At 44.8% G+C, this 56,367-nt stretch overlaps 1 protein-coding gene across 1 annotated transcript; it reads left to right on the forward strand.

The window, feature by feature from the left end:
- The first annotated feature begins 19,399 nt into the window (after positions 1–19,399).
- LOC129651733 (tumor necrosis factor receptor superfamily member 10C-like) lies at positions 19,400–32,342 on the forward strand. Its single transcript, XM_055580325.1, has 6 exons — positions 19,400–19,669; positions 28,249–28,348; positions 28,973–29,086; positions 30,097–30,208; positions 31,021–31,259; positions 31,707–32,342. The coding sequence occupies exons 1-6, from the start codon at positions 19,487–19,489 to the stop codon at positions 31,895–31,897; spliced, it is 939 nt and encodes a 312-aa protein (XP_055436300.1). The 5' UTR covers positions 19,400–19,486; the 3' UTR covers positions 31,898–32,342.
- Positions 32,343–56,367: the final 24,025 nt, after the last annotated feature.

Consider the following 56,367-nt stretch of genomic DNA (forward strand, 5'->3'; position numbering starts at 1 on the left):
AGGGTATTGATCTGGGTGGTGGGAAATGTGACCGGCAAGCTGGGGACAGAATAGAGATAACTGAATGTCAATGCTGAAGGATTGCCCAGGTCCATAGAAGACTATTTCAAGTTTTCATCTGATTACATTGCTAGTCAAGAATGATCTCTAGAAAAGGACTCCAAAATTTGAATATTAAGCGACATCCTTCAAATCATTATGGTTCTTAGATGAAATCAAAAGAATATTTTTTTTGAATTTAAAAACAAATAGTAATGAATACATACTAAGTGGAAACTTGTGAAAAGCTGCTAACACAGTGCTTAAACTGCAGTTTTCAATTAAAGTGTGCTACCGCTGCTGCTGCTGCTAAGTCCCTTCAGTCATGTCCGACTCTGTGCGACTCCATAGACGGCAGCCCACCAGGCTCCCCCATCCCTGGGATTCTCCAGGCAAGAACCCTGGAGTGGGTTGCCATTTCCTTCTCCAATGCATGAAAGTGAAAAGTGAAAGTGAAGTCACTCAGTCGTGTCCGACTCTTTAGTGACCCCATGGACTGCAGCCTACCAGGCTCCTCCGTCCATGGGATTTTCCAGGCAAGAACCCTGGAGTGGGGTGCCATCACCTTCTCGGAATTAAAGTGTGAGTGCATGCTAAGTCACTTCAGTTGTGTCCTAGCCTTTGTAACCCTATGGACTGTAGCTCGCCATGCTCCTCTGTCCAAGGGATTCTCCAGGCAAGAATGGAGTGGGTTGTTGTGTCCTCCCCCTGGGAATCTTCCCGACCCAGGGACTGAACCCACATCTCTTTAAGTCTCTTGCATTGGCAGGTGGGTTCTTTACCACTGGTGCCACCTGGGAAGCTCTTCCAATTAAAGATGTTCTATTAAAAAGAATAGGGGGTTGGGAGAAGTGGGGAGTAAAATTTTTTTAAAGTAAAGAAAAAAAAGCGACCTGAAGATTCACATTTTTAAATCACCATAAAATAAGTGTAAATTAAACTCAGAAGAATAGGGAAAAAATAATAATATGAGTAGAAATCAATGAAATAGAATACAAATAATGAAAGGAATTGACAAACCAAGTGTTGATTCTCTGAAATGATTAACAAAATTAACAAACCAAATTTTAAAAGAAAAAAGGCCAAAAAAACAAAAAATACCAATATCAACAATTAACGATAAGATATTATAACAAACTCTGCAGCCATAGAAAGGACAATAAGGGGAACTTAGGAATAATTTAATGTCAAATAAATTTGACAACTTGAATAAAATGGACAAAGTCCTTGAGAATACTACTTAGCAAAACAGATACAAGATGAAAAGAAAATCTGATTAATCCTATATCTTTTTATGAATTAGAATTCATCACTTAAAATCTTACAGCAATGAAAACTGCAGGCCCATGTAGTTTCATTGAGGAATTCTATAAATATTCATAGAAAAAAATAATATCAGTCTTATACAAATTCTTTCAGAAAATATGAACAGGCAACAGTTCTTCACTGTTTTATAAAGCCAGCACAACCCTGGTATCTAAAACTTACAATGACATTACCAAAAAAAAAAAAATACTGACTAACATCTATTATACACGCAAAAATCCTTCATTAAGGAACTTCCCTGGTGGTCCAGTGGTTAAGACTCTCCCTTTCCAATACAGGGCTTCCCTGGTGACTCAGATGGTAAAAAATCTGCCTGCAGTGGGGGAGACCCAGAGTTGATCCCTGGGTTGGGAAGATCCCTTGGAGAAGGGAATGGGTACCCACTCCATTATTCTTGCCTGGAAAATTCCATGGACAGGGGAGCCTGGCTGGCTACAGTCCATGGGATCGCAAAGCTGGACACAGCTGAGCGACTAACACTTTCACTTGCATAGTTTGAAAGCAAGAAGCAAGATGCCACCAGCCTTCCTCATCTTTTCTAAAAAATTACTTTGGCTCTTCAGAGTCTTTTATGGTTCTGTAAAAAGTTTAATTCTTTGTCCTATTTCTGTGAAAAGTGCCATTGAAATTTTGATAAAAATTGCATCGAATCTATAGATTTCTATGGGTATATGGACATTTACAAATATTGATTATTCAAATCCATAAGCATGGACTATTTTTCCATTTATTTGTGCAGTTTTCAATGTACAGGTCTTTGACCTCCTTGGCTAAATTTATTCAACTTCTTTATAGGAATTTTATTTTTTTGATGCCACTGTAAATTAGATTGTTTTCTTATTTCTCTTTCTGCTGGTTTGTTATTCATGTAAAGAAATGCACCATATGTTTTCATATTGATGTTTATATCCTGTAACTATACTGGCTTCATTTATTAGTCTTAAGAGGTTTTTTTTCAATGGAGTGTTTAGCATTTTCTATACATAATATCATGTCACCTGCAAAATGTGACACTTTTAGTTCCTCCTTTCCAAGTTGGATGCTTATTTCTTTTTCTTACCTAATCGCTCTGGCTGGGACTTCTAATACTATGTTAAATAAAGATGACAAAAGTGAGTGTCTTTATCTTGTTCCTGATCTTAGAGGAGATAATTTCAGTTTTTCACTATGGAATGTGGTGTTTGCTGTGGCCTTGTCACATAGGGTTTTATTTGTTGAGGTGTATTTCCTCTATGTCTGCTTTGTTGAGAGTTTTATCATAAATCAATATTGAATTTGTCAAATGCTTTTTTTGTACCCATTGAGATGATCATATGATTTTTGTTCTTCATTTTACTAATGTGGTATATCACATTGACTGTGATTTTTTTTTTTTTGATTTGTAAATTTTGAACCATAGTTTGCATCCTTAGAATAAATCCCACTGATTATGTTGTGTGGTCCTTTTAATGTATTGTTGAATTCAGCTTTCTAAAATTTTGTTGATGACTTTTGCATTTGTGTTCATCAAGAATATTGGCCTGTAAATTTCTTTGTGTGTGTATGTGGCTGACTTCCAGTCAACCTGAATCTAGGCACTGAGATCTTCCCCTTTGGGATAGTGTTACTGCAAGTGTGTGTGTGGGTCTGGCTGCTCTCTGCCCAAAAGCCAATAAGCAGGCCAGGTTGGGGGTAAGGAAAATTTGCTTTATTTCAGATGCTTACAACTGGGGGGCGAGAGTGGTGAACATCTCTCCGAAGGCCGACTCCCCGCCCCCACCGGCAACCTGTGGGCAAGAGCTTTTATAGACAGAAGTGAGGAGGGATCCACATACAGAAACAGCAGAGTCAGCTCTGATAGTCATCTTCAAATTGATCATCGGTGGTCTGACCAGCATCATCTTGATTGTTTTAGGTACAGTTCCAGGGTCCATTTGTTTCCATTTCTCTGAGGCCAGTTCTTGGAATTGTGGCAGCTCATATCCTGGGCACAGTCTGGTCATCATGTAGTTAACTTACCCACTTGGGGTTTCAGTATCTGTAAGACAGCTCACCATGAAGATGCTCAACATCACTCATTATCAGAGAAATGCAAATCAAAACCACAGTGAGGTACCATCTCACACAGATCACAATGGCTGCTATCAAAAAGTCCACAAACAGTAAATGCTGGCGAGGGTGTGGAGAAAAGGGAACCCTCTTACACTGTTGGTGGGAATGCAAACTAGTACAGCCACTATGGAGAACAGGGTGGAGATTCCTTTAAAAACTGGAAATCGAACTGCCATATGACCCAGCAATCCCACTGCTGGGCATACACACCAAGGAAACCAGAATTGAAATAAACATGTGTACTCGAATGTTCATCGCAGCACGGTTTACAATAGCTAGGTCATGGAAGCAACCTAGATGTCCATCAGCAGATGAATGGATAAGAAAGCTGTGGTACACAATGGAATCTTACTCAGCTATTAAAAAGAGTGCATTTGAATCAGTTCTAATGAGGTGGATGAAACTGGATCCTATTATACAGAGTGAAGTAAGTCAGAAAGAAAAACACCAGTACAGTATACTAATGCATGTATATGGAATTTAGAAAGATGGTAACGATAACCTGTATGGGAGACAGCAAAAGAGACACAGATATAAAGAACAGACTTTTGGACTCTGTGGGAGAAGATGAGGGTGGGATGATTTGAGAGAATAGCATTGAAACATGTATATTATCATAGTTAACTAGATCTCCAGTCTCGGTTCGATGCATGAGACAGGGTGCTCAGGGCCGGTGCACTGGGATGACCCCGAGAGATGGGATGGGGAAGGAGGTGAGAGGGGGTTCAGGATGAGGAACACATGTACACCCACGGCTGATTCATGTCAATGTATGGCAAAAACCACTACAATATTGTAATTAGCCTCCAATTAAATTAATTAAAAAAAAAAAAGACAGCTCACAGGATATGGCTCAGAATATTATCTATAGCCCTTGAGAAAGAAAGAAAGATCCTTGACTAAGCTTAATGACTACATTATTATTATTTGGTCTCCTTTGACTATTTTCTTTAGTTTCTGCATTTCTCACTTCTTTGATGAAACTTATTCTTGGACTGAAGTTTTCCATAGGCAAGAGGCAGGCAAAGGACGTAGTCGGGGGAGGGGCAAGGACCATAGTGTCCTGCTCCGTTGCAATAGGACAGGTCTTGGCACATGCTCAACTACTGGGAACTCTTAAAAAATATAGTAGGCTGCTTCAACAATCCCAAGAGTTTGAGAGATGACTAAGAGCAGGCTGAATGAAAAATTCATTTCTTACACAAGGCAACTCCTTCAAGACTGGGAGAGAGGGGGTTTCATCTACTGTATAGAAAGAAACACAGAGATCAAGCAAAATGAAGAAACAGAGAAACCTGTTCCAAGTCACTAAATGCAATAAAGCCTTAGGAAGAAGCCTTAATGAAATGGAGATAAATAATTTAGTTGATAAAGAGTTCAAAGTAATGGTCATAAAGAAGCTTGCTGAACTGGGGAGAAGAATGGATGAACACAGTGAGAACTTCAACAAAGAGATGGGAAATATAAGAAATTGTCAAATAGAAGCCACAGAGCTGAAACATACAATAACTGACCTGAAAAACAATAGAAGGGTTCAGCAGCAGACTAGGTAAAGTAAAGAAAGGATCAGTCATCTCAAAGACAAAGCAGTGGAAACTTCCCTGGTGGCCCAGGGGTTAAGACTCCAGCTTACAATGAAGGGGAAAGTGAAAGTGAAAGTCGCTCAGTCCTGTCTGACTATTTGCGACCCCATGGACTGTGTGGATCACGATAAACTGTGGAAAATTCTGAAAGAGATGGGACTACCAGACCACCTGACCTGCCTCTTGAGAAACTGTATGCAGGTCAGGAAGCAACAGTTAGAACTGGACATGGAACAACAGACTGGTTCCAAATAGGAAAAGAGTAAGTCAAGGCTGTATATTGTCACCCTGCTTATTTAACTTCTATGCAGAGTACATCATGAGAAAAGCTGGGCTGGAAGAAGCACAAGCTGGCATCAAGATTGCCTGGAGAAATATCAATAACCTCAGATATGCAGATGACACCACCCTTATGGCAGAAAGTGAAGAGGAACGAAGAAGCCTCTTGATAAAAGTGAAAGAGGAGAGTGAAAAAGTTGGCTTAAAGCTCAACATTCAGAAAGCGAAGATCATGGCATCTGGTCCCATCACTTCATGGGAAATAGATGGGGAAACAGTGTCAGACTTTATTTTTTGGGGCTCCAAAATCACTGCAGATGGTGATTGCAGCCATGAAATTAAAAGACACTTACTCCTTGGAAGGAAAGTTATGACCAACCTAGATAGCATATTGAAAAGCGGAGACATTACTTAGCCAACAAAGTCCGTCTAGTCAAGGCTATGGTTTTTCCAGTAGTCATGTATGGATGTGAGAGTTGGACTGTGAAGAAAGCTGAGCACCAAAGAATTGATGCCTTTGAACTGTGGTGTCGGAGAAGACTCTTAAGAGTCCCATGGACTGCAAGGAGATCCAACCAGTCCATCCTAAAGGAGATCAGTCCTGGGTGTTCTTGGGAAGGACTGATGCTAAAGCTGAATCTCCAGTACTTTGGCCACCTTATGCGAAGATTTGACTCATTGGAAAAGACTCTGATGCTGGGAGGTATTGGGGGCAGGAGGAGAAGGGGATGAGATGGCTGGATGGCATCACTGACTCCATGGACATGAGTTTGAGTGAACTCCGGGAGTTGGTGATGGACAGGGAGGCCTGGCGTGTTGCAATACATGGGATCGCAAAGAGTTGGTCACAACTGAGCGACTGAACTGAACTGGACTATACAGTCCATGAAATTCTCCAGGCCAGAATGCTGGAATGGGTAGCCGTTCCCTTCTCCAGGGGATTCTCTCAACCCAAGGATCAAACCCAGGTCTCCCGCATTGCAGGCGGATCCTTTACCAGATGAGCCATCAGGAAAGCCCAAGATTATTGGAGTGGGTAGCCTATCCCTTCTCTAGCAGATCTTCCCGACCCAGAAATTGAACTGAGGTCCCCTGCGCTGCAAGTGGATTCTTTACCAGCTGAGCTACCAGAAAGCAATGCAGAAGATGTAGGTTCAGTCCCTGGTCAGGAAACTGAGGTCCCATATGCCACAGTGCAACTAAGCGCACGCTGCGACTGCTGAGTTCACACACCACAACCTGAGAGTCCATGCACTGCAACAAAAGAGCCACGTGACAAAACTAAGACCTGATGCAACCAAATAAATAGACAAATATATATTTTTCAAAATGTTTTAAAAAAAGACAAAGCAGTGGAACTTGCCCAGTCAGAACATCAGAGAAGAAAAAGAATGAAATCAAGTGAAGATAGCTTCAGGAACTTATGGGACAACATTAAAGGACATTATAGGGCAATACTGCATTATAGGGCTCCAAAGGAGAACTAGAAAGGGGCAGAAAACTTATTTGATTAAATAATGGCTGAAAACTTACCTAATGTGGGGAAGGAATCAGACATCTAGATACAGGAAGCTCAGAAAGTTCCAAATAAGGGCCTTAAAGAGATCATTGCTGCTACTGCTGCTGCTGCCTTAAAGAGATCCTTACTAAGACACATTATAATTAAAATGTCAAAAGTTAAAGATAATGGAGAGAATATTAAAAACAGCAAGAGAAAAACAACTTGTTACATACAAGGGAACCCCCATAAGGCTATCAACAGACTTTTCAGCACAAAAATTGCAAGTCAGAAGGGAGTGGCACAATATATTCAAAATGCTAAAAGGAAAAAAACCTCTAACCAGTAATACTCTACATGGCAAAGTGATTATTCATTAATCGAAGAGAGAGAAACAGTTTTCCAGACAGCTGGCCCTAAAGAATGGTCAAGAGTGGTAAAGAACTCGCCTGCCAATTCAGGAGACTCGGGAGATGCAGGTTCCATCCCTGGGTGGGGAAGATCCTCTGGAGGAGGACATGGCAACTCACTCCAGTGTTCTCTCCTGGAAAATTCCACGGGCAGAGGAGCCTGGTGGGCTCCAAAAAGTCGCACATGACTGAGCACATTATGGTTATGGTTACCAAACAAAAGCTAAAGGAGTTAATCACTAAACTGGCCTTAAAACAGATGTTAAAAAAATTTTTTTTAAGCTGAAAATAAAAGCCATTAAATAATAACAAGAACAGATAAGAAAGAATAAATCTCACTGGAAGGTAAATATTTAGTAACAGTACTGGTTTGATTACTTATAAAGCTAATATGAAGCTTAAAGACAAAAGCAGTAAAAATAACTATGATTACAATAATTAACAAAGGAATATTCAAGAAGAAAAGATGTGAAAAGTGACATCAAAAATGTACAATGTTGGGGGTAGGAGACTAAAAATGATGAGCTTTAGCATGGGATCGCACTTGTTATCAACTTAAAATAGACTGTTATAGATATAAGTTGTCATATGTAGGGCTTCCTGGGTAGCTCAGCTGGTAAAGACTCCCCTGCAATGCAGGAGACTCCGATTCAATTCCTGGGTTGGGAGGTTCCCCTGGAGAAGGGACAGGCTACCCACTTCAGTATTCTTGGGCTTCACGAAACAAACCCTATAGTTAATACACAAAAGATCAATGTCTTTTAAAACCTGAGGATAGTTCCTTAACATTTGATCCTGTAATCTGATTTTTTGTTTGTTTGCACTATGTATAATGCTTATTTGTAAAAGTGTGTGTGTGAGTGTGTGTATGTGTGTGTGAACTGCTTGAGGAGGGAGAGGGAGTCTCCTCATGGGCCAGGGTACCTGATTCTTGGTCCACACACTTGACATTGCTCCGGGGGTATAGGCCATGGCCACGAGCTTCCTCTCAGGGCACCTGGGTACAGACACAGGGATGACGTAGAAGACCCATCAGGGACAGCTGGCTGGATGAGGAGAAGGAAGGGGCAACCTCCTGTCCCAGGTCTCCTGACAAGACAGTGGAGAGGGGACAGGCTCCTGCTGTCTGCAGGTCATGATCCCTTCACTCCCCCTCATTGGGCGGGAAGAGGATCCAGGCTTGTGCCCTGCAGCCCCCAGGCTCCTGCTGAGTGTTCAGAGCTGTCCTTGCAGGGCCTCTGCAAGGCCCACCCTGGCCTCCCTGGGCTGCAGGGGGAGTCCTGTGAGGGGAGGCCTCATCTAGGTCAAGGGTCACAAGGGTGTGGGCACAAGCTGAGCTTCATGCTTCAGTCAAGCTTTAAATACGAGGCCCTCGCGTCCTCCACCTGTTGACTCTTCCTGCCAACCTCAGCCAACACTGGAGTGTCAGAGGACTGCGAATTACTATTGACCTTCAAGTCCCTAAATAGGAAAGATTCAGGTGCTACTGGGGAACAGGGCTGGGTGTGAGGCCAGTCAAGTTGGCTCAGGGTTTTATAGGAACCTTGAAGGAGCACACTCATGGCCTCATTATGACTTCTGTCTGCTGTCAGCACCTTTGGTCTTTCTAGGCCCCTTCTTGCTTACAAAAACAATTAAAGATTATATTTAGGACTCAATAGGTATAAAGATGAATATACCTGAGACTGAACTCGATGCAAATAGTTTTGTATGATTTCAAGATTTTTTAAAAAATTGGAGTATAATTGCTTTACAATATTGTATTATTTTCTGCTGTACAATGAAATGAATCAGCTATATGTATACACATAGCCCTCCCTCTTGGACCTCCCCAATCCTCTAGGTCATCACAGAGAATGAAGCTGAATTCCCTGTGATATACAGCAGGTTCCCACTAGTTACTTATTTAACACGTGGTGGTGTATATATGTCAATCCCAATCTCCCAGTTCATCCCATCCCTCCGTCCCCCACCTCCGCCTCCGTCCCGTGTCCAGATGTGTGTCCTCTACATCTGTGTCTCTCTTCCTGCCCTGCAATAGGTTCATCTGTACCATTTCTCTAGATTCTACAAATATACTGAAAAATTTTTCGTGGGCCACTGATGGGATCATGGGCTCTAACCTGCAGCCTGCTGTGCCCAGTGGAGAAGCTAGCTTGGCCTAAGGGGAAATGTGTTGAAGAGGTGTGGGGATGGACACTGCAAGGGGCAGTGTGGGGCCACACAGTCGGATGAGGAGGGGCCTCTGCAGCCTCAGAAGACCCCACCAGCATGGGAAAGCCTGGGGGCGGTTGGGGCTCTATAGGAAGAGGGGAGAAAATGGGGTACAGGGAAGCTCAGGAGTTTCCCTGGTGGCTCAGATGGTAAAGAGTCTGTCTGCCACCCGGGAGACCCAGGTTTCATCCCTGGGTCGGGAAAATCCCCTGAGAAGGGAATGATCCCCTGATCCCCTGGAGAAGGCAGTGGCTACCCACTCCAGTATTCTTGCCTGGAGAATCCCATGGATAGAGGATCCTGGCAGGCTACAGTCCATGGGGTCGCAAACAGTTGGACATGACTTAGTGACTAAACAACAACAATCAATATAAAACATTGCTGGACTTTTTTTCTTAAATACTGTCTTTGAAATTCAGAATGTATTTTTCACTTGCAACACATCTTGATTCAGAGAAGCTGTTTGAAGTGCTCCATTCCCATAAGGACCTGGTGATTACTCTATTGAACAGCACCACCTGGGCCTCTAGAACTTAGAGAAGGAAGTCCTAATTCTGGTTCTCAAGGAGCTCCTAGTCATTAAGAGACACAAAGAGGCACAGACAAAATACAGTGATGAGGGAAGAGCCTTCAAACAAAGCTCATGCCATTGGGCCCTGGCGGGAAAACAAGAGGAAAAATGGGTCCGACCTGTAGAGAGTCAAACAGTGACCCACAGGAAGGGGCTCTGTGATCTGGAACTGAGCTGAAGACGTGGAAGAGCTGTCACAACCCGGGACCCCATGGCCCTAGGCTTGACCTTCACCTCCCGGGCTCTCCTCCTTCAGATGACCTCAGTCTTCCTTGCAGGATTTGTCTCTCTCATCTAACTCATATTTATTAATAATGAAAGATGCTCTTTAAAACACCCAACCTTTAAAACCTTTCCTTAATAATGTGTTATGGTGATGACACTTCCTATTAATGATAAAAAATTCACTCTTCAATAATGATGATACAGCAACTAGGATGCCTTCTGAAAAAGAATGATGTTTCTTCCTTATGCTCTTCTTATTGGATAATTAAAAGTAGGTGGATCAATGAATGAATTGTAATATATGAAACCAGAAGAGTACTGCAAAAATATGAGAAAAAATGTCTTACCACTTTGGAGAGGGGAAGAACTTCTTCAGTATGAAAACAAATTATAAAACTTGCCCAAAGCTATATAAAAATTAAGAAGAAAGCCAAAGGGAAGAAATCATGACAAAGATAAAAACAAACTAGAAAAAAAGTACTCAGAACACAAATCACACTTAGAAATGTAATTTCCTTAATCTGTAAGGATTCATAATAAACTGAAAGAAGATCAACGGGAAAATAGTCGACTTGAACAACATTATAAAACAATTAGACCAACAGACATCTATTGAATACTCCAGTCAATAACAAAATACATTCTTCTCAAGTGTGCATGGAACATTCTCCAGAATAAACCATATACTAGCTCATAAAACAAATATCAATATATTTAAAAGGAGAGCCATAATAGAACACATACCCTCCCACCACAATGGAATGAAATTAGAAATCACAAACAGGAAGGAATTGGGGAACTTCACAGCTATGATAAAATTTAAACAACACACTTTCAAATAACCAATTAGTCAAAGAAGATATCAAAAAATAAATTGTAAAATCTTTTAAGATGAATGAAATTGAAGATACCGTATACCAACACTTATGGGATATAGCTAAAGCAGCTGAAAACTTAGAAAGAAATTTATGCCTATAAATGACTGCATTCAGGAAGAAGAAAAATCTCAAATCAATAACCTAATACTATTCAGTGACACACTAGAAAATGAAGAACATACTAAAGGTAAAGTAAACAGAGGAAGGAAATAGTACAGATTAGAACAGAAAGTAATGAAACTAAAGCTAGAAAAGCAACAGAGTCCATGCTGATGAGCGTGTGGTGGACCTTGTGGGGCCCTGGCCCTTCTGCTTGCCCAGGACTGCAGTAGAAACAGGAAAAGGCCGTTCTGGTCCCATCTTGTGCCCCAAGAGGAAGTGGTAAAGGAGGGAGATCAGGTTCATGGAGGGGAAGGGAGCCAGCTGTGGTAGACTGGTTGCTCTAAGAGATGTTATGTTACTTATCACCTGTCTTGTTTTCACTAGCTGTCAATATATTCCTGAAACCTAAAGCAGGCAGCACAGAGCGGGTGCTCCTATGGTTGTTGAATGATTGAATAAAGGCTGCATGTATTCCACTGTGTGGTGGTTATAATATTTAGTAATAATCCTCCTAAAACTAAACATTTCTGATTTTTTTCAAAATTATTACATTGAATATATTTGAAAATAAAACCATATATGTTTTCTGATGACGTTAGTAGGTGACTTTCTAGAAGAGTAGAATCTGGGTCAACCCACGAAGCATATTTTGTATTTGTAAATATACAAGTGTATTTTTACTGTAACCCAGCTACACACACACTTGGGCACAGGTGCATCCAGCTTTGGTTCCTAGAATTCAGTAGCTTTGATCTGATGCTGTGGGTCTTTCTTTGTTTTATTTTCTTAACTGTGAAAAAAAATTTCATATGATCCATTTATTTATTTATATTTTTGGCTGCGGTAGGTCTTCATTGCCGCACGCGGGCTTGTTCTAGTTGCAGTGAGCAGGGGCTGCTCTTCAGTGCAGTGCCCAGGTTTCTCATTGCAGTGGCTTCTCTTATTAGGGAGCATGGGCGCCGGGCACGCAGCCTCAGTAGTTCCAGCACTTGGGCTCATTAGTTGCCGTTCGAGGGCTCTAGAGCTCTGGCTCAGTAGTTGTGGTGCATGGGCTTAGTCGTTCCACAGCATATGAGATCTTCCTGCACCAGAGATCGAGCCTGTGTCCCCTGCATTGGCAGGCAGATTCTTATCCATTGTGCTCCCAGGGAAGTCCTAAATTAAGTTTTAAGAAAAGAATGAGGTTGGATCCTAGTTTCATGTAGAAATTCTTATCATTGTGGATGCAGCCTCCTGTTTTGAGATGGTTTCAAAAAATCAAAATTGGTACTTAATTTTATCTTTTCACCTTCCCTGGAGACTATCGCATGCTTTCATTTCCTTATTTAGACTACTGATAACGGTGCAAAGCATCTCCGCACTTGTTGAATAACTATTACTTCCGTTTTCCTAAGTGCCCTCATATATAGTCCTCATTTGAGTCACATATATCCTGGGATGGAGTGCCTGTCCTGATGGGGTGGGTGGGAAAGGACTACTGGGGCAGAAGAGACTGTGTGGGGTGCTGGGAGTGTTCTGTGTCTTGACTGGGTGATGGCTACTCAGCTGCATACAGTTATCAAAGCTGGAGCAGATACTTAAGGAGTGCGGATTACTGCAGGGAATGGTCTGTAAAAATAGAAACTATGAAAAGGAATCAACACAAAATTGTAGGGCTGAAAAGTCAAATAGCTGAAGTGAAAAATCCACACTACACGTGTTTAACTGTGCGATTGACCTGTAGAAGAAAGGAAAAGAACACAGGACAGATAGCCTCTGCATGTGCATTTCCTAAAGAAAGCACCGAGTCCCTGGTTTATCTCTTCTCCTAGAAAGGGAAACAATTGGAGATCCCTTTGAAGAGTTTGTTGATATTATCAAACAATACAAGAAATAGCTAATTATCCACTAGCTAGAAGAGACTCGTGTATTCATGAATCCATGACCTAAATACATAACTTTATATAAAAAGAAGCATGTGTGTACTTTCCTCCCCCTCCTTGCAGTCTCCTCTGGAGAAGCTGTGAGTGGCACAGGGGCAGGGGTGTATGTTCTTGCTGGGTGATTCACTCCTTCCTTCCCCTCTTTATGCCTGCATGGGTGTGTCTCCTGCTCTGACTCAAGATTTCCAGGCACCAGATTGGAGACTGGAATTCAGCCTCTCCTCCGTCCATCTCCTCCCTGCCCTTCCCCTGGGAAAGGGGCCCCAGCCGGGCCTGACTCCCCACAGCCTGCCCCAGTGGTGTCTCTGGGTTGCACCTGGGCCTGCTAGGCTCCTGGAGGTGCAGACTGGCTGTGACAGCTGTCAGGAAGGTATCTTGCTTGCTGGGGTCCTTCTGTGGCCCCTCACTTGTGAGCCTCCTGCCACTCCGGGGCCACCTTCTCTTTCTGTCCCCACTGGCCTTTCTGTATCCTTCTCAGTAGGCCTGGTGACTCAGCCCTGCAACCTCACAGAGACCCGTTTTTTTTGTTTTTTTTTTTTTCCTCTCGTGGACCTTAGGGCCTAGCTGTTCTCCCTTTTGAGTTGCTGGGAGGCTCCACAGTCAGGTTTCTGTCCCCTTCCCAAAGCCAAGGTGCTGAGTACAGAGCTGTATCCACTCCCAGGGGCTGCCCTTCTGCCCCTGCCCATTGGCCCCTCTGCCTCACCCTGAAGCCATGGGAGCACAACCTGCTGTTTTAATCCCCCACAGTCCTCCAGTGCCATCTGTCCTCTGCTCCACAGTCTGCTCCTGCTCATTTATCCCCGCTTTCCTCCAAACCAGCACCAGATGTCCTGTGACAGCTCACAGTAGGAAACTCCCATCCTCCAGCTCTGTACCTTTTTTCCTGACATTTCACTTTTTCCCCAATCTCCCCACCCCAACATGGACACTACATCTCCTGTGGGGCTGTCTCTGACAGGAAGATAACCGTGAGAAGAGAAGTGCATTCCCAAGATGGCATGTATCTGTTGTTATGTTGGAGCCCTTCAACCACCCTTTCTCCCAAAAACCTCAATCACCAGCATCCTGAGAGCCAAGAACTTGTGAATATATTTGAAAATAGATTATATTAGATTCTTGATCATCTTCTTACTAGAACATGAGGCTTCCTAGAAGAAATAGAATATCTGGGTTAACCTAGAGTGGTATTTTTTTCTACACACACAAATACCCACGCACTGTTTTGGTTCTTACCAAGAGTTTGTTCATTTCGGTCTGGAGATTGGGGGAGCTATGATGTCAGGGTTGCTCACAATTGATTCCGTGTACTTGTTCTGCCCCATGATGGAGAAAAGTCAGGCCCAGGACTGGAGTTGAGAAGTCAGAGGGTTTTATGTTTGGGCCGGGACAGGGGCAGGTCTGTACAGAGCTCTTCAGAATTCTGCAGGTGAATGAGGGCTGACCCTGGCAGAGTGTTCACACCTTCAGAGGGAGCATGAGATCCTCAGAGGGGGAATGTCATCACCGTAGGGAGGGAAGACCCCGTGGAAGGGAAGTGGTCCAGACAAAGCTCACCCCCATCCTGTATGCCCTGGTCTGTAGCGGAAAGCAGGGACCTGCATTTCCTGGCTTCCCTGGTGGCTTAGATGGTAAAAAATCTGTCTGCAATGCAGGAGACCTGGGTTCAATGCCTGCGTCAGGAAGATCCCCTGGAGGAGGGAAAGGCAACCCACTCCAGTATTCTTGACTGGGAAATCCCATAGACAGAGGAGCCTTGCAGGCTATAGTCCATAGGGTCGCAAAGAGTTGAGCAAGATTGCAACTAACACTAACGGTTATAGAAAATAAACATACCATTATGGCAACACTCAGATAATACATAAAGGTTCCTATGAGCAATCTCTCTCCAGCACTGTCCTGTTTGGCTCTTGACTGCAGCTAAGGACAGGGAGAAATCGCCCATGAAAAGATGCCCCAAAAAGGTGATGGGGTGACACATGACATCACCCATACCATTCTCAACTTCCCCAGGAGAAAGAGTAATGGCGGTTACAATGACTTCTCCCTCCAAAGTGCATGCATTCTGGTGTCTTCTTGTGTCCTTCCTCAAAAGGGGAGGATCCCACAAGTGACTGGGCTTTTGAAAGCTTAACTCCTTCACAAGAGAGCTCTGAGAGAAGCCTAGTGGTATTTGAATCTTGTTTGACATTTTTTGATTGTAACAAAAGGGCAATAAGAAGTACCCTTTGCTGATCAAGAGGTGTCTTCCTTATCTGGAAGTGCTCTGAGTGGCATAATTCACAGGAAATCTGAAAACTTTTCCCCTAAGATCAGGAAAAAGACAAGGATGCCCCACTGACAACTTTTATCCACATAGTACTGCAAGTCCTAGCCAGAGGAATTAGGCAAGGAAAAGAGGCATCCAAATAGGAAACCAAGAAGTAAAACTGTCACTATTCTCAGATACATGATATTATATATAGAAAACCCTCAAGACTCCATCAAAAACTCTTAGAATAAATGAATTCAATAAAGCTACAGGATACAAAATCAGCATGAAAAAACCTATTGTATTTCTTTATGTTAATAATAAACCAGCAGAAAGAGAAATTAAGGAAATAATGTCATTTACAGTTGCATCAAAAAGAATAAAATTTCTAGGAATAGATTTAACCAAGGAGGTGAAAGATATGCATATTGAAAAGAGGACATTGAAGAAGACACATCTGTGACAACATGGATGGGCCTTGAGGGCATTATGCTAAGTGAAATAAACAGGACAGAGAAAGCAACTACAATATAATCTCTATTATATGTGAAATCTTAAAGAAAAATCAAGCTCAGAGATACAGGGAACAAATTGATAGCTGCCAGAAGTAGGAGGCAGCAGGGTGGGGTGGGAGAAATGGGTGAAGAGGATCAAAAGGCAAAAAGAAAAGGAAAAAGGACTGGATGTAAACTGAGAGTTAACAGACTCAAGAGAGTGCATGGCTGCAGGCTTTAGCACAGGGACGGGGGAGGGTTTTGGGGGGCTGGTTAAAATGTCTCTTGCTTGCTCTTGGTTCTCAGTGTCATGGTAGGTGATGAGGCTGGGGGTTCACAGGACCTCCACCCGCCCGAGTCATCAGTTGCATCCAATCTGCCTTGGGTTCTCTCTGGCAGCTCCCCTCCCCAGGACCAGCTTAGACTCCCCTCTCCCCTAGTTGGACTGTTACCAAAAGACCTGCCTCAGGCCTCAGGGGTCAAGGGACAAAGTGTACATTTTTTTTTTTAAATTTTTAAATTAAAAACAAAACACGGGGATTCCCCGGTGTCCAGTGGTTAGGACTCTGTGCTTCCACTGCAGGGGCACAAGTTTGCTCCCTGTTCATGGAGCTAAGTTCCCACATGCCATAAGGCAGCCAAAAAATAAAATGAAACAAACAAAAATCTTTCTCCGACTTCCCTGGTGGTCCAGGGGTTAAGAGTCTGCTTGGCAAAGCAGGGACAGGGATTCGATCCCTGCTCCGAGAAGATTCCATATGCTTTGAGGCAACTAAGCTTCTGCACCACAACTTCTGAAGCCTACGCTCTAGAGCCTGTACTCCACAACCAGAGAAGCCTCGGCAATAAGAAGCCTGCCCACCAGGACCGGAGAGTAGCCCCTGCTCTCCGCAACTAGAGAACAGCCAGTGCGCAGCAATGAAGACCTGGCACAGCCAGAAATAAATTAATTAATTAAAAAAATTTTTCCAAACAAAACCCCAAACTTTCCTCAAGTCACACAGGGATTTATTGACTCTGGATGATCAGAACTCAGAGCTCTTAGTGGACATGTTGGTATTCTGGTCCACAATTAAAAAAAAGAAAAAAACAATCCAATACAGGGTCTGGTGGGGGGCACTGCTGTGACAACATATACAAAAGCTCTTCCCCACCCTGGGCCCCCACCAGGCTTCTGAGGGGGTCAACTTCGAGAACACCTCTCAGGGCTGCCCAGCAGCCCAAGACAGATACCCTTGTTTCCAGTCTGCGACATTCTGACAGGAAGCAGGCCTGTGGTGCTTCCTGTCCAGAAAGCAAAGGCAGAGAGGGATTTAACTCCTTTTGGAACCAGGCTGACCTGTGAGTAGATTATTCCTTTCAGTGGGAGAGGTTTTCATAATAAGGGTTCCTTTCTCTTTTATGTTGCATGACTAAATCTGAAAGGTGCTGTAACAGACTTTGATGGAACCTTTTTTTAAAAAGCAAACTATTTGTACTTGCCTTGCTGTCGTAAGTACTCACACCCTCGTAGGATAGAGAGCCCAGCACCAGTGAAGTATGGGGGACAGACTTGGGCTCGGGAACAGCAGTATGGAGTCCATGGGAAGAGCTCACACATATCAGAGACCCTCTGGGAGGTGAGAGGAAGAGTAGAAGAAGATACTGGGAACCCTGAGGAGTGAATGCTACCTTTTTAGGTACCATCAAAGGCAGTATGCTACCTTTTTAAAAATAGATTTTATTTAAATGCCAGTATGTATTGATTTGTCTGCCTTGGGTCTTTGTTTCAGCAGGGGGGATCTTCCTTCCATCCTGTGGGTTTCTTTCCTTGTAGTGCATGCACTCTCTAGTTGTGGAGGGCAGGACTCAGTAGTTGGGGGTGTGCCAGCTCAGTAGCTTGAGGCATGTGGGATTTTCGGGGAAGGCGATGGCACCCCGCTCCAGTACTCTTGCCTAGAAAATCCCATGGACGGAGGAGCCTGGTAGGCTGCAGTCCATGGGGTCGCAAAGAGTTGGACACGACTGAGCGACTTCACTTTCAGTTTTCACTTTCATGCATTGGAGAAGGAAATGGCAACCCACTCCAGTGTTCTTGCCTGGAGAATCCAAGGGACGGGGGGAGCCTAGTGGGCTGCCATCTATGGGGTCACACAGAGTTGGACACGACTGAAGCGACTTAGCAGCGTCAGGGATCAAACTGGAGATCCCTGCATTGGAAGGCAGATTATTAACCACTGAAGCACCAGGGAAATCCTGATTTGGTAACTTGTTGATCCTGGCAAACTAGAGAGATGGGACAGTCCAGGGTGACTTGGACCCTTCTCTGAGCCTGATGATAGGAAGTGCTGCATTGCCTCAATGTGAATGGTGAGCCCAGTTTGTGAAATCAGAGACATTCAGAGTTGTTAACATAAAATAGGACTTGGTGGATGTATTCATCTGCAAATAAAGTGTTTCAACTACATAGTCACAGCCAGGCCACCTTCTTTCTCCTGGATGCCACTTATATTGGGGCCGGGAGTTATTCACCAGACTCCAAAATGTTCTGTTGGGTAGAACTTCAGGTTTATAAAATAAAAGTGACAAAAGTAAACTTATAAACCGTGTTAATGATACTTCAGATCTTTGAAAAGTAGAGTTCACAACAGGAAAATATGGTGTGTATCCTTTGCCTTTGGGGGCTTCCCTGGTGACTCAGTGGTAAAGAATCCACCTGCCAACGCAGGAGACTTGAGTTCCATCCTTGGGTCGGGAAGATCCCCTGGAGAAGAGAATGGCAACCCACTCCAGTATTCTTACATGGGAAATCCCATGGACAGAGGAGCCTGGCGGGCCACAGTCCATGGGCTCGCAAAAGAGTTGGCCATGACTTAGCAACTAAACAACAATTCTTTGCCTTTAAATAAATACTTACTTATAATTCTGTAGTAAAGTGATTATTAACACTATTTATATGAGATAGGCCCAGGGCAAAAAGGTTCACCAGGTTTGTCTCATTTCCTAAGTACTTAAATCTCAGAAAGTGCAAGTGAGTCTGGCAACCTACTCATTTTTCTAACAATTCAAGATTTCTTAGTTGACCCATCACTCCCCTACAGTACAGTACAGGGCACCTCTTGGATCTCCTTCTTGGCTGTCCATGTTCTCTGGCCTCCTTGGGGCCCTGGTCAATGAAGGGCGGGGCGGGGAGGAGCAGAAGCTGGGAGTGGGCAGAAGGCAGTAGTTAGAAGACAGGTGGTTCATTCCTTTTTTCAACCCGTGGGGCATTAGGACCTGGCTGGAACGCAGATTCTGAGTCTCTCCGGCACGTGGGAGGTGCCCTGCCCCCCCCCTCCCAAAGGCACAGACCTGCCTGGCGCTGAATGAAAAACCGGGTCACATGCTGTTCGCTGGCGGAAATTCCCCTTTTGGTAAAGCCCGGGCTCCTCTCCTGAGCCACGCGTGATTGGTTGGAAGTGGTAATGATTATATCAGCAAGCACTGGCTCATTCGCTACCGCGGGTGACGCGATCCCAGGGCGGGGTGGTATAAAAGTAGAGGCACGCTCAGATTAAACAGCAGAGCTCCCCTCCGCGCAGCTCGCAGGGGTAATCTCGCGCCCCACGAAACACACTTTCATTTCTGATGGCTCTGGAGGCTGTCACCCCGCGGCAACCTGGACAGCGAACGCTCCCCGACCGCACCGTGCAGCGGGGACAGAGGGCAGCGGCCGCCTCGAGCTCCCGGGCAGGGTGCACCCAGGGCCCCAGGCCTCGACTCCGGGGCCCCTGGGCTCTCATCTTCACCGTCTTCGGTGTCTTGCTGTTGGTGAGTTCCCGCCGCGAGTCCCGGCTCCAAAAGGCGCTCTTGGTGGCCCGGAAAAGGCCCGGGCGCGCCTGGCTGGGCAAATCCTGGTAGGACCCGCCCGGCCAAGTCCAATACGCGGCGTGTTGGTGGGGGGCGCTAGAGTAAGGACCCCTGGCGTCTACTTGCTGCCTGGAAGATCTGGCTCCTTGGAGAACCTGACCTCTGGATTGGCCCCAGGCCCAGCGAGCATCAGATCGTCATTTCTTTCCTTTCCCTTCCCTTTTCCCTCTGCCGACTCTCCTCTTTTCTCTCTCTTTTGCTATTTTGCACTGCATGTATCTTCTAAAACGTGTCCTTTGTAAATCATTAAGTGTAGGCTCCATCTTCCCCCCTCCACTGCCTTAAGCACCCTTAACATTTCCTTTTCTCTGAAAGGAGAACAACTTCAAAATTGCTTCCAGCTCCTTACACTTTATGAATAGAAACCACCAATCAACTCAGCTTGGGTCAGAGTCTCACCACTTTCTTTCAGAGGGGAGTTGGAGGCTCTGGGTGTGGTTCAGCGCTGCTGCTGCTGCTAAGTCGCTTCACTCCTGTCCAACTCTGTGCGACCCCATAGACGGCAGCCCACCAGGCTTTCCCGTCCCTGAGTGTGCATTTTTAAGAAACTCACCATGGGGAAAAATGTGCACACTTGGCACCGCTTTCTTGCATTGTTTGAGGCTCTTTTCAAAGCTGCTTAGAGGGTCAAAGGAAAAAAAAAAAAATTAAGGGTCTAACAAAGTTACAGAAATCGTGAAAATAGGCATCTTTCATTGAACAAATTAGTACCAAAAATCTGGAAAGAAATAGCATTTTGTATTCACAAGAAGTCTAGAATTCGTTTTTAAAGTATCGGTTTGTAATAGGTAGGACTCATGTTGAACACTACTTGATGAATGGGTCTGGGTGCCTGTCAAGTATCCAGTGTAGCCATGTGCATTGTCTGTTGGGTAACTCCTTAGAAGTGGAATTGCTGGGTCAGTGGGTTAGATGATTTTACACTTTTGCCTAGATAATGACAAACTGTTCTCCCAAAGAAGACTGGACCATTTTAAGTCACACCAGGAGTCCACAAGGGTGCCCTATTTCCCTGCACCCTTGCACACTGAGCTCAAACAGTAAAGGATCTGCCTGTGATGCAGGAGACCAGGGTTCAATCCCTGGGTTGGGAAGTTCCTATTGAGAAGGGAATGGCAATCCACTCCAGTACTCTTGCCTGGAGAATTCCACAGACAGAGAAGCCTGGCGGGCTACTGTCCATGGGATCGCAAAGAGTCGGAGACGACTGAGCGACTAACGCACACACGCACTTGCACACTGAACTTTAACACTTTCCCAGTCTAAGAAGTAAAGATGGGGCACCATAGTGTCATGGTTTTGATTCTTCCATTCCAGTAGAGTGTTTCAAGGATCCGTGAGATTGCTGAGACTGGGAGTGGATAACCAGGAGACCCCAGGTTAGGACATAGGGGAGGGCACAAAAATTCAGACAATAAAAGAGCTAACAAAAATCTTTACACAAATTCTTTCGGACAACAGGAGTTCTTCACTAGTTCTTCTAAGGCCAACATAACCCTAATACCTAAACCTAACAGAAACATTTGAAAAGAAGAAAAAATACTTTTAAATACCCTTCCTAAAAACAGAGGCAAAATTCCTTTACAAAGCAAATAGTTAACTAAATTCTAGATCTTTAAAAACTATGGCAGAAACCATCACATAAAGTAACTATCCTCTAATTAAAAATTTAAAACACACACACACAAACCAGTGTAAAGGAGAAAAGCTGTATGAACAGCTTAACAGATGCAGAAAAAGAATTTGAACTGACACTTAACCCCCTGTAATGAAAAGGGGAAAGTGTTAGTTGCTCAATCGTGTCCCAACAATTTGCAACCCCATGGACTGTAGCCTGCCAGGCTCCTCTGTCCATGGAATTCTCTAGGCAAGAATACTGGAGTGGATTGCCATTCCCTTCTCCAGGGCATCTTCCTGACGCAGGGATTGAACCTGGGTCTCCTGCATTGCAGGCAGATTCTTTACTGTCAGAAAAAAGTCTCATTTTATCAGGGTAGAAAGGACCTTCCTCCATATGATGAAGGCCACTCCCTCTTGGAGTCACATTAGAGACTAGGATAACTGAGGAAGGGGCATGAGGGAATGTGTTGAAGCAAGCTAATTTCCATGATCTAGATAGACGATTTGGATTTCCCAAGTGTATGCATTAAAAAAAAAACAAAAAAAAACTCTTTGAATGGTACCCTTAAGATTGTGCATGTCTTTCTTTGGAAATCTTTTTTTTTTTTTTTTTCTTTTTAAACTTTACATAACTGTATTAGTTTTGTCAAATATCAAAATGAATCTGCCACAGGTATACATGTGTTCCCTGTCCTGAACCCTCCTCCCTCCTCCCTCCCCATTCCATCCCTCTGGGTCGTCCCAGTGCACCAGCCCCAAGCATCCAGTATCGTGCATCGAACCTGGACTGGCAACTCGTTTCATACATGATATTTTACATGTTTCAATGCCATTCTCCCAAATCTTCCCACCCTCTCCCTCTCTCACAGAGTCCATAAGACTGTTCTATATATCAGTGTCTCTTTTGCTGTCTCGTACACAGGGTTATTGTTACCATCTTTCTAAATTCCATATATATGCGTTAGTATACTGTATTGGTGTTTTTCTTTCTGGCTTACTTCACTCTGTATAATAGGCTCCAGTTTCATCCACCTCATTAGAACTGATTCAAATGTATTCTTTTTAATGGCTGAGTAATACTCCATTGTGTATATGTACCAAAGCTTTCTTATCCATTCATCTGCTGATGGACATCTAGGTTGCTTCCATGTCCTGGCTACTATAAACAGTGCTGCGATGAACATTGGGGTACACGTGTCTCTTTCCCTTCTGGTTTCCTCAGTGTGTATGCCCAGCAGTGGGATTGCTGTGTCATAAGGCAGGTCTATTTCCAGTTTCTTAAGGAATCTCCACACTGTTCTCCATAGTGGCTGTACTAGTTTGCATTCCCACCAACAGTGTAAGAGGGTTCCCTTTTCTCCACACCCTCTCCAGCATTTATTACTTGTAGACTTTTGGATCGCAGCCATTCTGACTGGTGTGAAATGGTACCTCATAGTGGTTTTGATTTGCATTTCTCTGATAATGAGTGATGTGGAGCATCTTTTCATGTGTTTGTTAGCCATCTGTATGCCTTCTTTGGAGAAATGTCTATTTAGTTCTTCGGCCCATTTTTTGATTGGGTCATTTATTTTTCTGGAGTTGAGCTGTAGGAGTTGCTTGTATATTTTTGAGATGAGTTGTTTGTCAGTTGCTTCATTTGCTATTATTTTCTCCCATTCTGAAGGCTGTCTTTTCACCTTGCTAATAGTTTCCTTTGATGTGCAGAAGCTTTTAAGGTTAATTAGGTCCCATTTATTTATTTTTGCTTTTATTTCCAATATTCTGGGAGGTGGGTCATAGAGGATCCTGCTGTGATGTATGTCAGAGAGTGTTTTGCCTATGTTCCCCTCTAGGAGTTTTATAGTTTCTGGTCTTACGTTGAGATCTTTAATCCATTTTGAGTTTATTTTTGTGTATGGTGTTAGAAAGTGTTCTAGTTTCATTCTTTTACAAGTGGTTGACCAGATTTCCCAGCACCACTTGTTAAAGAGATTGTCTTTAATCCATTGTATATTCTTGCCTCCTTTGTCAAAGATAAGGTGTCCATATGTGCGTGGATTTATCTCTGGGCTTTCTATTTTGTTCCATTGATCTATATTTCTGTCTTTGTGCCAGTACCATACTGTCTTGATAACTGTGGCTTTGTAGTAGAGCCTGAAGTCAGGTAGGTTGATTCCTCCAGTTCCATTCTTCTTTCTCAAGATCGCTTTGGCTATTCGAGCTTTTTTGTTTTTCCATACAAATTGTGAAATTATTTGTTCTAGCTCTGTGAAGAATGCTGTTGGTAGCTTGATAGGGATTGCATTGAATCTATAGATTGCTTTGGGTAGTATACTCATTTTCACTGTATTGATTCTTCCAATCCATGAACATGGTATATTTCTCCATCTGTTAGTGTCCTCTTTGATTTCTTTCACCAGTGTTTTATAGTTTTCTATATATAGGTCTTTAGTTTCTTTAGGTGGATATATTCCTAAGTATTTTATTCTTTCCGTTGCAATGGTGAATGGAATTGTTTCCTTAATTTCTCTTTCTGTTTTCTCATTATTAGTGTATAGGAATGCAAGGGATTTCTGTGTGTTGATTTTATATCCTGCAACTTTACTATAGTCATTGATTAGTTCTAGTAATTTTCTGGTGGAGTCTTTAGGGTTTTCTATGTAGAGGATCATGTCATCTGCAAACAGTGAGAGCTTTACTTCTTCTTTTCCAATTTGGATTCCTTTTATTTCTTTTTCTGTTCTGATTGCTGTGGCCAAAACTTCCAAAACTATGTTGAATAGTAATGGTGAAAGTGGGCACCCTTGTCTTGTTCCTGACTTTAGAGGAAATGCTTTCAATTTTTCACCATTGAGGATAATGTTTGCTGTGGGTTTGTCATATATAGCTTTGATTATGTTGAGGTATGTTCCTTCTATTCCTGCTTTCTGGAGAGTTTTGATCATAAATGAATGTTGAATTTTGTCAAAGGCTTTCTCTGCATCTATTGAGATAATCATATGGTTTTTATTTTTCAATTTGTTAATGTGGTGTATTACATTGATTGATTTGCGGATATTGAAGAATCCTTGCACATTGATTGATTTGCGGATATTGAAGAATCCTTGCATCCCTGGGATAAAGCCCACTTGGTCATGGTGTATGATCTTTTTAATGTGTTGTTGGATTCTGATTGCTAGAATTTTGTTAAGGATTTTTGCATCTATGTTCATCAGTGATATTGGCCTGTAGTTTTCTTTTTTTGTGGGATCTTTGTCAGGTTTTGGTATTAGGGTGATGGTGGCCTCATAGAATGAGTTTGGAAGTTTACCATCCTCTGCAATTTTCTGGAAGAGTTTGAGCAGGATAGGTGTTAGCTCTTCTCTAAATTTTTGGTAGAATTCAGCTGTGAAGCCATCTGGACCTGGGCTTTTGTTTGCTGGAAGATTTTTGATTACAGTTTCAATTTCCGTGCTTGTGATGGGTCTGTTAAGATTTTCTATTTCTTCCTGGTCGAGTTTTGGAAAGTTGTACTTTTCTAAGAATTTGTCCATTTCTTCCTCGTTGTCTATTTTATTGGCATATAATTGTTGATAGTAGTCTTTTATGATCCTTTGTATTTCTGTGTTGTCTGTTGTGATCTCTCCATTTTCATTTCTAATTTTATTGATTTGATTTTTCTCCCTTTGTTTCTTGATGAGTCTGGCTAATGGTTTGTCAATTTTATTTATCCTTTCAAAGAACCAGCTTTTGGTTTTGTTGATTTTTGCTATGGTCTCTTTTGTTTCTTTTGCATTTATTTCTGCTCTAAGTTTTAAGATTTCTTTCCATCTACTAACCCTGGGGTTCTTCATTTCTTCCTTTTCTAGTTGCTTTAGGTGTAGAGTTAGGTTATTTATTTGACTTTTTTCTTGTTTCTTGAGGTGTGCCTGTATTGCTATGAACTTTCCCCTTAGGACTGCTTTTACCGTGTCCCACAGGTTTTGGGTTGTTGTGTTTTCATTTTCATTCGTTTCTATGCAAATTTTGATTTCTTTTTTGATTTCTTCTGTGATTTGTTGGTTATTCAGCAGCGTGTTGTTCAGCCTCCATATGTTGGATTTTTTAATAGTTTTTCTCCTGTAATTGAGATCTAATCTTACTGCATTGTGGTCAGAAAAGATGCTTGGAATGATTTCTATTTTTTTGAATTTACCAAGGCTAGCTTTATGGCCCAGGATGTGATCTATCCTGGAGAAGGTTCCATGTGTGCTTGAGAAGAAGGTGAAATTCATTGTTTTGGGATGAAATGTCCTATAGATATCAATTAGGTCTAACTGGTCTGTTGTATCGTTTAAAGTTTGTGTTTTCTTGTTAATTTTCTGTTTAGTTGATCTATCCATTGGTGTGAGTGGGGTATTAAAGTCTCCCACTATTATTGTGTTATTGTTAATTTCTTCTTTCATACTTGTTAGCATTTGTCTTACATACTGCGGTGCTCCCGTGTTGGGTGCATATATATTTATAATTGTTATATCTTCTTCTTGGATTGATCCTTTGATCATTATGTAGTGACCATCTTTGTCTCTTTTCACAGTCTTTGTTTTAAAGTCTATTTTATCTGATATGAGTATTGCTACTCCTGCTTTCTTTTGGTCCCTATTTGCATGGAAAATCTTTTTCCAGCCCTTCACTTTCAGTCTGTATGTGTCCCCTGTTTTGAGGTGGGTCTCTTGTAGACAACATATGTAGGGGTCTTGTTTTTGTATCCATTCAGCCAGTCTTTGTCTTTTGGTTGGGGCATTCAACCCATTTACATTTAAGATAATTACTGATAAGTATGACCCCGTTGCCATTTCCTTTATTGTTTTGGGTTCGAATTTATACACCATTTTTGTGCTTCCTGTCTAGAGAATATCCTTTAGTATTTGTTGGAGAGCTGGTTTGGTGGTGCAGAATTCTCTCAGCTTTTGCTTGTCTGAAACGCTTTTGATTTCTCCTTCATACTTGAATGAGATCCTTGCTGGGTACAATAATCTGGAAATCTTAACATTGAAGTAAACTGTAAAGAAATATTGACCTCGAGTTACTGACATAATGTTGATGTATTAAGAGTTACAGATATGAATTTCATCATAAAAATAAGACACTTAGAATGGCCAGAGGGGGATGGTTAGAGAAAGAAATATGTGATACACCTAAGTTACAGAACTTAGGTGCTGAGCATGTAAGAGTTTAGTGAATGAATCTTAGAACTTTGTTGGATGTTTGAAACTGTTCGTAACAAAACAATGAGGGAGAGAGTCTGTGAGAGGAGAACCAGGGAAGAAAGGAAGGCATAGGATTGTTAGGGCCGGGAAAGGAGAGTCCACCAATTTGGGGTGACTCGGAGGAGGCCCAGACTGGGGAAGGGATGATTAGGGGACACATATGAGCTTAGCTGTCCCCAAATACTTAACAGGTGGCATTTTATCTTGTTTAGATCCAGGCAGTTGAACTGGGCTCAACATAAGCTGTTTCCACTTCAACTTTGTTTTTCTTTCTTTTTTTTCCTCTTCATGTCACTTTCTACTTTAAATCACTCCCAGATTAAGTTACAAAACTATACAAAACCCTTTGTTTCCTGTATCATCTGAAACATAGCTGCTGACATGACAGATCCCATGACTGGACACTTGAATGTATATTTCCCACAAATGAGGACAGTCTTCCCCCAAATGACAATACAATCCTGAACATCAGAACACTATCATCAACACATTAATCCTGGTGGAAGCCTCAGGCTCCAGTGATTTCAGACTGGCCCCATTGTGTCATTTTTAGCACAGCTGCTAACTGCTGCTGCTAAGTCGCTTCAGTCGTGTCCGACTCTGTGCGACCCCATAGACGGCAGCCCATCAGGCTCCCCGGTCCCTAGGGTTCTCCAGGCAAGAACACTGGAATGGGTTGCCATTTCCTTCTCCAATGCATGAAAGCGAAAAGTGAAAGTGAACTCGCTCAGTCGTGTCTGACTGTTAGCGACCCCCTGGACTGCAGCCCACCAGGCTCCTCCATCCATGGGATTTTCCAGGCAAGAGTACTGGAGTGGGGTGCCATTGCCTTCTCTGTTTTAGCAGAGAGACTTGGCTAAAAGCCCTGTATTGCTATTTCTTCTTTCTCCATGTGATTCTGGTATTTTGTGGAACACTGACAGCTTCCTTTTGGGGACCGCTTGTTGGATTAAAGCCACAAATCCATTACTCAATATGTGATTCTATATCCTGATTATGAAAAATTGTATGCATGACAGAACCCTCATTTGTGAAAATGTGTGTGTGTGTGTGCACGCACATGTGAGAAAGAAAGAGAGAGCCTAAGAATATTCACACATATGGTCAAATAGAAGTCAAGACACAAAATAATGGATGCTTTCTCTAATCAAGGGGATCTTTATGGTTTCTGTATTCTTATAAAAAAAATTTTCCTTGCCCATACTTTCTGGGCTTCCCAGGTGGTGCTAGTGGTAAAGAACCAGCCTGCCAACACAGGAGATGCAAAAGACTGAAGTTTGATCCCTGGGTCGGGAAGATCCACTGGAGGAGGAAATGGCAGCTCACTGCAAAATTCTTGCTGGGAGAATCCTATGGACAGAGGAGCCTGATGGGCTACAGTCCATGGGGTTGCAAAGAGTTGGACGTATCTGAGCACCTACTTTCTGGAATAAACATATTTTAAGAGGAAGGAATACAGGGGAAAATTAAATGTACATTACTTGCTGGCACAAAAGGCCAAAGAACAAATATGAATGAGAGTTTAGAGCTGGGAAGAAAGGTCCCAGTTCTGTTTCATTTGCAGGTAGTGGTCAAGGAAATGGGGGGTGGATCCTAGAAGGGGTGAGAGTGTGGAAGCCACTCATGCCTGTCCCTGCTTTGTCTCCATAGGTCAAACCTGCTTCAGCCATGTCTGTAAGGAAGGATGAAATTCACCAGCAGTCATCAGCCGCACTGGAACGGAGCCCCCAGCAGAAGTTATGTCCACCAGGTAGATTCTAAGACTGGTCTCCAACCCTTGTCTTCATGTCTGTATATTTATTTTTGGCTGTGCGGAGGCTTTGTTGCTGCACGGGCTCTCTCTAGTTGTGGAGAGTGGGGCCTGCTCTCCAGTTGCGGTACTTGAGCTTCTCCCTGGGGGGCTTCTCCTGCTGCAGAGCACAGGCTCTCGGGTGCACGGGCTGCAGTAGTTGCAGCCTGTGTGCTCAGTAGTTGTGGCTCCTGAGCTGTAGAGTGCAGGCTCAGTATTTGTGACACGTGGGCTTAGCTGCTCTGCAGCAGGTGGGATCTTCCCAGACCAGGGATCGAGCCCATGTATTCTGCATAGGCAGGCAGATTCTTTACCACTGAGCCACCAGGGAAGCCCCTGACCTTTCTTTTTACTGTTTAATGTGCCAGCTATGAGTGTGACTTGGATGTGTGGCTTGTAATATATTTCTGTTGGCAGTGCTGGTCTAGGGTATGTGGTAGATGAAGAATCAAAAGATGAGAGCCCGGTTGAGGAGAGTTCCCCTTGTGGATTCCACAGATGGCCAAAAGAGGCCTCCGCAGCCACACTGCCAGCCTCAGGGAATCCTGCGGGGATTTTCTCACCAGTTTTTCCCTTTCTTCCCAGGATTCTATATGGAAGAAGCCATTGGAGGTTGTGCCCCATGCACCGATGGGATAGACTACACCAGTCATTCAAACACCCTCCCTTCTTGCTTACCTTGCACGACTTGCAAATCAGGTACAGAGCCTGTGGTCCCCCATGCCTGCAGTTAGAGTGCTGGGTGACGAGATGGGATTTAAATGGGACGAGGAGTCAGAGACCTGATTTCCAGCCCAGCTAAGTCTTCATCCTGTCTTAGGTCAGTAGAATAATGAAAACAGAAGTTATTTGCATAACGCATGCCAACTGGTAGGGAAGTCTTTCAGAACATCAGCTGGAAAGAGGAGAATAACGTGTCCCCTGGTGGAGGGGGCTGGATGGTAACAGTGCAGAAGGCCTGGGGGAGTGGGGCAGGGCTGGGTTTGAGCTGTGTGATGTGTCTGATTCTGGGCCAGGCTCCTGCGGGCGCCATGCCCTCTGCTCTGGGGTCTCAGCCTCTCTCAGCCTTCATGACCTGAGGTCCCTCTGCCTCTCCAGCAGGCATCACCCGTTGGGACATCACCCAAGGGTTCCTCTCCATCCACAGCGTCTCAGATTACACCTCACCCCAGCCCACTTCTTGCTCCTCATTTGTGATCTAAAACATTTTTCTTCCCAACCCTGATGCAATCTGTAATGATGCACAGTGCCTTTTGTATGCCTCTGTTGGTGACACGTGAACAGTGGCTGTTCTATGGATGCTGTATGTATGTTGCCACAGAAAATGACCCCAAAATTATTTAAGAAAAAAAAAGATTAATTCATTTATTTTTGGCTGTTCTGGGTCTTTGTTGCGGAACAAGGGCTTTCTCTAGCTGTGGTGAGGGGGGCTGCTCCTTGTTGCTTCTCATCGTGGTGCACAGGCCCTAGAGCACAGGATCAGTAGTTGTGGCACACGGGCTTAGCTGCCCCGCAACATGTGGGGTCTTCCCAGACCAGGGATGGAACCTGTGTCCCCTGCTTTGACAGGCGGATTCTTAACCACTGGACCACCCAGGAAGCCCTTCGAATTACTTCTTCAACTGAGTGGATGGAGATCTGGGTGGTGAAGAAGGGTTGAGAGACATATGAGGGAAACACACCCTCAAAACCTTATCTTTGGTCTCTAGGAGAAGAAGAAAAAAATGGCTGCACCCCGACCAAGGACACTGAGTGTCAGTGCAAACCTGGCACTTTCCGTGGAGAAGATGCACCTGAATTCTGTCAAAAATGCAGCACCGGGTGAGACACAGGAGCCTAGGGGGGCTTCCAACCCACAGGAGACCCGAGTTTCCTTGTACCCATTTCTCTCTCCTGCTTCCGTGAAGCCCCTCCCACCTCCCAGAGCTCCCTTGTGCCTGTGGGGTCTCCTGAGCCTGCAGCAGTGCTCCCTACCACCACTGTTTGTCCTGCACGGCTTTCCCAGTGGCCCCTTCCCACGTCTCCTCGGGAGGGGCCTAGAAAGACCGAAGTGCTGACAGCAGACAGAAGTCATGAGGAGGCCACGTGTGTGTTCCTTCAAGGTTCCTATAAAACCGGAGCCAACTCGACAGGCCTCACACCCAGCCCCTTGTTCCCCAGTAGCACCTGAATCTTTCTTATTTGGGGACTCGGTGGCCAATAGTAATTCACTATCCTCTGATGCTCCAGTATTGGCTGAGATTGGTAGGAAGAGTCAACAGGTGGATGAGAGGGCCTTATATTCCAATTTAACTGGAGGATGAGTCAAACTTGTGACTCTTGACCTGGATGAGGCCCCCCCCACCCCGCACAGAGCTTCCCGTGCAGCCCAGAGAAGCCAGACGGGCCTTGCAGAGGAAGCCCAGCTCCTGAAGGGCAGCTCTGAACACTCAGTAGGAGCCCGGGAGCTGCAGTACACAATCCTGGATCGTTCTCCCGCCCAGGGATGGGGAGTGAGGGGACCCTCCCCTGCAGACAGCAAGAGCCTGTCTCCCCTCCACTGTCTTGTCAGGGGACCCAGGACAGGAGGCTGCCCCCTCTTTCTCCTCATCCAGCCAGCTGTCCCTGATGGGTCCCCCTGTGTCTGTACCCAGGTGCCCTGATGGGAAGGTCATGGTCATGAAATGTACCCCCTGGAGCAACATCAAGTGTGTGGACCAAGAATCAAGTACCCTGACCCATGGGGAGGCCCCAGTTCCTGGAGAGCTAGCAACCATGAGCCAGAGACCAACCATCACTCCCTCTCCCTCATCAGGCCCTTCAAGGCTGGTGATTAAACTTGTATCTGTAATTGCCGCTGTCCTAATCGGATGTGTATGGTGCTACTTTACAGGTGAGGTTCTAGAAGGGAAGGAGGAGGTGCTGGCTCCCTCCTCCATCTCCCCAATCCTCCTGTTCCTCCTGGCTTGTCTCTGATCTTGTTCCCCAGGAAACCCCTCCTCCTCCCACCTCACCTGGTCCTACAAAACTGATCACATTGGGCCCCCAACTCAGCTGACGGTCCCCTCTTCCCCCTGGCTGAGTCTGGTGGGAGGAGGCAGGAGAAGAGGGTGGTTCAGTAGCACTGCACAGAGATTTTACATGGGTTTCATTTTACTTCATTTTCTCCCTTCTCTTCTCCTCCCTGAGGGTTCTCCAGATTTAGAATATCCCGCTTGCAGTCACAGGCCCGGGGTTGTTTGTTCAGTGTCTGAGCCCCCACCCTGCACCCTGTCCCTAGGAAGGGAGGTGTGGCAAGAGCGCCCTCCCCACCACTCAGTGGATGTCTCTTCTCTTCTAGGTCTCTTTAATGAGTGCTGGCACAAGGTGATCGGTTTCTCCAGCATCTGGTGGCCTCAGACCCTCAGTTACTGCATCACAACAAAGCCCAGGGTGGACATGGTCCCCGGTGTGTCCTATGCTGTTGTCCCTGACTCTCTCAACTGGCCTGGGGGCTCTAGGCTGAATGTAGGAGGGAGACTGGCCTGCTGAGAGCTGTCCTAAGGCTGGTTGGCAGCGCTGGCCCTGTCCTTACTGTTTGAGACACCCTCACTCTGTAGCCCTGGGGTGTGGGGGGTGTCAGGCAGGGGTGCTCAGTTCCCCTTAGCATCACACCAGAGTCTGGGTGCCATCAGCAGAGCCCAGATGTGCTGAGTCTATGCCCACTTGGGCATAGCACAGGTGTAGGTGGGAAGGCAGAACCTACTGTGTCCCCTCAGAAGCTGTAGGGGGTTGTGGGTTTGTGACTCCTGGGTCAGTGCCTTGCTTTTTCGAGGCCCTTTTCTGGCACTTATGTCCCCCAGGAAGGTCTGGGGCTCTGGACCATGCACACAACAACAGGCTGACCAATGGAGATTGACTTTCCATTCTGGTCCCTTGGCAGAAAAAGAAGCTGCAGGAAACAACGCCCAGTCCCGAGATGCAGCAAGCAGACTGCCTGTTGGTGAGTGTGGGGCTCTGGCCCTTCTGCTTGCTTGGGACTGTGGTAGAGACAGGGAGAGGCAGTGGGTCAGGTCTCCTCTTCTCTGGGGAGGTGGTGATGGAGGGAGACCGCGGCATGGAGAGAAGGGAGCCCACCCCGTGCTCTGGAGAGAGACCAGGGCATGGACGGGAAGGGAGTCCCAACCCCTGTTCTGGTCCACTGGCAGCTCTGATGCTACTTCTCATCTGTCTTGTCACCACATCCCTCGTCTAGAACAGGGCAGGCGAAGGGTAATCACTCCTCCCATGACTGACTCAGTGATGCAGTCAGAGCTACATAATAATTTTCTATGTGACTGTTACATACTTTTAAGCCATTCCTCATCATAGTGGGAATTTCACATTTATTTCAAAAGTATTGTTAAGTTGAATCTACTTGAAGTAAAATTTCTTTGTCAACATATAGAAGTATTTTCACTATGTGTATGTGTGTGTGCATATATATATATGTATGAGGAGGGCATGGCAACCCACTCCAGTATTCTTGCCTGGAGAATCCCCATGAACAGAGGAGCCCAGCAGGCTACAGCCCATGGGGTCGCAAAGAGTCAGACATGACTGAGTGACTAAACATACGTATATTATATATGTATACATACACACACACACACACACACATACAGAGACGTTTACAATTTGGGGTCATATCATTTCAATAGTTTTGAGGTTTTTGAGTTTTACCTTAATTTATAAATTAATCTAGGAGGAATTGAGATCTTTTAGCTATTCTATATTTTTCTTATGAAAAGAGTTAGCATTTTAAGTTAAGAGTTTTATAATACCTCAACTCCATGTGTGTTTTCCTTTGGTAAATTGCTCATTTCTTGTTGAGGCTGTATCTTTGTATTACAATGTTCTATAACCTTATGAGTTTATCCAACTCATAATTCATTATAGAATTTATTGTCATAATTTTTAACATTCACCATCCACACACTCACATTTACGTATTATTGTTGAACCATTAGAGTTTTATAAGAATACAATCGTATATAAAATAATGACTCTTCTGTCCGCTCCCTTCAAAGATCCTGCATTGGTTTTGTTTTGCTTACGGCTGCATCTGCCAGAATTTCAGAACAAGGTTTACTAGGCTCAGTTCTGTAACCTAGGACCCCCGGTTAAGACCAAGGCTGCTCTCCATTGTGTTTTACAGAAACCAGCAGCACCTGAAGGATCTCAGAGGAGAAGATGGCTGCTGGTTCCAACAGACGCCACTGAAAGTGAGTGTTTGTTTCCTGGGTAGGGGATCAGGAGTAGAGGGAGGAGGGACAGTGTCCTAATTTCTGTCTCCATAGCGGTTAGGGCAACTCAGAGAGGGGATGGCTTGTCCCTGAACCATCGGGACTCTAATTCCCCCCCTGCCCCCTCCTCTTTTTCCCACCCTGCACCCCTCTGTCCTCTAACAGTGGCCCCTAACACCTCCCTGTCCTTCCCTCCTCCACCATCCTCCTCCCTGGTTGCTCAGGGCCAGGTTGACCCACTCTGAGACATCCGAGAGGTTGTGCTGTCCAGCAGGGCACCTCCTGGCCCAGGGAGGCTGTGGAGCCCCTGTCCATGCATGCTAAGTCTCTTTAATCATGTCTGGCTCTTTGCAACCCCATGGACTGTAGCCTGTCAGGCTCCTTAGTCCATGGGATTCTCCAGGCAAGAATACTAGAGTGGGTTACCATGCCCTCCTCCAGGGATCATTCCAACCCAGGTATCGAACCCATATCTTACATCTCCTGCATTAGCAAGCAGGTTCTTTACCACTGGTACCACCTGGGAAGCCCTGAGGAGCGCCTGAACTGTGGCTAAATCTGATGAACTGTAGTATATAACTCGATACTGTAGTTCAAGGACTTGGTAGAAAAAAGGACTGTAATTTGTCTCGTTAGTTTTTTTTTGTATATTGATTACATGTTGAGGGGCTTCCCTGGTGGCTCAGATGGTGAAGAATTCGCCTGTAATGCAAGAGAACAGGGTTCAGTCCCTGGGTCAGGAAGATCCCCTGGAGAAGGGAATGGCAACCCACTCCAGTATTCCTACCTGGAGAATCTCATGGACAGAGGAGCCTGACAGGCTACAGTCGATGAAGTCACAAAGAGTCAGACACACAACTGAGCAGCTAACACTACATATTGCAGTGAAAAAAATTCTTAACTTACTTTTAATTGGAGGATAATTGCTTCACAATGTTGTGCTTCTTTCTGCTGTACAGCAACCTGAACCAGCCATAGGTACACATATATCCCCTCCCTCTTGAGCCTCCTTCCAACGCCCCCATCCCACCTCCCTTAGGTTATCACAGAGCACCGGATTGAGCTCTCTGTGTTATAAAGCCACTTCCCATTAGCTATCTATATTACATATTGAAATGAAATTTTTTAGAATACTTTGAGTTAGTACCATATTTCATGAAAAGTAGTATTGTTATGTTTCATGTTTTCAGTGTAACTGTTAGAGAATATAAACTTGTGTCGGGTGCCCTCCTTATGTACTGTGGATGGTGGTGTGCACAGCATTTCACACACACAGCGTTGAATCTGCAGCACAGCCCATGAGGCAGGTGGTGTTTGCTCCATTTTAGGGTTAAATTCTTGCTCAGAGTCTGTCCCCATCCAGCTGTACCGCAGTGTCAGGCAGTGAGGCCGAGCGGGGTGTGAGGCCGGAGACCTTCCTCCCTCCAGGCCTTTGCTTTGTCCCCAGCGCAGAGGTGGCAGCCAGGGGGCCTCACCCTCCTGAGAAAGGCAGGTGCCCCACCCTCCTGAGAAAGACAGGTGCCCTCCTCTGAGGTCTGTTGCCCCTCGCTGTCCCACCCTCTGTCTCCTCTCACAGATGCCTTCTCCCTCTGTGACAGCAGTCTCCTCTTCCAGATGCGCCCTCATCCCCTGCTTGGGGCAGGACTCTCTGCTGACCTGGACTGTCCCCACCTGCTCTGGGTGCTGGCGAAGTCCAATGCCCAGTGCCTGTGTGGCTTGTTTGCTGCTGGGAAGCAGGTCAGGGGCGCAGAGCAGCAGGCTTACCAGCAGGGGGAGCTCCTCAGGTTCCCATCCTGAAGTCTAGGCCTGAATTGAGGGTCCTTGGCCTTTGTGGAAGCCTGTTCCAACTCGGCCTCTGTGACTTTCCCCCAACCTAGGCCTGAAGCTATTCTTCAGTGACTTTGCAGCTATCTTTTCCTTGTGATTTCTGTGATTCGCTCTTGATGCAGTTGGGCCTCACATGAAATGAGATCCTTGTGACCAGAGAATAGGCCTGGGTCTCTCCGGATGCCTTGTGTGAAATGCTGCCAGTCACCAAGAAGGGACAGGGGACCTCAGTCAACACCCTGATGGATGCCTTGGAAATGCTGGGGCAAAGGTTGACAAAAGAGACAATTCAAGAGCGCCTGCTGAACTCAGGAAAGTATTAACATGTTTATGAAGAAAGGGAGACAGGCTCTGCTGTGCCCTGACTGTTTGAGGATGTCAATCTTTCATTTCAGGACACACTCCTAATAGACTTCTAGTTTTTATTTGTATTTGTTTGAAATTTGTCATTCATGTTAGTATGTATGCATTTAATGATGTAACTTATAATGAAAGTGTTAGTCACTGAGTCATGTCCAACTCTTTGTGACCCTATGGACTGTCGCCCACCAGGCTCTTCTGTCCATGGGGTTTCTCCAGGCAAGAGTACTGCAGTGGGTTGCCGTTTCCTTCTCCAGGGGATCTTTCCTACCCAGGGATGGAACCTAGGTCTCCAGTTTTGACCACACCAGTCACATCAACCTTAGGGAATTGGGCAGGCAGACTCCTTACCGACTGAGCCACCAGGGAGGCCCTGTAACTTGTAATATACATGATTAAAGTGCAAACATCTTGTATGTCTTGGTACTTTTATGTTTGTGCATATATTTATATGTGTAGAAAAACATTTTGCAAATATAATTTCTAGGTTTATGTGGGCTACCTGGTTGAGTACTGGCAATCCAAAGCAATTAGAAATACAAAAGGAGGGCATTCCCTAGCTGTTCAGTGGTTAGGACTCTGTGCTGAGAGCCCTGAGTTCAATCCCTGGTCAGAAAGTAAGATCCCACAAGCCATGAGGCAAAAAAAAAAAGTAAGATCCCACGAGCCATGAGGCAAAAACAAACAAACAAAAACCTACAAAACAACAACAACAATAAAGGAGAGCAAGCCCACTGCTGGGGGAATTTGACCACTTTGGGATTGCCTGGCGACTTCTTTAGGGTCCAGGCTTTAAACATGTCAACTTTATAGTTGGGTGAATATTTGCATTTTTCCTAGGGAGATGTTAACAAGTGAGCAGAGAGGGAGGGGAAGTGGCACCCCCGTGCTGTGTCTGGTGACCGTGAACTGGGCTGTCATTCCCCGGGCTTCCTCCTGCTCATCTGGGAGGTTAGGGTGGGATGTGGGTTAGATATGAGTGTCAGATAGTTTCTGTGTCACGTCTGCTCTTATCAATGACCTTCATTGCATCTGGGCTCAAGGAAGAGAGGACAGGGATCTGCCATAGTTTCTGGGAGGAAGAATGGACGGGCTCCTGGGTTATGTTCAGGGTTGGCTTGCTCCGCACTAGATGGGCCCCCCTTGATACTGGTGCTCTGAGCCCAGAATTGCCTTTTTGTGTTTGAATTGGCTGATTAAGGATCTCAGCCCCTCTGTAAGCTTTGATGTTCTGCAGAAAAGACACAGAAATGCTGATTCTTAAATACTGTGAGAACTGACCTAAAATGCCTGCTATATTAGGTTTTTTTTTTTTTTAATTAAAAAATTTTTTTTTTTTTACCTTCTGCTAAACCCTTCTCTGTAGTATTCCAATCACTGCAGGATAATTTAATGGCAGAAGCAATTCTCAGGGAGGTTTTTGGTCTAGTCCATCTCAAGGCTTGTATGTTGTCTTCCCTAAGGTTGATGTGACTGGTGTGGTCAAAACTGGAATTGCCTAAAATGTAGGTACAAATGGATACAGTGTGTGGAGTTCACTTGTGTTTTGAGAAGGGCTGACCCCCGTGGTCTTGGTGCTACATCCCTCTGGCCCTGATGTCCCTCCCTTTCCTGGAAGTCAGGTGTTTCCTGTCTTTGCTGTCCCTTCTGTGCAGGACACTCTGCCTTCATCCCCAGAAGGAGATAGAAATGAATTCTTGGGACTTCCCTGGTGGTTCAGTGGTTAAGACTCTGCACTCCCAATGCAAGGAGCCCGGGTTCAGTCTCTGGTTGGGGAACTGAGATCCCACATACCACAACTAAGCATGTGCTCCGCAACTGAGCCCATGTGCTGTAGAGCCTGCACATCACAGCTAGAGGAGCCTGTGTGCTGCAGTGAAGAGTCTGCACAGCTAAAATAAATAAGATACAATAAAATTTGAAACTGTCACCTATATGTTACAAAAAGCACGTGCATTTGTAAAACAGTTTAAAAAAATAAATAGTCAAGTGTCAGGTCACTTGTCCCTTTCTCAGAAGACTTCCTTGAGTGCCCATCTAGAGTATCAGCCTTGTCAGTATTTGTCATGTGTATTCATTTGTACCCGTTTATTGTGTGTTTTACTAATGAGAACCTTCAAGAAACGTGAAACTTGACTCCTTTGTTGCTTCCCGGTGGGTGCTTAGTCGCTCAGTCGTGTCTGACTCTTTGCGACCCCGTGAACTAAGCCTGCCAGACTCCTCTGTCCATGGGATTCTCCAGGCAAGAATACTGGAGTGAGTTGCCATTTCCTACTCCAGGGGATCTTCCCGATCCAGGGATCGAACCCGCGTGTCCTGTGTCTCCGGCACTGCAGGCGAGTTCTTTGTCTGCTGAGCCATCCGGGAAGCATTACTGCTTTATGCCAGTGCAAATGTGACAATTTAAAGTTTTACTTGAAGACTGGATGCCTGTTCAGGTTTCTCCTCAGTAATGAGTTTGTGACCAATTTTAATATGTTATGTCCACGTGTACACCCGTGGTGGATTCATGTTGATGTATGGCAAAACCAATACAATATTGTAAAGTAATTAGCCTCTAATTAAAATAAATAAATTTAAATTAAAAAATAAAAAAGCAACCATAATACTATATCTCATCTAAAAATTGGATAATTAAAATTCATTAAATATAAAAAAATTAATAAACATGCAATGTCATATACAAATAATTTTATGTAAATGTGCAATTTTATGATTTTGAACCAAATTGAATATTCAGTGTTATATACAAATTTTGCAATTTTCTATAAACATGCAATTTAAAGAATTTGTGGCCAAATTAAATATGCAATGTTATATACAAATTTTATAATTTTATATAAATAAGCAATTGGATGAATTTGTGACCAAATTACATTGCAGTTACATAAACATTTTGCAATTTTATATAAATATGCAATTTTATGACTGTGACTAAATTAAATATGTGATGTTATATACAAATATTATAATTTTATATATAGTTTTATACATTTTGACAAATGTGGAATATTATAAAAAGTATAAAAACTATCAAACGGTTATGAAATATACAATTTTATGAATTTGTGACCAAATTAAATATGTAATTTTATATAAAAAGAGGCATGTGTGTGTTTTTTCCCCATCCTGTGGTTCTCTGGAGCAGTTCTGAGTGAAGGGTACAGGGGTGTGTTCTTGCTGTGTGACCCACTCCTTCCTTCTCCCTTTATGCCTCAGGCTCATCTTGCATGGGTGTGTCTCCTGCTCTGACTCAAGATTTCCAGATGCCAGATTCCTGGGGGACCTGAATACAGCCCCTCATCTGTCACCTCCTCCCCGCTCTTCCCCTGGGAGAGAGGCCCCAGCCTGGTCAGGCTCCTGCACAGCCTCCCCACTGTGGTGTCTCTGAGTCCTGTCTGGGCCTGCTGGGCTCCCTGGAGGTGCAGACTGGCTCTGACAGAGCTGTTGGGAAGGGCTGGTGGGGCCCTGCTTGCTGGGGTTCTTCAGTGGCCCCTCACTTGTGAGCCTCCTGCCACTCTGGGGCCACCTTCCCCTTCTGTCCCTGCTGTCCTTTCTGCATCCTCATCACAGTGGGTCTGGTGGCTCAGCCCTGCAACCTCATGGAGACACAACTCCCTTCCCCTGGACCTTAGGGTAGGATCCCCCACCCACCTAGATTTCCTGGGGGAGCCCCGTGGTCCCAGCCCTGTCCCCTTTCCCAGAGCAAAGGTGCTCGTGCAGAGCTGCACACCCCCTGACTGCCCCCACTCCTGCCTGTGAACATATTACATCAGGAGTGGGAAGAAAAATATTTTAGATCACAAATCAGGAGGAAGAAGTGAATTTATAATTACTTGAAAATAAATTCTTGAGAAGCAGTGTTGCCTGTGTGAGACCCCTATATCAGATCACCTAAGTTGTCCTTGAATGGAGAAGACTGACTGGGCCTCCATTTGTTTTTGTGTCTGTTAACACTTTATGAGAAGCTGAGGGATGGCGGGGGGTGGGGGGCGGGGTGAGGGTGTTAGGGGCAATATTATATAATCAACAGACTTGAGCTTCCCTGGTGGCTAACATGATAAAGAGTCTGTCTGCAATACAGGAGCCACAGGCCCAATCCCGGGGTCTGGAAGATCTCCTGGAGAAGGCAATGGCAACCCACTCCAGTATTCTTGACTGGAGAATCCCATGGACAGAAGAGCCTGGCAAGTCCCAGTCCATGGGGTCACAAGAAGTCGGACATGACTGAGCGACTAACATTTCACATATGGGATGCATCTGAGCAGTTTTACAGGATAGGTAAGAGCACGTATTAGTGGAAATTAACCTAAAACATAGTTTTAACACTACAACCTTTTTGTTGTTGTTCAGTCACTCAGTCATGTCCGACTCTGTGACCCCATGGACTGCAGCATGCCAGACTTCCCTGTCCTTCACCATCTCGCAGAGTTTGCTCTAACTTATGTCCACTGAGTCGGTGATGCCATCCAACCATCTCATCCTGTCGACCACTTCTTTTCATGCCTTCAGTCCTTCCCAGAATCAGAGTCTTTTCAAGTGTCTTTTCAAGCTTTTCCCATCAGGTGGCCAAGTATTGGAGCTTTAGCTTCAGCATCAGTCCTTCCAATGAATATTCAGGGTTGGTTTCCTTCAAGATTGACTGGTTTGATCTCCTTGCTGTTGAAGGGACTCTCCTGAGTCTTCTCCAACACCACGGTTAAACAAGCATCAGTTCTTTGGTGCTCAGCCTACTTTATGGTCCTGCTTTCACGTCCGTACACGACTACTGGGAATACTATAGCGCTGACCAGACGGGTCTTTGTCGGCAAAGTGATGTCTCTGTTTTCTAAAACGGCGTCTAGGTTTGTCACAGCCTTTATTACATCACCATTTCTAATGGTTCAGTGTAGGTTGGTTCTCTGATACTGAGTCTCACCAGACTGGGGCTGTGGTCCCTTCAAGGCCTGAATGGAAAAGGACGTGCTTCCAAGCTTACACATGAGGTGGGGCTGGATTCAGTTCTTGGGGGCAGTTGGCAGGAGGCTGTCCTTTGTCCTTGTGATGTGGGCCTCTCCATTTACTGTTTAGTCGTCACTCAGGCGTGTCAGACTCTTTGAAACCCCGTGGACTGTAGCCTACCAGGCACCTATGTCCGTGGAATTCTCCAGGCAAGAATAGTGGAGTGGGTTGCTATTTCTTTCTCCAGCAGATTTTCCCAACCCAAGGATCAAACCCAAGTCTCCTGCATTGGCAGGCGGATTCTTCATGGCTGAGCCACCAGGGAAGCCCAGTCCTCTCCATATGTGTGTGTGTACATGCTAAGTCGCTTCAGCTGTGTCAGACCCTTTGCAACCCTATACCAGGCTCCCTCTGTCCATGGGACTCTCCAGGCAAGAATGCTGGAGTGGATTGCCATGCCTTCCTCCAGGGGATCTTTCTGATTCAGGGACTGAACTGGCATCTCTTAGGTCTCTAGCAATGACAAGCGGGTTGGTTACCCCCAATGCCACCAGGGAAGCCCAGGCCTCTCCATAGGGCTGAGCAAAACATGGCAGCTTGTTTCAACAGAGAAAGTGAGCAATGCGGTGGGGATGGGTGGGGTGTGGGAGCTGGGGAGGAGTCACCATCCTTTTAGCCTGATCTTGAGACATCCCACTGCTTCTGTTGATCCATTTCTCGGTATTTTATCTGAAAATCTGACAGCTCTGAGACCCTACTTGTGAGTTAGTGAGTTACCTTACCACATTATTTATGTGAGTCTTTATGAGTGTGCATGTTCACCTGGGTAGTGTGTATATACCAGTATACAAGTGCATATGGATGCATACAAACATATGTGCTAGCCAACTGTGCACATACCATCCCGTCGTGAGATCTCTGGATCAAGGATCAGACTCTTTCGTTGCCAAGTACACTTAGCCCTGGTTCCCCAAGCGGGAGAGGGCAGAGGCACGTGTACCTGTGTGTGCAGTGGGGTTTATGCATCAATTCCAGGTTATGAAACTCAGAGCTTAAATAGATGGCTGACACATCAACTCCTGCTCTCCTCCTCAGTAAGAAATATCCTGTATTTTCTTCTGGAATAGAAACAAAGTCTCTTTTGGAGGAAAGAAGCCTAGAATGTGAGTACACGGCCCTGATCGGCAGGGGACAACCTCTAGTCCCTACAGGGCAGTAGCCAACCTCTCCCTTCTAAGGCCTGTCAACCATTTGTGCTTGCTGCATGCTAAGTCGCTTCAGTCATGTGTAACTCTTTGCAACCTTATGGCCCTTAGCCCACCAGGCTTCTTTGTTCATGGGCTCCGCCAGGCAAGAATACTGGAGTGGGTTGCCATGCTCTCTTCCAGAGGATCTTCTTGGCCCAGAGATGGAACCAGCATCTCTTAGGTCTCCTGCATTGACAGGGAGGGTTCTTTACCACTAGCACCACCTGAAAAGCCCTGTTAACCAAACAGCCTTTAAGCAAAGTTGCCCACAATCTTTGCTCAAAAAACTTAAACTTTAAGCAAACCTGAAAAATGTCATGTCCATTTTATAAATTGAAGATAATAGGATTAAAGGCCAGAAATTTGTCCCCAGTAGTAAAGATAAGCAGGGTGCACACAGTCTCTCTGCCTGGATGTTAAACATTCACTCTATGGGATTTCATTAAATACATATAAACTTTTAAAGATTTTTTGACATCCCCCAATAGTCTGAGTTGGACAAATAGAAAATACAAAACTCAGTTTTTGGAATAGATTTCCACAAGAACATGAAGTGACTTTTCACCCATCCCTTTCCTGGGTCCTGAGTCATCTTGGCCTGTTTTTTCTTGACTCCTCAGACTCAGGTTTTACCATGTCTCAGCACTTGACTGCTCTTCCTCTGGTTTCTTTTGTCTTTTCTGTCCCCTCGGGCACACCTCATGCTCTCCCTGCTGAATCACAGCAACAGGCCTCCGGCTTTGACAGCTGTCTCTGTCCTCCATTATGCTAAGATCCCACAGGAGCCTGGAATCTTCCTGATGCAAACCACTTCCCAGGATTTCCACCCCTCCCTCCCTGGAGAGTGTCCAGACAATGTCTTATTAAGCGCTTGGCTTTTGCTCCATCCTCTGAGTTGCTGAAACCATTTCCACACTAATGAGGATTTTAGTCTACCTATTAGCCTTGTTAAATAATCATGGATTATAGAGACATTTGGGCTTCCCCTCTGGCTCAGATGGTGAGGAATCTGCCTGCAATGCAGGAGACCTGGGTTCAATCCCTGGGTTGGGAAGATCCCCTGGAGAAGGGAATGGCAACCCATTCCAATGTTCTTGTCTGGAGAATCCCCTGGACAGAGGAGCCTGGCAAGCTACAGTTGGTGGGTTGCAAAGAGTTGGACACAACTGAGTGACTAAGACACATATAGACATTTATGTGACAAAATGTTTTTGTAGTATTCTTCAAATGTCAAAAACTTCAAAAGAATTAAAATGTTCCCAATGGGATTCTGGTTAAGTTACTGGTGTTAGACCCATACAGTATGTTAGGGAGTTATCAAAAGTAACGTAGCAAAATAATTAATGAAATGAAAAAACGTTTTTAAAAAAGTGTTTAAAAAGGTTAAGAAGGAAAAACAAGATTATTAATAGTATTTACCTGTGGTGGTTTTAAGGCAGGTGCACAAATTCTTTGATCTTTTTCTTTCAAGATATATAGCTGAACATGTGGTGCAATTAGTGACTCATCTGTAATCATCAGGACATGGCAGAGGTGGCTATACATGACCAGCTGCTAGAACTGGGCTCTCCCTTCCAGATCGAAGGGCCAGCAACAAGCCAGCACAGCAAACAGGTCCTTAGGACAGCGCGGTAACCGTCTTTTAGGGCACACAGCCATGTCAAAGGGGTCCATGTCCACGTAGGCCATTTGGCCCTGAGTCAAAAGCTAGCTCCCACAGCATCACTCTGAAGGCCCACAGGTCACTGGCACTGGAGAACTCATTATTAACCAGACTTTCAAGGGCCGTCCACCAAACCCGCCTGTTTTCATTGTCCCCCAGGCAATGACATAGTCCACGGGGAACAAGTCTCTGCAGAGGGCATTGTCTGCGATCTTAACTTGAAGTGCATCTTCAGCAATACAGGTCCTAACAGCCACATCTTGGTGGATGACTTCCCTGCTGGACAGACAGCTCATTCCTCAGGCAATCTGAACAGTCATGTGAACCAAGTCTTGTTAAGAAATCGCCTGTGGATTATGGGCCTCTACTAATTGGCACTGCCGTAAAAACAATCTAAGATTCCCCCAGTTCATGTAAGCCAATATCCCCATGGGCTTTTCTCCTTCTATACACACCCTGGTGATAGGAAGAAGATTTCTGTGATGAAGACCTCATAGCTTACAACTCTCAGTGAGCATCATTGTCACCTGAATTTCAGAAGCTTGATCTTTAACTGTTTTTACAAATACTTGCTTTTCTTTATTTGAATCTTTTTCTTTTTTTCCTTTAGCCACAGACTTTATTGTTTGAATATTTGCAACTATTATTCTGCTGCTAAGTGGCTTCAGTCGTGTCCGATTCTGTGCGACCCCATAGACAGTAGCCCACCAGGCTCCGCCGTCCCTGGGATTCTCCAGGCAAGAACACTGGAGTGGGTTGCCATTTCCATCTCCAATGCATGAAAGTGAAAAGTCAAAGTGAATTCGCTCAGTCGTGTCCGACTCTTAGCGACCCCATGGACTGCAGCCTACCAGGCTCCTCCGTCCATGGGATTTTCCAGGCAAGAGTACTGGAGTGGGGTGCCATTGCCTTCTCCAACTATTATTCTATACACTTTTAATTTCTTCCAAAACTCTATGCTCCATATTGCTAGGTCACTTCGCTCTCCATTTTATTCTACATTTCCATCAAGCAGTGTTTCCCCAAATCACAATCTGCTGATTTTGTATTGTTGTTGTTCAGTTGCTAAGTTGTGTCTGTCCTTTTGTGATGCCATGGACTATAGGCCACCAGGCTCCTCTGTCCATGAGATTTCCCAGGCACGAACACTGGAGTGGGCTGCCATTCCTTCTCCATATTTGGATCTTTTTCATCTACTAAAACCCCATGGAAAATATGCTCAAAAGTACCTTATTGAAGTTCATCTTTTAGAATTTTCCTCTCCCTGGATATTGCAATACCCTTCACCTTAGCGTTGGCCTCCAAAAGAGTGACACTTCTCAGGTCATTCTTCTGTCTTTTGAAGACAGAACCCTTCTTGAGTGAAAATAAAAACAAAAAACCAAACTCTGTTGCTATGTCAGATAGGATATTATCAACATAGTTCAGAAGTGACAATGCAAAGCAATTTTTTCAACAAAAGCATGTTTATTATGCAATCTGAGACAAAGTGCAATCAGGAGGGAGCCTGATTATACTTGAAAAGAAAATGCACTCAGGAATGAGTCTGGAAACAGAAGCAGCTTTGGTATTTGTTGGACTGTCATCCTCAGCCACTTTTGCCAAAACACGCAGAATGAATGGGTCTGGTGCCCTGTGTGCTGGGCTGCAGGCCCAATTTCTTAACACAGGGCAGATTAACTGGGCCAACCACCCCTGTGCTCAGTGGGCAAAGCTGATCGCTCTCCTGTCCTCGTGGGGCCAGCGGGAGGGACTGACTGAAGACAAAGCGCCGTGGGTTACACTTCAGAGGGGTGTGCTGCAGGAGGAGGGTGCCGGTTTTACTGATTGCAGCCCCATCCACTTCTTCCATCTTCCTGGCTTCCTCCAGTTCTCCTGGATTTCACACCAATTAACCTCAACTTCGGTCCCTTACCTAGATTTCTCAAGAATTTGATCTAGCTATAAATAGGAGGAGGAAATAAATAAATAAGAAAACCTTTTTGCTGTGCTCAAAGACTCTGCATAACCATCCTGCTTTTAAAAAACAGAGTATAGCACCAGAACACTACATCTTATTCCCTTTCATTTCCTTTTATAATAGTTGAAAATAACATGAGGTGCTTTGGCCGAAAGTCAAGCTTGTTCTAGACCCGTGACTACCCTATAAAGCCACAATTACACAAAGGCTCTGCAGAGCTCCACCTTCTCACCCCACAAAAGAAACCCCAGTTCCTAGCTAGAGACCTAGGCCAGGATGCATTTCTTGGTCAGCCTGCTCTCCTACCTTTCTCTAAGCAAAAGCAGGAAATCTGGAAATGAGTTTTCTAAAATAAAGCAAGGCACGTTCAGGAGATGGTTAAAATGGCAATAATTTCATCCTAATTATTTTTCTAGATCATTTGAGGTGCTGGAGAAGACTCATGAGAGTCCTTTGGACAACAAGCATTTTGGCCAACTGATGGGAAGAACTGACTCATTGGAAAAGACCCTGATACTGGGAAAGATTGAGGGCAGGAGGAGAAGGGAGTGACAGAGCATGAGATGCTTGGATGGCATCACTGACTCAGTGGACATGAGTTTGGGCAGACTCTGAGAGATAGTGAAGGACAGGGAAGCCTGGCATGCTGCGGTGCATGGGGTAACAGAGTCGGACACAACTGAGTGATGGAACAACAGCAACAAATGAGGATTAAGGTCATGGACATTGGATGCTCAGTGTATGGGACCATTGAATAAATTCACTCTGTTACTGTTGAATCACTGTGATTACTGCAGATGTAGAAACTGGCTGGAATTCCCCTTTCAAAAAAATTTTTTTTTTCTTTAGGACTTCCATGTTGGGCCTGTGGTTAAGCATCCACCTGCCAATGCAGGGGAGACAGGTTCCGTCCTTGGTCCAGGGATATTCCACATGCCATGGGGCAACTAAGCCGGTGTGCCATAACTACTGAAGCCCACACGCTCTGCAGCCCATGCTCCAAAACAAGAGAATCCACATCAATGAGAAGCCCATGCATTATATCTAGAGAAAGCCTGAGCATAGCAATAAGATCCAGTGCAGCCAAAAATAAATAAATACGTGAAAAAATAAAAAAAGATTAGTTCATGTTTAAAAAAAAATTAGCATTGTTCAAGGAAATGCTTGCTTACAAGCATTTGGTTTGCTGGGAGAAATAATTACACTAAAGTAAATTTAATCATATTAAAAAGACCTCTCTTATAAACAGGGTCAAACATTGTATATTTTAAAATAATATTTATTATATGTTTTGTTGGACATATTTGCTGCAGAAGATTAAAATGATACATATATATAGAAACCTCACTGTTTTTCCATCATCTAGATATAGCACACTCAGCACATTCAGTTGAGTTCAGTTCAGTTCAGCCACTCAGTCATGTCCAACTCTTTGCGACCCCATGAATCGCAGCATGCCAGACCTCCCTGTCCATCACCAACTCCGCTAGTTCACCCAAACTCATGTCCATTGAGTCCGTGATGCCATCCAGCCATCTCATCCTCTGTCGTCCCCTTCTCCTCTTGCCCCAATCCCTCCCAGCCTCAGAGTCTTTTACAGTGGGTCAACTCTTCGCATGAGGTGGCCAAAATATTGGAGTTTCAGCTTCAGCATCAGTCCCTCCAATGAACACCCAGGACTGACCTCCTTTAGGATGGATCTCCTTGAAGCCCAAGGGACTCTCAAGAGTCTTCTCCAACACCACAGTTTAAAAGCATCAATTCTTCAGCGCTCAGCTTTCTTCACAGTCCAATTCTCACATCCATACATGACCACTAAAAAAACCATAGCCTTGACTAGATGGACCTTTGTTGGCAAAGTAATGTCTCTGCTTTTTAATACACTGTCTAGGTTGGTCATAACTTTCCTTCCAAGGAGTAAGCGTCTTTTAATTTCATGGCTTCAATCACCATCTGCAGTGATTTTGGAGCCCCCAAAAATAAAGTCTGACACTGTTTCCACTGTTTCCCCATCTATCTGCCATGAAGTGATGGGACCGGATGCCATGATCTTCGTTTTCTGAATGTTGAGCTTTAAGCCAACTTTTTCACTCTCCTCTTTCACTTTCATCAAGAGGCTTTTTAGTTCCTCTGCTCTTTCTGCCATAAGGGTGGTGTCATCTATATATCTGAGGTTATTCATATTTCTCGCGCCAATCTTGATTCCAGCTTGTGCTTCTTCCAGCCCAGCTTTTCTCATGATGTACTCTGCATAGAAGTTAAATAAGCAGGGTGACAATATACAGCCTTGATGTATTCCTTTTCCTATTTAGAACCAGTCTGTTGTTCCATGTCCAGCTGTAACTGTTGCTTCCTGACCTGCATATAGGTTTCTCAAGAGGCAGATCAGGTGGTTTGGTATTCCCATATCTTTCAGAATTTTCCACAGTTTATCATGGTCCACACAGCCAAAGGCTTTGGCATAGTCAATGAAGCAGAAATAGATGTTTTTCTGGAACTCTCTTGCTTTTTTGATGATCCAGCGGATGTTGACAATTTGATCTCTGGTTCCTCTGCTTTTTCAAAAACCAGCTTGAACATCTGGAAATTCACGGTTCATGTACTGCTGAAGCCTGGCTTGGAGAATTTTGAGCATTACTTTACTAGCATGTGAGATGAATGCAATTGTGCGGTAGTTTGAGCATTCTTTGGCATTGCCTTTCTTTGGGATTGAAATGAAAACTGACCTTTTCCAGTCCTGTGGCCACTGCTGAGTTTTCCAAATTTGCTGGCATATTGAGTGCAGCACTTTCACAGCATCATCTTTCAGGATTTGAAATAGCTCAACTGGAATTCCATCACCTCCACTAGCTTTGTTTGTAGTGATGCTTTCTAAGGCCCACTTGACTTCACATTCCAGGATGTCTGGCTCTAGTGAATGATCACACCATTGTGATTATCTGAGTCATGAAGCTCTTTTTTGTACAGTTCTTCTGTGTGTTCTTGCCACCTCTTCTTAATATCTTCTGCTTCTGTTAGGTCCATGCCATTTCTGTCCTTTATCGAGCCCATTTTGCATGAAATATTCCCTTGGGATCTCTAATTTTCTTGAAGAGACCTCTAGTCTTTCCCATTCTATTGTTTTCCTCTATTTCTTTGCATTGATCGCTGAGGAAGGCTTTTTTATCTGTCCTTGCTATTCTTTGGAACTCTGCATTCAGATGCTTATATCTTTCCTTGCAGATGATGATTGCAGGAATGAAATTAAAAGACGCTTACTCCTTGGAAGGAAAGTTATGACCAACCTAGACAGCATATTAAAAAAGCAGAGACATTCCTTTGTCAACAAAGGTCTGTCTAGTCAAGGCTATGGTTTTTCTAGTAGTCATGTATGAATGTAAGAGTCGGACTATAAAAAGAAGCTGAGCACAGAATTGATGCTTTTGAACTGTGGTGTTGGAGAAGACTCTTGAGAGTCCCTTGAACTGCAAGAGATCCAACCAGTCCATCCTAAAGGAAATCAGTCCTGGGTGTGAAGGACTGATGTTGAAACTGAAACTCCAATATTTTGGCCATGTGATTCGAAGAGCTGACTCATTTGAAAAGACCCTGATGTTGGGAAAGATTAAAGGTAGGAGAAGGGGATGACAGAGGATGAGATGGTTAGATGGCATCACCAACTCAATGGACATGAGTTTGGGTAAACTCCCGGAGTTAGTGATGGACAGGGAGGTCTGGCGTGCTGTGGTTCATGGGGTTGCATAGAGTCAGACACCACTGAGCCAGTGAAATGAACTCAACTGAACTGAATAGATACACAGATGTAGAGGAAGGACTCGTGAACTCAGCTGGAGAAGGAGAGGGTGGGACGAATTGAGAGAGTAGCATTGAAACATAGGCACTACCATATGCAAAATAGCTAGCTAGTGGGAAGTTGCTATATAATACAGGGAGCCCAGCATGGAGCTCTGTGACGATCTAGAGGGTGGGATAGCGGGAAGTGGGAGGCAGGCTCACCAAAGAGTGGATAATATCCTTATGGCTTATTTGTGTTGTTGTATGAGGAAAACCAACCAAACATTGTAAAGTAGTTATTCTTTGATTAAAAATAAATACAATCTGAAAACTATCATTCAACACATCTGTACTGTCATCTAAAGCTATATGGGATCATTTTCTATTCCTAGTTATTTTTCCACTATAAGTGCTTAGAAATGTCATTAAAGGTATTTAAAATATGATTTTAATAGCCACAAAGTGTTGTTTAAGATATCATACATAAATAATGAAATTTCAGTCTCCACATAGAAACGTAATACCAAAAAAGGTTTCCATTGTAAACTAAAGCTTGCATTTTAATTCAGCTTAATGAGAATTCCTCTGAAGATCTAAAATTCTTATGAAAAGTAAATTATGTGGAGTCCTTCTTGCTTTCATCTGTTATGCCTTATTGTCATTTATTTCTAAGGACTCTTGGACTTTTGACATTTTGCCTTTGACTGTAATTTTTGACTGAGATAAAATCTTAAATTTAGATATTAAGAATGTCAAGAAGCAGTCTTGTAAGTGTGAATCACTCAGTCATGTCCAGTTATTTGTGACCCATGGACTGTAGCCCACCAGGTCCATTGTCCAGAGAATTTTCCAGGCAAGAATATTGGAGTGGGTAGCCATTCCTTTCTTGAGGGGATCTTCCTGGCCTAGGGGTCAAATCCAGGTCTCCTGGATTGCAGGCAGATTCTTTACTATATGAGCCACCAGAGAACCCTGACCCTGGTGGACATGGATGTAAAAATCCTCAAAAGAATATTAGCAAACGAAATTGATGAATATATTAAAAGAATCATACACTATGATCAAATGTAAGTCATTCCGTGCCTTCAAGCATGATTTATTATCTGTACATCAATCACTGTGATACACAATATGAGCAAAATTAAGAATAAAATCACATGATCTTCGCAATAATTGCAGAAAAAGCTTTCGACAAAGGGTAACATCAATTTTGATACAATCTCTCAATACAGTGGTTATACATAGAACATACTAAAGGGTATATAAGACAAGCCCACAGCTAACATCCAGCTCAGTGGCAAAGAGGTGAAAAGTGAAAGTGAAGTCCGTCGGTTGTGCCCGACTCTTGGCCACCCCCCTACCAGGGATTTTCCAGGCAAGAGTACTGGAGTGGGTTGCCACTTCCTTCTCCAGGGGATCTTCCCAACCCAGGGATCGAACCTGGGTCTCCCACACTGTAGGCAGACGCTTTACCATCTGAGCCAACAGGGATTTTCCTAAAAGATTAGGAAAGAACAAGCATGTCCACTCTCCCCAGTCTTGTTCAACATAGTAGTGGAAGTGTCCTACCCAGAGTAACTAGGCGAGAAAAGGAAATTAAAGGCATCCCCATTGGAGCAGATGAAGTTACACTGTCACTATTCGATTACGACAGGATTTATATGAAACCCTAAAAACTCCACCAGTAACAACTATTAAAACTAGTAAACTCAGCAATATAGCAAGAAATGAACCATCAGAGAGAGAACAAAACAGTCCCATATACAAATGCATCCAAAAAAAAAAAAATACCTGAAATAAATTTAACCAAGGGGCAGAAACACCTGTACAGTTATGGGCTCCAAGACATAGAGTCTGGGTTCAAATCCCAGCTCACCTACTGACCTGCAGAGTGACCCAGGGCAAACTGCACCATGATCTGAGGCTCAACATATTCAACTGTAAAATGGACACAAACCCAGTATCTCCTTCCAGGGCTGTGAAACTCCAAGGAGATGCTTATTTAGGCCTGGGGGTTAGAGTGTCTCCAGGAGTCTCTCCTTGTATGAAACTCCTCTAGAACGGGGCTCTCCTGATCCGGTGGGTGAGGGTTAAGGGTAGAGCCTGGGAGCCAAATGGGACTGGACAAGGGCGAGTACAAAAAGTACTAGTTCTGTGTCAATGAGGGAAGCCACCTCCTTTCCAGATATCAGAGTGGGGCCTGCACCGAGGGCCCGGTGGATGCACAATCAGAAGTGATAACTCCGAACCCCCCACAGCAGGGATGGAGCCTTCCTGGCAAGAACCTTCTCTCTGGTCCAGGCTCCAGTGTGATGTGGTGCTGCTCCCTGAGTTCTCCATGTCTCCACCAGGCAAAAAGCTCTCAGGAGCTGGAGGTCTATTAAACTACAGGTGCCTGAGTGTCAGAATGACACAAGGACTAACAACATTGAAAATTAGCTATATAAAAAAAAAAATGACAGAAGTACAGATGAGGCAGGGGATGAGAAGCAGAAGGATTGACTACCTCTCAAGCCTTTAGCAGAAATATCTCCACACCATCTCAGCAGAGCCCACAGGAGGAAAATATAATGAAAAAGCAGGCTATGCATATATCTCTACACTGTTGGACCCAGAGACCCAAGTCCCAATCCACCAACATCGTTTTCCGTATCCAGACACCGAGAGGAAGAAACACAGACCTTGCCTTAGGAAGTCTCAGCCAGACTTAATATTGGGGTTGCTGAGCCTAGTTACATGGTCACTATGGACTCAGACCCTCCTCCATGCTCACATCCTCTGTTCTCACAGAAACATACACGGTTCACTACAGAGAACCCTCTGAGGGTACTTGTGTATACTAGAAACTGGCAATGGTGAAATGCAAAGAGAAGACACAGAAATGGAAACATGTCTCTGGGGTGCTCTACAAATTAAAAAAATTCTGAAGTTCTTGATACTTGGCATTTAAAAAAAAGCTTCTTAATATGTAAACCCAGAAAGGACATTTCCAGGAGAAAGGACAAAGGAATCGTCCCATTGGGACAATTTGGTATCCATATGGAAAAGTAAGTTGGATCCCTACCTCACAAAACACCACCAAACCAATTAGACACATACTAAGAACCAACATGGCATCTGGTCCCATTACTTGATGGGAAATAGATGGGGAAACACTGTCAGACTTTATTTTTGGGGGCTCCAAAATCACTGCAGATGGTGATTGCAGCCATGAAATTAAAAGATGCTTACTCCTTGGAAGAAAAGTTATGACCAACCTAGATAGTATATTGGAGAAGGCAATGGCACCCAACTCCAGTACTCTTGCCTGGAAAATCCCATGGATGGAGGAGCCTGGTAGGCTGCAGTCCTTGGGGTTGCTAAGAGTTGGACATGACTGAGCGAATTCACTTTCACTTTTCACGTTCATGCATTGGAGAAAGAAATGGCAACCCACTCCAGTGTTCTTGCCTGGAGAATCCCAGGAACTGGGGAGCCTGGTGGGCTGCCATCTATGGGGTTGCACAGAGTCGGACACGACTGAAGCGATTTAGCAGCAGCAGCAGCAGATAGCATATTGAAAAGCAGAGACGTTACTTAGCCAACAAAGTTCGTCTAGTCAAGGCTATGGTTTTTCTAGTGGTCATGTATGGATGTGAGAGTTGGACTGTGAAGAAAGTTGAGCGCCGAAGAATTGATGCTTTTGAACTGTGGTGTTGGAGAAGACTCTTGAGAGTCCCTTGGACTGCAAGGAGATCCAACCAGTCCATTCTAAAGGAGATCAGCCCTGGCTAGTCTTTGGAAGGAATGATGCTAAAGCTGAAACTCCAGTACTTTGGCCACCTCATGCAAAGAGTTGACGCATTAGAAAAGACCCTGATGCTGGGAGGGATTGGGGGCAGGAAGAGAATGGGATGACAGAGGATGAGATGGCTGGATGGCATCATGGACTCGATGGATGTGAGTTTGAGTGAACTCCGGGAGATGGTGATGGACAGGGAGGCCTGGCGTGCTGTGATTCATGGGGTCGCAAAGAGTCGGACACGACTGGGTGACTGAACTGAACTGAAGAACCAACAATTGAAAGAAAAATTTTACAAAATTTTGAACAATTTTTGATGAAGGAATATCTTTTCTTTAAGTTGAGATATTGTTGATTTACAATAATTTGTTTGTTTAAGGTGTACAGCAAAGTGATTCACTGATTTAGCCTCTCAGGTGCTTCCTTGGACAAAATTCATTCCCTTTGGGAGGCCCGTGGGCCATGTCCTCCACTCACAACAGCTAAGAATCCTGAATACGCAAAGCAGCCTGTGGTGGTGCTTGTGGGGGTTTTTAGAACGAATAAATTATTCTACCATGACAGAAGAAACAAGGCCAGAGGTTAAGAGAGGATCTCCAAACCTATCTTCCAACAGGAGGACCTGCTCCCTTGAATGTGGGTGCGTGAAACAGCACTTGGGAAGGTTAGAGGTGTGTCATGAGTATTGTGCCTGCAGAGGACAAAGTGGTGTGGAGAGAGGATGAGCAGGCACGTCCCAGGACACTGAGCACATGGACACAGTGACTGGACTCTCAGCTCTGCTCTGGGGGTATCGCATTGTCTCCACCGCGGCCACAGGGGCAGCACCTCACACGTGTCCTGGAGAGTATGGGCCCATGACCTGGCCCTGGCCAATCGGTGTGTTCTCTCCCCCCTGGCCACCGTGATTGGCTCAGGACTGGTGCGATGACCAATCGGGGCCCAGGGCCGGGCCTCACGCTGGAATCAAGGGAAGAGGAGCTGGCCTTCTGCCAGAAGGGGTGGGGCTGGGTGAGGTCAGGCTACAGCAGTGGGAGGGGCGTGAGGTCAGCCTGGGGCGGTTGGTGGCCTTCCTGAGCCCCTCAGGGTAGAGCTGCTGGCCTGAGAATGAGGCCGCTGCTGAGCCCAGCGGTTGAGAGCGCCGGTTCCTGCTGTGGTCCCGGAGCTCCACCTGAAACCGGAGGGAAGCCTTCTGCCTGTGAGTCTTCTCCTGCTTGTCTGTCAGCTTGTTTGAACCACGCTGGGTTTTCTGTCCAGCTGGCTAAGTGGAGACCCTGGAAATGCAACTGTGTGGGTTTTGGCTGGCTTCAGAGAAGAAATGCCAGATGACACTTGGAGACTCCAGTTTAATCTGGATTCAGGTCATATGTCTTGAAAGTGAAGTGCAAGTCCCTCATTCGTGGAAGATTCTTGTGACCCCATAGGCTATAGAGTTCATGGAATTCTCCAGGCCAGAATACTGGCGTGGGTAGCCTTTCCCTTCTCCAGGGGATCTTCCCAGTCCAGGGATTGAACCCAGGTCTCCCACATTGCAGGCAGATTCTTTACCAGCTGAGCCACAAGAAAAGCCAGAATACGGGAGTGGGTAGCCTGTCCCTTCTGCAGTGGATCAGGATTCCCAACCCAGGAATCAGACCGGGGACTCCTGCATGGCAGGAGGAGTCTTTACCAGCTGAGCTATCAGGGAAGCCCAGTATCTCTTAAGGCCAGCTATTCACTGATATCTCTTAAGGCGAGCTATTAATTGTAGGATTACCCTAATTAGTCTTCACAGGATTAAGGTAGCAACCTGCTAAGGTAGCAATCGATGTCTTTTTTCTAGAGGACAAAACTGGGGCTCAAAGAAGGGGGTAACAGGTAACACAGCTACAGCAAGGAAGTGTGTACCTAGACAAAATCCCCAGATCCTGCTGTTAGAACTCAGGGAAGCCATATGGTGTGGCTTGACAGGGGCCAAGGCACCCAGCCCACACTGGATACTGTGGGGACCTGATTTGCTGACTGCCTTCTGGCAGCTCTGAGACTCACAAAAGCAATTTGCACTGAAGAGAGGAAGGACACCTCCCTTCATCCACCCCACCACACCCTCCAGGTACTCCCACACCCTGCCCCCTTTCTCTTGCTTTGTGAGGGAATAAGAGTCACACTCATGTGACCACATTGGCTGTCCACTGTGCACGAGCTACCAACTGGAGCTGCTACAGGAGAGGCCACGAGGCTTTGCCCCTGAGTACCTCTCTTTCCTTTGCAGTGTGGGGGCCCTCCTCCACACCTGCACACCAGAGGCCTCTTCTGAGACATGTAGGGACCCTCCCTCAGTTTGTAACAGGTTCCATCCATCGCTGTCCTTTCAATGCCTCCCTTGAAACTCAGCTCATGAGCTCCTTTGTTTATATCACGGCCCACCTGGCTGCCACGGGAGGGACAGAGCTGACAATGAATCCAAAGCTCAGATCTCACAGCCGGGAATCTGTGCATAAAGGACCTGATTATTCACACTGTAGAGGCTGTAGTAGGTTCCAGGGATCCGTAACCAGGGCTTGGGCCAAAGTGACTCCACAGCCGTTTTAATGCCTGGGGAGGGTTCTGGCTATACTTGGGGTGTGGTGAATCTCCTGAGGTTCTGAAGGCCCCCTGTGTGCAGGTTCATGGTGCAGAGAGAAGAGAAGGCAGAGTCCTTCCCTGGAGGTGGTCACAGCTCATGGACGAGCCAGACAGGCAGGCAGGGCACGATAGCGCCTGAGCTGCCTTCATGAGTGAATGCTGTGGGGGCAGAGGAAGAGCATCAGGTCTGCTGTCTTATGTGGTGCCCAGGGCAGGTTGTCACCAGAGTAAACACTATGGTGATGACCATCACTCCTGTCTGCAAAGGGTTTACATTGGTGTGTGTCTACATCTGAGCAGTCAGGCCATCTCTAAACTACACTGGCCATGGGCATTTCCTCTCCTTAGAACTTGATATGTTTCATCTCTCCCTTACTGAACATTCATTGCCAAGAGGGTTTTTGGGCCACAAGGATGTTGGGTTTTTCTCTAGCTTTGTCTCATGAGGAATGCTTTTCCAGTTGTTGGTGTGGTTTGTTTCTCCAGCTGTCTTTCCTGGCTTATTTTGTGAATTTGTTTCTGCCAGAGGAAGAGCTTAGGATCTGCCTTCTGGCTGAGATGTGACACAACAGCAACACTT

Source organism: Bubalus kerabau, chromosome 4, assembly GCF_029407905.1.
Source record: "Bubalus kerabau isolate K-KA32 ecotype Philippines breed swamp buffalo chromosome 4, PCC_UOA_SB_1v2, whole genome shotgun sequence".
NCBI classification, from domain to species: Eukaryota; Metazoa; Chordata; class Mammalia; order Artiodactyla; family Bovidae; genus Bubalus; species Bubalus kerabau.

Excerpts from the sequence above, each read along its gene's own strand:
- LOC129651733 (XM_055580325.1), top strand. The coding sequence starts at position 19,487 with ATGGCTCTGGAGGCTGTCACCCCGCGGCAACCTGGACAGCGAACGCTC. Across the intron at positions 19,670-28,248 it reads TCTTCGGTGTCTTGCTGTTG|GTCAAACCTGCTTCAGCCAT; the intron begins GTGAGTTCCCGC and ends TTGTCTCCATAG. Across the intron at positions 28,349-28,972 it reads GCAGAAGTTATGTCCACCAG|GATTCTATATGGAAGAAGCC; the intron begins GTAGATTCTAAG and ends CTTTCTTCCCAG.